This window comes from Bubalus bubalis, chromosome X (assembly GCF_019923935.1).
Source record: "Bubalus bubalis isolate 160015118507 breed Murrah chromosome X, NDDB_SH_1, whole genome shotgun sequence".
In the NCBI taxonomy this organism is placed as follows: Eukaryota; Metazoa; Chordata; class Mammalia; order Artiodactyla; family Bovidae; genus Bubalus; species Bubalus bubalis.
This window is the reverse complement of record NC_059181.1, coordinates 72,936,194-73,008,282: the sequence shown is the minus strand read 5'-3', so window position 1 is coordinate 73,008,282 and position 72,089 is coordinate 72,936,194.

Below are 72,089 nucleotides of genomic sequence, written 5' to 3'. Positions count from 1 at the left end.
CTGTTCACTGAACACAGAGTAGGCAAGGTACTAGGTAAGAGGCTGGAAGAAGACGCAAGGAGCTGTAGGAATCACAGACAAGTTTATTCTCTGCTGGCTGGCATGACAGTCATAACACAGCCTTTCTCCTGGCTGATGCAGCAACTGTAGCAGCAGCCATAAAGTAACCATAACATAGCCATAACGTAGGCATAACATAACCTCATATAACATAAACATGATGCCACTCCAATGTAGCCCCAGTGAGGCAGCAGCCAGGGCTTTCGTGGTGAAGCTCATACAGGTGTACCACACACAACCCATGACCAAGCGAGTGCCTCGTGATGCACATGCACAGTGTTATAAGTGATCTCAGCTGTTACATAAACCTCGTGATGCACATGAACGGTGCTATGAATGATCTCAGCTTTTATATAGTCATTATTTACAAAATGTCATGTGAGAGAACTTGAACACACCATCTTGGCTAATTTTCTCTCTCCCCATGCTCCACTCTTTCAGGGTCTCTTGCCTTGCCTTCTATGAACAGTCCATCTTCTGTGATATCCCCTTGGTGAGTAAAACTGATCCTTGGATTTACATCTTGTAACAGCAGTAGCTACAACAACAAACAGCTACATACACAATACATAGCAACACCCAATGCCAGGTATCACTTGGAACTCCTGTTAGAGTCCATGCTCCACTTGGAATTCCTGTTAGAGTCCTTGCTCTCATGGGGCTAAAAGAGCCATGTTGGGGGCCAGAGTGAGGCACTCCACCCATGGCAAAGGTCATGAGGAAGGAGGCTCGACATTCACAAAGGCGGGATCGAGCCTCAGGAGTCCCCCTGGAAATCCTCAAGCATCTAACCCCATAACCAGAGCCTGCCTACGTTACTACTTTGTGCTCTCACCTACACCTCTGACTTTACGGGAGGCTGTCCCCCACCACCTCTTTCAGAGAAGGAGTTAACTTAGAGCTCCAGTTAATAAAAACTCCTGGGCGTGACAAGAGTGTTTTAACCTACAAACTCCTCTGAAGGTTCTCTAGCCTGCCTGACAGGCTTGTCCGGCCACATGCGATTGCTCACAGCCTCCCAACTGTGAGAGGCACGAGATGCTTTAAACCTTCTAAAAACAGGTTCCTTAGAAAAGTTAGAAAACCATTAGTATAAGTATAGTGGGCTGATTAGAAACTGTATTGGTGAAGGGTTTTTCATTTGTTGAGCCAATGTTTGTTGCTAAGTCTCCACATCCCCTGCCCTTACACACATTAATGGATATATAGAAGAAATAAGTATTAACCTTTGATATAAATCACATTAGACCTTAGGCTAAGTAAATTATTTCCTTAACTGAAACCCACTATACCCTCACCCTATAGGAATGTAACTTTATTTGGGTGGCGTCTGTTTTAAGAATAATCACCCCTGGAGAAATAAGTGTCCTGGTTGACTGACCGCTGTCACAAGGAAAGGGTCATAAATTGTCAGCAGGCCCCCTGGCCAGAAGATGATGTAACACCCCTAAGACCTCTATATACATTTGTATGAAGCACCTGACTTTGATAAAAGTCAGGACTGCTGACCCTGTGTGACTTTTGCATAACATCTCAGTATATAAAAGTAGACCATTGAAACATGTAAAATATCATGCATGAAACGAGTTGCCAGTCCAGGTTCGATGCACGATACTGGATGCTTGGGGCTGGTGCACTGGGACGACCCAGAGGGATGGAATGGGGAGGGAGGAGGGAGGAGGGTTCAGGATGGGGAACACATGTATACCTGTGGTGGATTCATTTTGATATTTGGCAAAACTAATACAATTATGTAAAGTTTAAAAATAAAATAAAATTAAAAAAAAAAAAAGTAGACCATGGAAAATAAAGAATTGGGATCAGTTCCTCGAAAGACTGGTCTCCCCATGTCTCCCTCTCAAATTCTGGCTGAGTCTCCATCTGGAGTGCGGAACCCGCCATGCTTACTAATTATGCCTGGGCTTCTAAGATCCGACCAGGGAGGCCTCAGTGTCTCCTCTCCTTTGGGAGAACAGAAGGACACCTGCAGCCTATGTAAGTGGTGCAAGCTTCTTGTCTTGAAGATTTATTGGTCTCCCGCGTAAACCAAGCTACTCAGCCTCTTTTCTCCACTGAATTTTCCTACTGAGCTATCCTCATTCTATTATTCTTTACATATTTAATTAATATCTAATTGAAGCTATTGTATCCTGATCCTCGCCGACGTTGTCCCCTCTTCGAATACCCTGGATCAGCCGGGTCTGGACCCAGGCAGAGCCATTCACTGAACATAGAGTAACTTTATCTTCCATGACCAAGTCCAGTCCATGATATGTCCTTGTGAAATGCAAGAAAGCCTCCACAAAGGCAACTCCACTCCTGTAGAATTTCATTACAGGCCTTAGGCCCATCCCTTCAAGGAGATGATTTTTGTGGCGTTCACAGCCCACCCACATGATTCCAAATGCTTTCACATTGTACTAAATCTGCAAGAGAATCAGAGGTTAGTAGCACATCATAGGACACAGCCTTTATACACTGTTCTACTAAATCTATATCACTGAACACAGCCTTGAACACAGCCTTTACAGTATACTGTTCTAAACCTACATCACAGGACAGAAATTACAGTACAGTGTTCTACATAGGGCACCACATTTCAGTATGCTTTCACACAAATCAGCTAACCTTTGCATCTGTGTAACCTGTCTGGGAGCCCTGCCAGCTTGAGCCCCTTCAGAGTCTTCACACTTTCAAAATGGTGTCTCGCATGCCATCCATCTACTTCTCTCAATAAAGACCTGCAAAATCCCTCACAGGTGCCAGGGCCACTCGTGTGTCCCAGAGTTACAAAAGCCAAGATGCCAAAGTTTCCCCTTGCATTTCCTGAAACTGCTTACCCAAGTCAACCAACTCTGCCTGAGTATATGGTTGATATTTCATGAACTCTATCACACCAGAGGCCCCTTGAGGATGCCCCCCCCCCAACCCCGGCCACAGGCTGCTGATACTTCACTTTCTGCTGCACATTGTGCTTTGCTGCCAAATAGGGACTCACAGTCTCATAATGTTCATCATCACTGTCACTTACTGCCTTGCTATAAGAGATGCTGGGTTCTTTAGAGCCATGGGGTTCTTGCTCTTATGCCAATATATGTTGCTCTAGTTCTTCCAAGCATCTCTGCACAATGCACACGGGTGCAGGGCCACATAGGACACTACTCATATTTGTCTTATAGGCAGTCAGGAAAATTTACCACATGGTGCCAGTGGCAGTCTGTGCCACCTTGTTCTGCAAACAGGAACTCACCACCTGTAATGCTTTTTCAGTGCTAACCAGTGAATCATCCACCAGCTTCCAGTCTTACACCAGACCCCACACCCAGAGTATCATGGCCACATAGTACCACATGCTATATGGTAGTCACTGGCCTCCTCCATCCAGTGGAGCCTCAGCCTCTTCTACTTGCTGGGTATCCTTGTGACTCTTCTTCTATGGATGCTCAGTCTTTCTTACCTGCTGGGTATCCTGCCAACTATACCAATCGTATTGCTGATCCTGTTCATGATGCCTATTGTCTTTCTGTTCACACTGTTCGCTGAACCCAGGGTAGGCAAGGCATGAGCTTAGGGGCTGGAAGAAGACCTGAAGAGCCATAGGAACTGCCGACATGCTTATTGTCTCCTGGCTGGCATGGCAGCCATAACACAGTTTCTCTCCTGGCTGACACAGCAGCAATAGCCACAGCCATAACATATAACATATGTTATATAGCCATAATATAGCCATAACATAGGCACAACTTAACCTCATATAACATAAACATGATGTCACTCCAAAGCAGCAGAAGCCAGGGCTTTCATGGCGAAGCTCATATGGGCATACCACACACAACCCAAGACCAAGCGAGTACCTCATGATGCACATGTATGGTGCTATAAGTGACTTCAGCTGTTACATAAACCTTGCGACATGCATGTGCAGTGTTATAAATGATCTCAGCTGTTATATAGACATTGTTTACAAAAAGTGGAGTGAGAGAACCTGAACACACTATCTTGGCTTATTTGCTGTCTCCCAACACACCCCATTACACTCCTTTAGGTAGTCACAAAGCACTGGGTTTGAGTTTCCTGCATCATACACAAATTCCCACTGGCTGTCTGTTTGACATATGGTAATGTATATATTTCAGTTTTGTTTTTATTTTAATCAATTCCTCCCTCTCCTTCCCTCATGGTGCTCACAATTCTATTTTCTATGTCTGCATCCCCACTGCTGCCCTGAAAATAAATTCATCATGACCACCTTTCTAGATTTCATATATATTTGCTTTTCTGATTTGACTCTATAATAGGCTTTTTTCCATCCACCTCATTAGAACTGACTCAAATGCATTCTTTCATAGCTGAGTAATACACCATTGTGTATATGTGCCACAACTTCTTTATCCATTCATCTGTTGATGCACATCAAGGTTGCTTCCTTGTGCCAGTTATTGTAAACAGTGCTGCAATGAAAATCGGGGTACATGTGTTTTTCAATTATGATTTCCTCAGTGACTTTTGGGTCACAAGGTAGTTTTATTCATAGTTTTTAAAGGAAACTCCAGACTCTTCTCCACAGTGGATGTATCGATTTACATCCCCTCCAACAGTGCAAGAGTGTTTCCTTTTTTCCATACCCACTCCAGCATTTATTGCTTGTAGCTTTTTTTTCTTTTTATGATGGCCATTCTGACTGGTGTGAGGTGATACCTCATTGTAGTTTTTCTTTGCCTTTCTCTAATAATAAGTGATGTTGAGCATATAGTAATGTGTTTATGGGCTATTTGCATGTATTCTTTGGAGAAATGCTTGTTTACCTCTTCTGTCCACTTTTTGACTGGGTTGTTCATTTTTCTGGTATTGAGCTTTATGAGCTGCTTGTATAGTTTGGAGAGTAATTAATTGTCAGTTTTTTCATTTGCTATTATTTTTTCAGATTCTCAGGATTATCTTTTCACCTTATTTGGATTTTCTTGATGTGAAAAAGATTTTAAGTTTAATTAAGTCTCACTTTCTTTGTTGTTTTCATTTCCATTATTCTAAGAGATGTGTCATAGAGGATCTTGCTGTGATTCATGTCAGGGAGAGTTTGCATGTGTTATCTGCTAGGAGCTTTATAGTTTCTGGCCTTACATTTAAGTCTTTAATCCATATTGAGCTTATTTTTGTGTATGATGTTAGGAGATGTTCTACTTTCATGCTTCTACATGTCCAGTTTTCCCATCATAAGTTACTAAAGAAACTGTCTTTTCTGGGTTGTATGATCTTGCCTCCTTTTTCATAGATCAGGTACCCATGGGTGTGTGGGTTTATCTCTGGGCTTTTATCTTATTCCATTGGTCTATATTCTTTTTTTTTTTTTTTTTATGCCAGTACCATACAGTCTTGATGACTGTAGCTTTGTAGTATAGTCTGAGGTCAGGAAAGTTGATTCCTCGAGCACTGTGTCTCTTTCTGAAGACTGTTTTGGCTACTAGGGGTCTTTTGTGCTTCCATTCAAACTGTGAAAATTTTTTCTCTAATTCTATCAAAAATACCATTGGTAGTATGATAGGAATTGCACTGAATCTGTAGATTTCTTTGGGTAGTATAGCTATTTTCACAACAATGATTCTTCCAATCTAAGGACATGGTATATCTCTCCAGCTGTTTGTGTCGTCTTTGCTTTCTTTCATCAATGTCTTATAATTTTCTCCACACAAGTCTTTTGTCTCTTTAAATAGGTTTATTCCTAGGTATTTTCTTTTTTTTTGTTTTTGTTGCAATGGTGAATGGGATCATTTCCTTAATTTTTCTTTCTTATTTTTCTTTGTTAGTATATAGAAAAAAATTTATTTATGTGTATTAATTTTATATCCTGAGACTTTATTATACTCATTAATTATCTCCAGTAATTTTCTAGTGGCATCTTCAGTTTTCTATGTATACTAGAATGTCATCTACAACCAGTGACACCTTTACTTCTTCTTTTCCAATCTGGATTCCTTTTATTTCTTTCTCTTTTCTGATTGCTGTAGCTAGGACTTCTAAAACTATGTTAAATAATAATGGCGAGAGTGGGCATCTTGTCTTGTTCCTGTTCTTAGAGGAAATCCTTTCAGTTTTTTCTCTGTTGAGAATAATTTTTGCTGTGGGTTTGCTGTATGTGGCTTTTATTATATTGAGGTTGATCCTTCCACCCCTATTTTTTGAAAAAAAAAAAAAAATTATCACAAATGGGTGTTGAGTTTTGTCAAAACATTTCTTTCTACCTTTTGAGATGGTTCTTATCTTTTAATTTGTTAATATGGTGTATCACATAGTTTGATTTGCATATACTTAAAATCCTTGCATCCCAGGGATAAAGTCCATTTGATTATGATTTATGATTCTTTTTATTTTGTATATGTTGTTGGATTCTGTTTGCTAGAATTCTGTTGGGGATTTTTGAAACAAAATTCACCAGTAGTATTGGTTTTCAATTTTCATTTTTGTGGTGTATTTGTCTGGTTTTGATATTAGGGTGATGGAGACCTTATAGAATGAATTCAGGAATGTTCCTTCCTCTGAAATTTTCAAAAGTTTGAGCAGTATAGATGTTAGTTCTTCTCTAACTTTTGGTACAATTTGCCTGTGAAGCCATCTGGTCCTGGGTTTCTCTTGATGATTTTTTATTACAGTTTTGACTTTTGTGCTTGTGATTGATCCGCTCGAATTTTCTACTTCTTCCTGGTTCAGTTTTGAAAGGTTATACTTTTCTAAGAATTTGTCCATTTCTTCAAGGTTGTTCATTTTATTGGCAGGTAGCTGCTTGTAGTAGTTTCTTATGATTCTTTGTATTTCTGCATTGTCTATTGTAACTTATTTTTCACTTCTAATTTTATTGATTGGAATATTCCCCCTTTTTTATGATGAGTCTAGCTAATCGTTTGTCAATTTTGTTTATCTTCTGAAATAGTCAGCTTTTAGTTTTATTGATCTTTGCTATTGTCTATTTATTGCTTTTTCGGGTATTTCTGCTCTGATGTTTATGACTACTTTCCCTCTACTAACTTTCAAAATTTTTTGTTAGTTTTCTAATTGATTTAGGTATAAGGTTAGGTCGTTTATTCTGTGCTTTTCTTGTTTCCTGAGGTAGGATTGTATTGTTATAAACCTCCTGATTAGCACTAGTTTTATTGCATCCCATAGATTTTGAGTTATTGATTATTAATCTTCATTTGTTTACAGGTATGTTTTTAATTCCTTTTGATTTCTGCTTGATTGACTAAGACAAAGCCTTTGACTGTGTGGATCACAATAAACAGTGGAAAATTCTGGAAGAGATGGGAATACCAGACCACCTGACCTGCCTCTTGAGAGACCAGTATGCAGGTCAGGAAGCAACAGTTAGAACTGGACATGGAACAACAGACTGGTTCCAAATAGGAAAAGAAGTATGTCAAGGCTGTATATTGTCACCCCGCTTATTTAACTTCTATGCAGAGTACATCATGAGAAAAGCTTAGCTGGAGGAAACACAAGCTGGAATCAAGATTTCTGGGAGAAATATCAATAACCTCAGATATGCAGATGACACCACCCTTATGGCAGAAAGTGAAGAAGAACTAAAGAGTCTCTTGATGAAAGTGAAAGAGGAGAGTGGAAAAGTTGGCTTAAAGCTCAACATTCAGAAAACTAAGATCATGGCATCTGGTCCCATCACTTCATGGCAAATAGATGGGGAAACTGTGGAAACAGTGTCAGACTTTATTTTTCTGGGCTCCAAAATCACTGCAGATGGTGATTACAGCCATGAAATTAAAAGACACTTACTCCATGGAAGGAAAGTTATGACCAACCTAGACAGCATATTAAAAAGCAGAGACATTACTTTGTCAACAAAGATCCATCTAGTTAAGGCTATGGTTTTTCCAGTGGTCATGTATGCATGTGAGAGTTGGACTATAAAGGAAGCTGAGCGCTGAAGAATTGATGGTTTTAAACTGTGGCCATCCTAAAGGAGATCAGTCCTGTTCAGTAGTAGGACTGATGTTGAAGCTGAAACTCCAATACTTTGGCCACCTCATGTGAATAGCTGACTCATTTGAAAAGACCCTGATGCTGGGAAAGTTTGAGGGCAGGAGGAGAAGGGGACAACAGAGGATGAGATGGTTGGATGGCATCACCGACTCATTGGACATGATTTTGGGTGGACTCTGGGTGTTAGTGATGGACAGGGAAGTCTGGCGTGCTTCGGTTCATGGGGTCGCAAAGAGTGAGACACGACTGAGTGACTGAACTGATTTATTCAGTGATCCTTTTGTTATTTAGAAGCATATTTTTTAGCCTCCATGGTTTTTTTTTTTTATATAATTTTATGCCTATAGCTGATGTCTAATTGTACAGTGTTGTAGTCAAAAAAGATGACTGAAGTGATTTCACTTTTTTTTTTCTTTTTTATTTACCGAGTCTTGATTTGTGGCCCAAGTTTTGATCATCCTGGAAAATGTCCCATGTGCACTTGAGAAAATAGTGATATCTATTTTTTGTGTGTGAAATGCCCTGTAGATATCATTTAGATTCAGCTGGTCCAATGTATTGTTTAAAGCTTGTATTTCACTATTAATTTTCTCTCTGGATCATCTGTTCATTAGTCTCCCACTATTATTGTGTTACTGTTTATTTCCCCTTTAATGATTGTTACCATATGCTTTATGTATTGAGGTGCTCTTATGCTGAGTACATATATATTTATAATTGTTATATTTTCTTGGATTTATCCCTTGATCATCATGTTATGTCCCTCTTTGTCTCTGGTAATGGTCATTAAAGTCTTTTTTATCTTACATGATTATTGCTATTCCCACTTTCATTTGATTTGAATTTGCATGGGATAACTTTTCCAGCTCCTCACTTTCAGTCTGTATGTGTCCCTATGTCTGAGGTGGGTATCTTGTAGACAGTGTGACTGAATGGTTCTAAAAAAAACCATTCAGTCAATATATGTCTTTTGGTTGGGACATTTAGTCCATTTCCATTTAAGGCAATTATTGATATGTATGCTATCATTTTCATTTATAGTTTTGGGTTTGCATTTTTTTTAATTTATTATTTTTATTGAAGGATACTTGCTTTACAGTATTTTGTTGTTTTCTCTAAAACCTCAACATGAATCAGCCATAAGTATACACATATCCCCTCCTTTTGTAAAGTCCCGCTCATGTCCCTCCCCATCCCAATCATCTAGGATGATACAGAGCTCCTGTTTGAGTTTCCTGAGCCATAAAGCAAATTTCTGTTGGCTGCCTATTTTACATACGGTAATGTAAGTTTCCATGTTATTCTTTTGATATATCTCACAATCTCTTCCACTCTCCCCATTTTCAGAAGTCTATTATCTATGTCTGTTTATTCGTTGCTGCCCTGTAAATAAATTCTTTAATACCATTTTTCTAGATTCTGTATATGTACTTTAGAATACGATATTTATCTTTCTCTCTCTGATTCACTTCACTCTGTATAATAGGTTCTAGGTTCATTCACCTCATCAGAACTGACTCAAATGTGTCCCTTTTTATGTCTGGGTAATATTCTATTCTGTATATGTACCACAATTTCTTTATCCATTCATCTGTAGATGGAAATCTAGGTTGCTTCCATGTTCTAGCTTTTGTAAATAGTGCTTCAATGAGCATGTGTTTCTTTAAATTTTGGTTTCCTCAGGGTGTATGCTAAAGAGTGGGATTGCTGGTAACATGGTGGATTTTTTTATAGTTTTTTTTTTTTTTTTTAATAAATCTCCAAACCATCTTCCATAGTGGCTGTATCAATTTACATTCCCACCAACAGTGCAAGAGTGTTCCCTTTTCCCCACACCCTCTCCAACATTTATTGTTTGTAGACATTTTGATGGTCATTTTCACTGTTGTGAGGTGATATCTCATTTTGGTTTTGATTTGCATTTCTCTAATAATGAGTGATCTTGAGCATCTTTTCATGTTAGCCATCTGTATGTCTTCTTTGGAGAAATGCCTGTTTAGGCCTTTTCCCCACTTTTTTATTGGGTTGTTTGTGTTTTCTGGAATTGAGTTGTATGAGCTGCTGTATATATTGAACTTAATCCTTTGTCAGTTGCTTCATTTGCTAATGTTTTCTCCCATTCTGAGGGTTGACTTTTCACCTTGCTTAGTTTCCTTTGCTGTGCAAAAACTTTTAAGTTTAATTAGTTCCCACTTGCTTACTTTTGTTTTTATATCCATTACTCTAGGAGGTGGGTCATAGAAGCTTTTACTTTGATTTCTGTCATTGAGTGTTCTGCCTATGTTTTCCTCTAAAAATTTTATAGTTTCTTGTCTTATATTTAGGTTTTTAATTCATTTTGAGTTTATCTTTGTGTATCATGTTAGGAAGTGTTCTAATTTCATTCTTTTAGGTATAGCTGTCCAGTTTTCCCAGTACCATTTTTCAAGAGGCCGCCTTTGCCCCATTGCGTATTCTTGCCTCCTTTGTCAAAAATAAGGTACCCATAGGTGCATGGGTTTATTTCTGGGCCTTCTATTTTGTTCCATTGATCTATATTTCTGTTTTTGTGTCAGTACCATACTGTCTTGATGACTGTAGCTTTGTAGTATAATCTGAAGTAAGGGAGATTGATTCCTTCGGCTCCGTTCTTTTTTTTTTTTTTTTTTTTTTCAAGACTGCTTTGGCTATTTGGGGTCTTTTGTGTTTCCATGTGAATTTTGAAATTTTTTGTTCTAGTTCTGTGAAAAACACCATTGGTAATTTCATAGGGATCACATTGAGTCTGTTCATTACATTTGGTAGTATAGTCATTTTCACAATATTGATTCTTCCTATCTGGGAACATGGAATGGCTCTCCACTTGTTTATGTCATCTTTGATTTCTCTCATTATTGTCTTATAATTTTCTGTGTACAGTTCTTTTGTCTCCTTAGGTAAGTTTATTCCTAGATATTTTATTCTTTTTGTTGCAGTTGTGAATGAGATTGATTCCTTAATTTATCTTTCTGATTTTATAGTATATAGAAATGCAAGTGATTTCTGTGTATTGATTTTATATCCAGCAACTTTGCTAAATTCACTGATTAGCTCTAGTAATTTTCTGATACTATCTTTAGAATATCACGTCATCTGCAAACAATGAGAGCTTAAGTTCTGCTTTTCCAATCTGGATTCCTTTCATTTCTTTGTCTTCTGATTGCTGCAGCTAGGACTTCCAGAACAATGTTGAATAATAGTGGTGAAAGTGGACATCCTTATCTTGTTTTGATCATGTGGGGAATGCTTTAAGTTTTTCACTATTGAGAATAATGTTTGCTGCAGGCTTATCATATATGGCCTTTACTATGTTGAGGTAGGTCCCTTCTATGCCCATTTTTTGAAGAGTTTTAATCATAAATGAGTGCTAAATTTTGTCAAAGGCTTTTTCTACATCTATTGACGTGATCGTATGTGGTTTTTTTCAACTTGTTAATATGATGTATCATATTGATTGATTTGCATATATCGAGGAATCTTTGCATTCCTGAAACTAACCCAACTTGATCATGGTGTATGAACTTTTTGATGTGTTGCTGAATTCTGTTTACTAAAATTTTGTTGAAAATTTTTACATCTATGTTCATCAGTGATATTGAGCTTTAGTTTTCTTTTTGTGTGTGTGTGTTGTCCTTGACTGTTTTGGTATCAGGGTGATGGTGGCCTCATAGAATGAGTTTGGAAGTGTTCCTTCCTCTGCAATTTTTTGAAAGAGTTTTAGAAGCATAAGCATTAGCTCTTCTTTAAATGTTGGGTATAATTCTCCTGTGAAGCCATGTGGTCCTGGGCTTTTGTTTTTTTGGGAAATTTTTGATCACACCTTCAATTTCAGTGCTTATAATTGGATTGTTAACAATTTATATTTCTTCCTGGTTCAGTGTTGGAAGATTGAACTTTTCTAAGCATCTGTCAATTTCTTCCATGTTATCCATTTTATTGTCATGGAGTTGTTCATAAAGTCTTCTATAATCCTTTGTATTTCTGCATTGTCTGTTGTAATCTCTCCTTTTTCATTTCTGATTTTATTGATTTTATTCTTCTCTTTTTTTCTTGATGAGTCTGGACAGAGGTTTGCCAATTTTGCTTATCTTCTCAAAGAACCAGCTTTTAGTTTTATTAATCCTTACTATTGTTTCTTTTATTTATTTTTCATTTATTTCTGCTCAGAGCTTTATGATTTATTTCCTTCTACTAATTTTTTTTTGTTGTTGTTCTTCTTTTTCCAGTTGTTTTAGATGTAAAGTTATGCTGTCTATTCAATGTTTTTCTTGTTTCTTGAGGTAGGATTGTATAGATATAAACTTCCCTCTTAGGACTATCCCATCAGTTTTGGGTTTTCATTTGTTTCTAGAATTTTTTTTTTCCATTTCCTTTTTGATTTCTTTAGTAACATGTTGGTTATTTAGAAATGTGTTGTCTAATCTCCATGGATTAGTGTTTCTTACAGTTTTTTTTTTTTTTTTCTCCTAATTGATGTCTAGTCTCATAGCATTGTGATTGGAGATGTTTAATATGATTTCAGTTTTCTTAAATTTACTGAGGTTTGATTTGTGACCCAAGATGTGGTTAATCCTGAAGAATGTTCATTGTGCACTTGAGAAGAAGGTGTACTCTTCGGTACGTGGATGGAATGTCCTGAAGATATCAATGAGATCGGTCTCATCTAATGTATCATTTAAGACTTGTGTTTCCTTATTAATTTTCTGTTTTGATGATCTGTCCACTTGTAAGAGGGGGTGTTGAATTCTTCCACTATTACTGTGCCACCATCAACCCCTTCCCTATGTCTGTTAGCGTCTGTCTCACACACTGAGATGCTCCTGTGTTGGGTGCATCAGAGATCAGATCAGATCAGTCACTCAGTCGTGTTCGACTCTTTCCGACCCCATGAATCGCAGCACGCCAGGCCTCCCTGTCCATCACCAACTCCCGGAGTTCACTCAGACTCACATCCATTGAGTCAGTGATGCCATCCAGCCATCTCATCCTCTGTCGTCCCCTTCTCCTCCCGCCCCCAATCCTTCCCAGCATCAGAGTCTTTTCCAATGAGTCAACTCTTCACATGAGGTGGCCAAAGTACTGGAGTTTCAGCTTTAGCATCATTCCTTCAAAAGAAATCCCAGGGCTTATCTCCTTCAGAATGGACTGGCTGGATCTCCTTGCAGTCCAAGGGATTCTCAAGAGTCTTCTCCAACACCACAGGTCAAAAGCATCAATTCTTCGCTGCTCAGCCTTCTTCACAGTCCAACTCTCACATCCATACATGACCACAGGAAAAACCATAGCCTTGACTAGACGAACCTCTGTTGGCAAAGTAATGTCTCTGCTTTTGAATATGCTATCTAGGTTGGTCATAACTTTCCTTCCAAGGAGTAGGCGTCTTCCAATTTCATGGCTGCAGTCACCATCTGTAGTGATTTTGGAGCCCAGAAAAATAAAGTCTGACACTGTTTCCACTGTTTCCCCATCTATTTCCCAGGAAGTGGTGGGACAGGATGCCATGATCTTTGTTTTCTGAATGTTGAGCTCTAAGCCAACTTTTTCACTTTCCACTTTCACTTTCATCAAGAAGCTTTTTAGTTCCTCTTCACGTTCTGCCATAAGGGTGGTGTCATCTGCATATCTGAGGTTATTGATATTTCTCCCGGCAATCTTGATCCCAGCTTGTGTTTCTTCTAGTCCAGCATTTCTCATGATATACTCTGCATATAAGTTAAATAAGCAGGGTGACAATATACAGCCTTGACGTACTCCTTTTCCTATTTGGAACCAGTCTGTTGTTCCATGTCCAGTTCTAAGTGTTGTTTCCTGACCTGCATACAAATTTCTCAAGAGGCAGATCAGGTGGTCTGGTATTCCCATCTCTTTCAGAATTTTCCACAGTTTATTGGGATCCACACAGCCATAGGCTTTAGCATAGTCAATAAAGCAGAAGTAGATGTTTTTCTGGAACTCTCTTGCTTTTTCCATGATCCAGCGGATGTTGGCAATTTGATCTCTGGTTCCTCTGCCTTTTCTAAAACCAGCTTGAACATCAGGAAGTTCACGGTTCACATATTGCTGAAACCTGGCTTGAAGAATTTTGAGCATTACTTTACATAGATCTTTATAATTGCTATGTCCTCCTCTTGGATTGATCCCTTGAACATCATACAGTGTTCTTCCTTATCACTTGTAATCTTCTTTATTTTAAGGTCTATTTTGTATGATATGCGGATTGCTACTCTAGCTTTCTTTTGCTTCCCATTTGCATGGAATATATTTTTCCATCCTCTCACTTTCAGTCTATATGTGTCTTTATGTCTGCAGTGGTTTTTTTTTTTTTTTTTTTTTTTTTTTTTTTTTTTTTTGTAGACAGCATATAAATGTATCTTGTTTTTTTATACACTCAGCCATTCTGTGTCTTTTGATTGGAGCATTTAATCCATTTACATTTAAAGTAATTCTTGATATATATGTTTCTATTGCCATTTTCTTCATTGTTTGGGGTTGATTTTGTAGGTCTTTTTTCTTCTCTTGTAATTCTTGACTATATAATTCCCTTTAACATTTGTTGTAAACCTGATTTAGTGGTACTGAATTCTGTTAACTTTTGCTTGTCTGAAAAGCTTTTGATTTCTCCATCTATTTTGAATGAAATTCTTGCTCAGTACCGTAATCTTGGTTGTAGATTTTTCCTTTTCAGTACTTTAAATATATCCTGCCATTCCCTTCTGGCCTGCAGAGTTTCTGGTGAAAGATCAGCTGTTAAGCGTATGAGGCTTCCATTGCATGTTACTTGTTGCTTCTAGCTTGCTGTTTATAATATTCTTTCCTTGCATTTAGTCTTTGTTAGTTTGATTAATCGGAGAAGGAAATGGCAACCCACATCAGTGTTCTTGCCTAGAGAATCCCAGGGACGGGGAAGCCTGGTGGGATGCCGTCTATGGGGTCGCACAGAGTCGGACATGACTGAAGCGACTTAGCAGCAGCAGCAGCAGTAGCAGTTTGATTCATATGTGTCTTGGCATGTTTCTCCTTGGGTTTATCCTGTATGATTCTCTTTGTGCCTCTTGGACTTGGTTGATTATTTCCTTTTCCATGTTGTGGAAATTTTCAACTATAATCTCTTCAAAATTTTTCTCATACCCTTTCTTTTTCTCTTCTTTTTCTGGGACCCTTATAGTTCGAATGTTGGTGCATTTGATATTGCCCCAGGTCTCTGAGACTATCCTCAGTTATTTTCATTCTTTTTACTTCAGAAGTCATTTCCAACATTTTATCTTCTAGCTTACTGATTCAGTCTTCTTCTTCAGATATTCTGCTATTGATTCCTTATAGAGTATTTTTAGTTTTGGTAATTGTGTTCTTTGTCTATGCATGTTTATTATTTAATTCTTCTAGATCTTTGTTAATTGATTTATGCATTTTCTCCATTTTGTTGTCAAGGTTTTTGATCATCTTTACTATCATTATTCTGAATTCTTTTTCAGGTAGTTTGCCTATTTCCTCTTCATTTATTTGTACTTCCGTGTTTCTAGTTTGTTCTTTCATTTGGGTAGTATTTCTTTGCCTTTTCATTATTATTATTATTATTATTTTTTTAACTTATTGTGTTTGAGGTCTGCTTTTCCCAGGGTTCAAGGTTGAGTTCTTTCTTCCTTTTGGTTTCTGCCCTCCTAAGGGTGGTCCTGTGGTTTGTGTGAGCTTCATAAAGCATGAGAATTGTGCTGAGTTTTTGTTTGTTTGTTTTCCCTTTGATGGGCAACACTGAGTGTGGTGGTAATCCTGTCTGCTGATGATTGGGCTTGTATTTTTGTTTTGTTTGTTGTTTAGATGAGACGTGGTTGCTCTGGTGCTACTGGTGGTTGGGTGATGCCAGGTTTTGTATTCCAGTGGTTTCTTTTGTGTGAGTTCTCACTATTTGATATCCCTTATGGTTAGTTTTCTCGTAGTCTAGGTCTTGGAGTCAGTGCTCCCACTACAAATGCTCAGGGCTTGATCTCAGCTGTGTAAATTTGGCAAATTACTTCACCTCTCTGTGTCTCTGTTTCTTCATCTGTGTCTCCTGTATTGCAGGTGATTTCTTTACCACTGATCTGACTGTAAAGTGAAAATAATAATAATAATAATAATAAGATAATAATAATAAACAATAATAAATAAAAAAATAATAATAAGAAGAAAAAAATAATAAACAAGCTGTGTAAATTTGGCAAATTACTTCACCTCTCTGTGTCTCTGTTTCTTCATCTGTGTCTCCTGTATTGCAGGTGATTTCTTTACCACTGATCTGACTGTAAAGTGAAAATAATAATAAGATAATAATAATAAAAAAATAATAATAAATAATAATAATAATAAGAAGAAAAAATAATAAACAAGAAATATCATGGCCATCAACAATTTCTGTCCGCCAAATGTGAATGAGAGTTCCCCAAACTGAGATCCACTCTATGCTTCCACACCCCATGGTGATTGCTGAATTGGATTTGCATTTTTAGGTCTAATTATTCTCACGTTTTTTGTCTACAGAAATTCCTTTAGCATTCATTATAAAGCTGATTTGTTGTGCTGAATTCACTTATCTTTTCTTTACCTGTAAAGTTTTTGATTTCTCCTTTGCACTTGAGTGAGATCCTTTCTGGATAGAGTAATCTTGGTTATAGGCTTTTTCTTTTCATCACTTTATGTATATCTTGCCACTCTCTTCCAGCCTGCCAACTTTCTTTTAAAAGATCAGCTGTTAGCCTTATGTGGATCCCTTAATATATTATTTGTTGCTTTTTCCTTACTGCTTTTAATATGTGTTATTTGTATTTAATTTTCTTTAGTTTGATTAATATATGGTTTTGGCATGCTTTTCCTTGGTTTTATCCTGTATGGGACTCTCTGGGATTCCTGGACTTGGGTGGCTATTTCCTTTTCCATTTTAGGGAAGTTTTCAACTAGAATCTCCTGAAATATTTTCCCATGCCCTTTCCTTTTATTTTTTTTTTTTGGGCCCCTATGATTCAAATGTTGTTATGCTTAATTTTGTCCCAGAGGTGTCTGAGAATGTCCTCATTTCTTTCCATTCTTTTTTCTTTGCTCTGCCTCAGTCACTTCCACCATTCTATCCTCCAGCTCACTGATCCATCGTTCTGCATCAGTTATTCTGCTATTGGTTCCCTCCAGTGTATTTTTGATCTCAGATATTGTGTTATTCATTATTGATTGTATATTCTTTAATTTTTCTAGGTCCTTGTTAAACATTTCTTATACCTTCTCAATCTGTGCCTCCAGTCTAGTTATGTGTCTCCATTTTATTTTCAAGATTTTGGATCATCTTTGCTATTATTACTCTGAATACTTTTGCAGGTAGACTGCCTCTTTCCTCTTCCTTGTTCCCATTGTTTGGTCTTGTGGTTTTTTACCATGTTCCTTCATTTGCTGCATATTTCTCTGTCTTTCATTTTGTTTAATTTGCTGTTTTGGAGGTCTCCTTTCTGCAGTTTGGAAGGTCATAGTTCTGCTTAATTGTAGAGTCTTTCCTCCTCTGGGTGGGGTTTTACAAGTGCCATGTGATGGTTTCCTGGTTGGTGGGATTTCTGCCTGTATTCTGTCAGATTGAGCTGGATCTTGTCTCTCTGTAAGGCAGTGCCGTGTCCAGTAGGAGGCAAAGCCCATGTATATATGGGCTTTCCCGATAGCTCAGTTAGTAAAGAATCTACCTGCAATGCAGGAGACTCTGGTTTGTTTCCTGAGTCAGGAAGATCCCCTGGAGAAGGGATCAGCCAACCACTCCAGTATTCATGGACTTCTCTTGTGGCTCAGCTGGTAAAGAATCCACTGGCAATATTGGAGACCTGGGCTTGATCCCTGGGTTGGGAAGATCCCCTATAGAAGGGAAAAGCTACCAACTCCAGTATTCTGACCTACCTAGAGAATTCCATGGACTGTATAGTTCATGGGATCACAAAATGTTGGACATTGCTGAGTGACTTTCACAAGGTGTGGGCAGTAACTTGTGCCAACTCACAACCTGGTGGGAGCTGCCACCACTGGATTCAGGACTGTATGAATACTGTTTTGTCTGCTGCCTCAGACACTTTTCTTGGCTTTTGTAATGGCTAGTAGTTTACGGTTCCTCTTCTGAGATCATAAATTGCAATCATATCTCATTCCACTGCTGGCGCTAACACCAGTTTTGCAACAGGTGGACACACAGTTGCTCTCTGCAAGTGTGGAATTAGAGTGTCAAGAAAACAACAAATTTCTGCCACTCTCGGCAGCCCAGTCTATTCCCTGACCTCCCTCAGCTGTCATACTAGCTCCCTCAGGGTATCCTCACAGCAGACAACTCTAGTCTTCTCCCTGGGGTCCAACACGCACACCTGAGCCTCAGTGTCCTGCCCCAACTCTCCACGATGGAGACAGACAGGCAATCCACATCTCAGCTGGGGTACCAAGTACTATTCACAATGATCTCTGTGAATTCTCTCCATTTTGCAATTCATGATGAGGTTCTGAAATCCTTCGTCTCTCTCTTTTTTTATCTTTATCTTTTGTCCTACCTCATTCTAAGAAGTTTGGCTGGCCTTTTTGGAAGTTTGGGGTCTTTAGCCAGTGTTCAGAAGTTGTACTGCAAGAGTTGTTCCACATGAAGATTTGTGGAGAGGAAGGTTATTTCCCCTTCTTATTCCTCCACCATCTTCTCCCTGGACTTACTAGTTTTTGTTTGTTTGTTTGTTTCAATGTTGAATTTCAAGCCAGCTTTTCTGGTTTCCTCGTTTGTCCTCATCAAGATGCTCTTTAGCTCCTCTTTACTTTTCATATGTAAGGTTGTTGATATTTCTCTAGGTAATCTTACTTCCAGCTTGTGCTTCATCCAGCCTGGTATTTTGCATGATGTACTCTGCATAGAAGTTAAGTAAGCAGGGTGATGATATACAGGCTTGCTGTACCCCTTTCCCAATTTGGAACCAGTAAGTTGTTCTATGTCCAGTTCTAACTGTTGCTTCTTGACCTGCATAAAGGTTTCTCAGGAAACAGATCCGGCGATCTGTTACTCCTGTCTCTTGAAGAATTTTGCACAGTTTGCTGTGATCCACACAGTCAAATGCTTTAGAATAGTCAATGAAAGTGAAAGTGAAAGTCGCTCAGTCATGTCCTACTCTTTGTGACCCTGTGGACTCTACAGTCCATGGAATTCTCCAGGCCAGAATACTGGAGTGGGTAACCTTTCCCTTCTAGAGGGGATCTTCCCAATCCAGGGATCGAATCCAGGTCTCCCACATTGCAGACAGATTTTTTACCAACTGAGCCACAAGGGAAGTGAAGCAGAAGTCAGTGAAGCAGAAGTAAATATTTCTCCATGATCCAATTAATGTTGGAATTTTTTTTTTTTTTTTCTGGTTCCTCTATCTCTTTGAAACTCAGCTTGGACATCTGGAGATTCTTGGTTCATGTATTGCTGAAGCCCAGCCTGAAGGATTTTGGACATAATCTTGCTAGCATGTGAAATAAATTCAATTGTATGGTAGTTTGGACATTCTTTAGATTTGCCTTCTTAGGGAGATAGATAGATAAATACATAGATACATAGATATTCTCTATCTCTTACTCTATCTCCATAAACACACACACACAGAGTGGGATGTATTCAGCTATGAGAAAGAAGGGAATTTTGCCATTTGTAACAACATGGTGATAACATAAAGATATTATATTGAAAAAAGTCAGACAAAGACAAGTTTTATGTGTAATCACATATGTAGAATCTAAAAAAGCTAGATCATAAAAACAGCAGAATGGTGTTTACCAAAGGCTTAAGGGTGGGATAGTATTGAAGATGTTGTTTAAGGTTACAGACTTGCAACTAGTAGATAAGTCCTGGAGGTCTAATAAACAGCATAGACATTATAGTCAACAATGCCATATCACAAAGCTCAAAGTTGATAAGCGACTGGTTTTGAATTGTTACAAACAAGAAATTAGAGTTATGTGATGTGATAGAGGTATTATTTAATACTATAGTGGTAATCATATTGTAATATGCAAAAGTATTCAATCAATATATTGTACAATTTAAAATTACACATTTTTAATGTCAATTTTATTTCAATGAAAATAAATGAGCAAAACTTCAGATTCCTATGGAACATCAGGAAATTTACCAATATAAGCATAATGGTTCTCTCAGAGGGAAAAGGACATATTTTATGATGATAAGAGTTATTTCATCAGGAATATGTTTATAAATCGTAAATATAAATAAATATAAATATAAATAAATTAGAAAACATCTATAGAGAAAATAAAATCAAAAGTTGGTTCTTTGAAAATATCAACAAAATAGAGAAAATTTTACAAAGACTAATCAAGAGAAGATGAGGCAATTCAGACAGTGATATATTAGTAGTGAAAGAGCAGACATTATTACTGATTCCTTAAACATTTAAATGATTATATAGAAATATTATGAAACACTTCATGCCAACAAATTTAACAACTTAGATGAAATGGACAAATTTCTATATGACAAAAATTAAGAATACTCATTGAAAAATAAATAGAAAATGTAAAATCTGTATAATAAATGAAGAAATTAAATTAGTAATTAAAAAAACTTTATTTAAAAATAAATTAAGACTCAGATATCCTTTTATCAAGTCACATACGAAATAATCACAATGCTTATTTAACTTTCCCCAAATATTTAAGAGAATGAAGTGTCTCCCAACTTATCCTATGAAACCAATATTAACTTTTTATCAAAGTCAGACAAAGATATTACAAGAGAAGAAAACTATAGACTAATATTTCCCACAGATATAGATGTAAGAATCCTAACAGAGTATTTGATATCCAAATGCAGCAAGATACGGAGAAGGCAATGGCACCCCACTCCAGTATTCTTGCTTGGAAAATCCATGGATAGAGGAGCCTGGTAGGCTGCAGTTCATGGGGTCACTAGGAGTCAGACACGACTGAGCGACTTCACCTTCACTTTTCTCCTTCATGCATTGGAGAAGGAAATGGCAACCCACTCCAGTGTTCTTGCCTGGAGAATCCCAGGGACACCAGAGCCTGGTGGGCTGCCGTCTATGGGGTTGCACAGAGTCGGACATGACTGAAGCGACTTAAAACAGCAGCAGCAGCAGCAGCAAGATATAATAGAGATATATATGAAGATCAAGTGAGATTTATCCTAAGAATTAAAGGTTGGATTAACATCCAAAAATCCAAAGGGAAAAAAAAAAAACAAAACACATTAATGAGTACAATACACAGTCTGCACAATCATTTCAATAAACTCATTAGAAAGAGTTGACAAAGTCCATTTCTGATTAAAATCATGAACTGGAACAGAAGGGAACTTCCCCAACCTGACTAATTATGCTTTATTCCTAATTGGAGCCTATTTTATAAGTTGATATAAAATAAAATTAACAGTTTTTTTAAAGAAAGATAAAAGCATGTGAAAGAGCTATAAGTGGTAAATAAATAAACTAAAACAAATTTTCATTAGAGTCATATAAGAATTTATTTTTAATTAGAGGAAGCTACCAAGCTCAGTCAGTAATCTTAATACTGATGTTTCCATACAAAGGATTCTCAGACATGGGAGAAAAATAGCCAAAGTGTGAGATCAAGAGATATGATCTCTAAACTCTCATCTTGATCTCACATTATATGCTTCCATCTTCAGAACCAGTGAATTTCTCAAATGTTGTTAGAATGAAGAAAGAATATGATCCTGTCAGAGCATAGCCAGGAAAGGATTGTCTGCTTGTTCTTGTTTTATTTACTCCACTTTTGCAGTTACTAATGTTAGGTAGTTAGAATAGGAAAAAAAAGAGTCCAAAATGACGGTTGCTAAACTGAACTGAAAAGACAAAGAAGGAATAAACTTGTGAAAATGGAACAAAGGAAGTTCTGAGGACCAGAGTGAGGACCTCAGGTGAAGCAAACAGCCCTCCTGACTAGCCCAATTTACATGGGGCAGGCTCAGAGGAAGGAGATAAAACATATAAAGAGAGGAGCCAAAACTGAGCCTCCTCTCTCTCTTCTCTTTACATCTTTTTGGTCAGCCCACTCTCACACCTCAAGAATGTATTTTCCTTTGCTTACCAAATAAAAGTGAGCTGTAACTGAGCTGTAACACTGGTCTGAAATTTCAAATCTTTGCTGTGGTGAGACAACACCAAGGAAATTGCACACTCCTTCAACATATATGGTGCCATTTCTTGGATTTAACCTGGCTGAAACAATCTTGGCTCTGCCCCTGTGAGGCAGAGGCCAAGCACAGCAGAAGCCCAACTCTGCAAAAGCTCCTGCAGTGGAACCTGAACATGAAGAAAACTCAGTGCAGGGGAATTGAGAAGAAGCCCAGCGTGCTGGAAACAGGGAAAGCAAAAACAAACTCGACAGAAAGCTCAAGTGGCTCAGTTTCAGATTCCAGAAGACCTCTGGTTAAGGTAGGAAGTCCTCACTCCTGTGGCTAGAAGGACATATAACTAACAAAATCTTAACTCCTTTATAATCTCTCATTTCTTGTTTTCTTGAACCCCCTATGAACAGGTGAGTGGCAGTGGGTACAATTGAGGGACTCTGGCAGGGACTACTTAGTCCCTATTGCCCAGGCAGATGGGGGTTCTTCTGTCCTTAATCCTCTTTGTGCCAAGGATCAGGCCAATGAAAACTATGAGCACAGGTCAGGTATATAGCAGATTTTCTGACAGGTTATGAAAGGGATTCCTCAGCACATATTTCCCACTGATTTTTCCTCCCATTCTTCAGTTCCTCTCTCCATCTATGCCACTGCTTACAAAGTATTTAGCAGGCTATCATCTCTCCTGAAGATGAAAAGTTGTGTTTGAAATTGTTTACCTAAGATTGGAACTGAAACCCACATGGCAGGGACTCTGTGCTATGCTTATTCACTCAGTTGTATCTGACTGGAACTTGAGCCTAGCCAAAACCCACAGTGCCTGGTTTTGGGACCTAATGAAGCTCAGGTTCTTGATGTCTCATTGCAAAAATTCAGTGATAGACACAGTGATAGGTAAGAGGTAGACTTATTTGTTCAGATTCAGAGAGAAGCACACTCCACAGGATGTGAAACACGGCAGACTGTGAGTGCAGCAACCATGAAATGTGTAGTTAGCTTTGGTGAGCTGGGTGATTTCATATGCTAATTAATGTGAGGATCATTCCAACAATTGAGGAACCACCCACACCTTGGTCTTTTGCTAGTACCTTGGAACTGTTCTGGTGCCTCTGGGTGTGTCATTTAGCTTGCAGATTGAGGATTGAGGTTTAGTTAAAATTGAATTTTCATTCTGGACCCATTTGATTTTAATCGGTTATGTCATGCCCTTGGGCTATGTCATTCTTTCAGAAGTTGTGCCCTGTCCCTTTCCCTCCTGTTTCATGCTCTTTTCCTGAGCCCCATCCAGGCCCACAGTGTTGCCTCTATAATCTCCTAGAGGGACAACCAGAAAATAGCTGACCCTTGGAAGGAAAATACTGTATAATATCCAATCCCTTTAGCTATTCAGGCTTTCATCTTCCACGTTTCCTATAACATGTACAACAACAGCATCTCTCAGTGAACATGCTAGGGTAGGTGATGGGCACACAATGCCTGCTAGAAGTCCATCTGTTGGTGGCATCCCTTCAAGGGCAATTGGGCTTCCAGGGATAATATTTGCCACTTTGGGAATTAGCACTGCAGGCCGTTTAGGCCCAAACCCTTGCCACCCTTCTCTTATAGTTACAAACATACCCCTGGATCCATTCCACTCCACTTTTATGGAATATCTGGTCTGTTGTCTCTTATCAATTTATCCTTAAGCCACTTATTAATTAATTCCTAAAACCAGGACCCTGTCCCCTTATAGGAAACATCTCTCCCCCTCTGTTTATTAGTAAAATACTCTTATTGCCCCTAACAGGACAAGATAGCTCACTCCTTTGTCATTACTTCTGTTATTACCTAAACTGGGTCTACCAAGCAATGGAATGTTTACCATTGGAAACCCCTAAACTGCTATTATGGAAGATTAGGGGAGGAAATCAGTGGCTTATATTTCCTGAGACCAATAAGAGGATAAAGCTTATGGCTGTTTCACCAGGTTCCCATTCTCAGGGCACAGGCTTGTATTGCTTTATATCATGATATCTATTCCCAACTGTGGTGAAAAAATCAACAATCAGTTAAGATTCAGTTCAGTTCAGTTCAGTGACTCAGTCATGTCTGATTCTTTGCAACAGCATGAATCGCAGCATGCAAGGCCTCTCTGTCCATCACCAACTCCCGGAATTCACGCAAACTCATGCCATCTCATCCTCTGTCATCCTCTTCTGCTCCTGCCCCCAATCCCTCCCAGCATCAGAGTATTTCCCAATGACTCAACTCTTCTCATGAGGTGGCCAAAGTATTGGAGTTTCAGCTTCAGCATCAGTCCTTCCAATGAACACTAAGGACTGATCTCCTTTAGGTTTGACTGGTTAGATCTCCTTGCAGTCCAAGGGACTCTCAGGAGTCTTCTCCAACACCACAGTTCAACAGCATCAATTCTTCGGCACTCAGTTATCTTCACAGTCCAACCCTCACATCCATACATGACCACAGGAAAAACCATAGCCTTTACTAGATGACCTTTGTTGGCAAAGTAATGTCTCTTCTATTTAATATGCTATCTAGGTTGGTCATAATTTTCCTTCCAAGGAGTAAGTGTCTTTTAATTTCCTGGCTGCAATCACCATCTGCAGTGATTTTGGAGCCCAAAAAAATAAAGTCTGACACTGTTTCCACTGTTTCCACTGTTTCCCCATCTATTTGCCATGAAGTGATGGGACCAGATGCCATGATCTTAGTTTGCTGAATGTTGAGCTTTAACCAACTTTTTCACTCTCCTCTTTCACTTTCATCAAGAGGCTTTTTAGTTCCTCTTCACTTTCTGCCATAAGGGTGGTGTCATCTGCATATCTGAGGTTATGGATATTTCTCCTGGTAATCTTGATTCTAGCTTTTGCTTCTTCCAGCCCAGCGTTTCACATGATGTACTCCTTTTCCTATGTGGAACCAGTCTTTTGTTCCATGTCCAGTTCTAACTGTTGCTTCCTGACCTGCATATAGGATTCTCAAGTGGCAGGTCAGGTGTTCTGGTATTCCCATCTCTTTCAGAATTTTCCACAGTTTATTGCAATCTACACAGTCAAAGGCTTTGGCATAGTCAATAAAGCAGAAATAGATGTTTCTCTGGAACTCTCTTGCTTTTTCCATGATCCAGCAGATGTTGGCAATTTGATCTCTGGTTCCTCTGCCTTTTCTAAAACCAGCTTGAACATCTGGAAGTTCACGGTTCACATATTGCTGAAGCCTGGCTTGGAGAATTTTGAACATTACTTTACTAGCATGTGAGATGAGTGCAATTGTGTGGTAGTTTGAGCATTCTTTGGCATTGCCTTTCTTTGGGATTGGAATGAAACTGAGCTTTTCCAGTCCTGTGGCCACTGCTGAGTTTTCCAAATTTGCTGACATATTGAGTGCAGCACTTTCACAGCATCATCTTTCAGGATTTGAAATAGCTCCATTGGAATTCCATCACCTCCACTAGCTTTGTTCGTAGTGATGCTTTCTAAGGCTCACTTGACCTCCCATTCCAGGATGTCTGGCTCTAAGTGAGTGATAACACCATTTTTATTATCTGGGTAGTGAAGGTCTTTTTTGTACAGTTCTTCTGTGTATTCTTGCCCATCTCTTCTTAATATCTTCTGCTTCTGTTAGGTCCATACCATTTCTGTTTTTTATCGAGCCCATCTTTGCATGAAATATTCCCTTGGTATCTCTAATTTCCTTGAAGAGATCTCTGGTTTTTCCCATTCTGGTGTTGTTTTTTTTTTTTTTTTTTCTATTTCCTTGCATTGATCACTGAGGAAGGGTTTCTTATCTCTTCTTGCTATTCTTTGGAACTCTACATTCAGATGCTTATATCTTTCCTTTTCCCCTTTACTTTTCACTTCTCTTCTTTTCACAGCTATTTGTAAGGCTACTTCAGACAGCCATTTTGCCTTTTTGCATTTCTTTTCCATGGGGATGGTCTTGATCCCTGTCTCCTTTACAGTGTCATGAACTGCCATCCATAGTTCATCAGGCACTCTGTCTATCAGATCTAGTCTCTTAAATATATTTCTCACTTCCATTGTATAATCATAAGGGATTTGTTTTAGATCATACCTGAATGGTCTAGTGGTTTTCCCTACTTTCTTCAATTTAAGCCTGAATTTAGCAATAAGGAGTTCATTATCTGAGCCACAGTCATCTCCCTGTCTTGTTTTGCTGACTGTATAGAGCTTCTCCATCTTTGGCTGCAAAGAATATAATCAATCAGATTTCAGTGTTGACCATCTGTTGATGTCCATGTGTAGAGTCTTCTCTTGTGTTGTTGGAAGAGGGGGTTTGCTATGAATGTGCATTCTCTTGGCAAAACTCTATTAGCCTTTCCCCTGCTTCATTCTGTATTCCAAGGCCAAATTTTCCTGTTACTACAGGTGTTTCTTGACTTCCTACTTTTGCATTCCAGTCCCATATAATGAATAGGACATCTTTTTGGGTGTTAGTTCTAAAAGGTCTTGTAGGTCTTCATAGAACCATTCAACTTCATCTTCTTCTGTGTTACTGGTTGAGGCATAGGCTTGGATTACCGTGATATTGAATGGTTTACCTTGGAAAAGAACAGAGGTCATTCTGTCGTTTTTGAGATTGCATGCAAGTACTACATTTTGGACTCTTTTGTTGACCAATATGGCTACTCCATTTCTTCTAAGGGATTCCTGCCCACATTAGTAGATATAATGGTCATCTGAGTTAAATTCACCCATTCCAGTCCATTTTAGTTCTCTGATTCCTAGAATGTCAACGTTCACTCTTGACATTACCTGTTTGATCACTTCCAATTTGCCTTGATTCATGGACCTGACATTCCAGGTTCCTATGCAATATTGCTCTTTACAGCATCAGACCTTGCTACTATCACCAGTCACATCCACAACTGGGTATTGTTTTTGCTTTGGCTCCATCCCTTCATTCTTTCTGGAGTTATTTCTCCACTGATCTCCAGTAGCTTATTTGGCACTTACCAACATGGGGAGTTCCTGTTTCAGTATCCTATCATTTTGCCTTTTCATACTGTTCATGGGGTTCTCAAAGCAATGGCTGAGAGGAGCTACCTCACATCCAAGGTCAGGGGCAGCGGCCAATAGGAGCTATCACATGTCCGAGGTCAGGATTGGTGGCTGAGAGGAGCAACCCCACCTCCAATCAGTGGTGGCTGCACAGGTGCAGGAGGGCCAAGAGGAGCTAGTCCATGTTCAAGGTCAGGAGGGGCGACTCTTCCAAGGTCAGGAGCAATGGCTGTGCTTTGCTGGAGCAGCCGTGAAGAGATACCCCATGTCCAAGGTAAAAGAAACCCAAGTAAGACGGTAGGTGTTGTGAGAGGGCATCAGAAGGCAGACACACTGAAACCATAATCACAGAAAAATAGTCAGTCTAATCACACGGACTACAGCCTTTTCTAACTCAATGAAACTAAGCCATGCTGTGTGGGGCCACCCAAGATGGACAGGTCACAGTGGAGAGGTCTGATAGAATGTGGTCCACTGGAGAAGGGAAGGACAAATCACTTCATTATTCTTGTCTTGAGAACCCCATGGACAGTTAAGATTACTATGCCTTAATCCTACCCAGCCCTGGTCATGCTGGAGAGCTTGGGATGCCTGACTCCAGTCCAGGAGTCCCAGCAGGTAGACCTGCTTCAACATACCTAGGGATCTGGTCCTCAGAAGGTTTTCACACCTCAACCTGCCTGGAAATCCACCAGTCCGGGGATCCCAGGAGGTCGACATGCCTCGATTTGTCCAGGGACCCAACTCTCAGAAGGCTGACCTGCCTCGACCTGCCTGGGGATTCAGTCTCCAGGAAATTATCATGCCTCAGCCTTCCTGGGGGCCTGCACCCTGACCCAGGGATGCCCAGCTCTCAGATTGCAATAATACTGGGTAGGATAAGCTTCAGAAAGACTCACCACTAAGGAAGTCCACCCATGAAAACAGAAGGAAGTCTATTGGTTATGTGACTGTGCCCAGTCTCAGCAATAACTCAGGAACCCAATGAGCACCCCATTGCCTTTCTGGAAAGGCTAAAAAGGGCCCTCCAAAATTTACCAATATGGACTTAGACTCTTACGAGGGACAGGTGACTTTAAAGGACAAATTCCTGTCCTAATGTGCATCAGACATCAGGATAAAGTCACAACAGTTACAGCAGCAGGAGCCTGCTGCCTCTTTAGATGAGATGGTCCAGACAACCACCGATACCTTTTATAACAGATACAAGAAGAGGGAGGCCAAGACCCAGGAAAGGGGGTAAAGGAAAGAGACAAGGCATGCTCAGATGCTGGCTGCCCTTCAGGGAAGCCCTATGACAACCCCTGAGTCCTTAAAGGACAAGGCACGAGGTAAATGCCTAATCTGTAGACAGGCGGGACATTGGGCCAAAGAGTGTCCAAACCGTGACAAATCTCCTAAAACGGCATGCTATGAATGTCATCAATTGGGACATTGGGGAGAACTCTGACCTGGAGACCCAAGAGCCTCAAAGTCAAGCACCAAGCCTTCCCTCAAAATGGTTCAACAGGACTGAAGTGGGCCACTCCAGCCAGTCTGCCTGTCACAGATAACCTTTGGCTGGAGCCAAAGTTGCAACCAAATGTGGCAGGTATGTCCAAGAACTTCTTGGTTAACAGAGGGGCTACCTACTCTGTCCTGAACTTCTACTCTGGAGCCTTTTCCTCACAAACCTATACTATTTTGGGTGCTACAGGAAAAATAATTACAAAAGATTCACCTGAGTACTTCTTTGTTGCTAGAATGGACAAATATTTTCCCACCACTTTCTGGTGGTCTCTGAGTGTCCTACTCCCTTATTGGGAAGAGATCTCTGCCTGCCTTTGAAATCTTAAATCTATTGCAGTCCTGATTGAAGATGCTTTAAAACTCTTTTGGGGGCAAAATAACTATTTTTACCAGCCACCAATGAAACAACTCCTAAAAGGGAGAGGCGATTTATGGATGTCTGATCAAAGAATCTTCAGATATCAAGCAGTGATGATGGAAAATCCAGGCCTGACTATATCCCCTTTTGAGGTTCTTAACCCAGCTACTCTCCTACCAACCTCTGAGGGCTATCTCCTCTTTCAGTCTTGCCTAGAAACTTTGGACCACTGGACAAACCCCGAGAGTGATTGTCAGAAAATCCTCTGACCAATTCTGAGGAAATCTGGTACACTGATGGAAGCAGCTTTGTCTTGCATGGAAAAAGAAGAGCCAGATATGCAGTAGACTCCAATTTTGAAACCATTCAGGCTAAGCCTTTGCCACCAGGTACTTCAGCCCATCTAGCTGAGCTCATAGCCCTGACTCGAGATTTAGAGCTGGGAAAAGGAAAAATAGTAGCGATTTACACTGACTCCAAGTATGCCTTTCTGGTGCTACATGCACAGACTATTATTTGGAAAGAAAGAGGTCACTTGACAGCCCAAGGGTCCCCAATCAAATATGGTGATCAAATCCTTAGGCTCTTGGCGGAAGCCCATCTGCCTGCTAAGGTTTCAGTCTCCCACTGTAAAGGACATCAAAAAGGGGACACAGAAGTGGCATGAGGGAAATAAGCAGCTGATCAGGCAGCTAAGAGAGCAGCATTACAGAACAATGACTTAATAGGGGTTGCCACCATAGTTCCACAGACTAATTTGCCAGAAACTCCTTCATATACTGAAAGTGAGACTCTTAAAGCTAAGAGTGAGGTTTTTAAGAAGATCATATGGGGTGGTTCCGAAAAAAGGGACTCATTTTTCTGCCTTGGAACCTCCAATGGAAGTTGGTTAACTCCTTACATGTCACCACTCATTTAGGGGAGAAGGCCCTCCAAAGATTACTAGAAAGATCCTTCAGAGGAACAAGCACCCAAACAACTATAAGGTTAGTGATCTCTTCTTGTCACACTTGCCAATTAAACAACTCCCAAGGAGCTCCAAGACCCCAGCTGGCCCAGTCCATCCAACAACTTGGGACCTACCCCGGAAAGGACTGGCAGATGGACTTCACCCAGATGCCAGTTTCTCAAGGGTATAAATATCTATTTAGGCATGGTAGATACATTCACAATATGGATTGAAGGCTTTCCCACCAATGCTGAGAAGGCTGAGGAGGTAGTAAAAAATTGCTCCATGAAATCATTCTGAGATTTGGTCTGCCGAGGTCATTACAGAGTGACAGTGGGACATCATTTACTTCTAAGGTCACCCGAGGGGTCTCTAAAGCATTGGGCATTACTTATTATCTCCACTGTGCCTGGAGGCCTCAGTCTTCAGGAAAAGTAGAAAGAGCCAACCAGTTCTTAAAATCAGTGATAAAAAAGATTACCCAGGAGACCTCCCTGGGATGGAAGGAGACTTGACCAATAGCTCTCCACACCCATATTGCCCCTAAGGAACAGGTTGGTCTTAATCCTTATGAGATGCTATATGGGAGACCTTTTGTTTATGTCAATGACCTCTTCCTAGATCCAAATCTCAGCCCCTCTGGTCTTATACTGTGGCCATTGGGCAATTCCAACATGATATACACTTATGGGTTGTCAACCAGGATCCACAAGACTCTAAAGAGCCACCACTATATGCTCCAGGGACTCAAGTCCTAATTAAAGTCTGGAAAGGTGGGTCTCAAAAGGCTCAACTCCAGCCCTCATAGAAGTGCACTTACCCTGTAATACTTTCTACCCCCACAGCAGTCAAGGTACTAGGACATGACTCTTGGATTCACTATTCATGAGTCAAGCTGTGGAAGAAAACAGAAAAGGACACTCAATACACCTGTCAACAAGCTACAACATGCAGTGCCAGTTTGACAAGGATATATAGAACTACACCCAACCATGGAAAATATTGCTCATCCTTAGATGGGCACAGCTATAAGGACTATGAGGCTTGAGACTAGCAAGAGGGGGAGACCCAACGACCCTCACTGTTCCAGTTCAGCAGGAAGTAGCCAAAGAGACATTGATGCCTCTATTCCCAAAGAACTGGGCCTCCCATCTCTTGAGGGGGGAATGTTAGGTAGTTAGAATAGGAAACAGGAGTCCAAAATGGCCATAGCAAAAATACAAGGAAAGGAGACGCCCACAAATATGGAACAAAGGAACATCCGAGGACCGGAGTGAGAACTTCAGGTAAAACAAACATGCTCCCTTCTTGGCCAGCCCGATTTGCATAGGGCAGGCTCAAGAGGGGTAGTAGACAAATGTATAAAAGGAGGAAGCCAAGCCAGATTGAGGCATCTTCTTTGGGGTTTGCCCGCCCTCACGCCTTGAGGGTGTATTGTCCTTTGCTTGCTGAATAAAACTGAGCTGTAACTGCGCTGTAACACTGGTCTGCCATTTCAAATCTTTGCTGCAGCGAGACAGAACCGAGAAAACTACACACTCCCCCCACACTAATACACATAATTAGGCTCTACTTAACTGATGTTTGATTACCAATTTTGGGGTCACAAATTGTATTATCTTCATATCGCTGACTTGTGGCAATATATCCTTACAGTATAGAGCTATTTTCTTGACATGTACTATATAATATTAGTCTGTGACATTTTGAGAATCCTGATTTCTCTTGAGGCCATCATCATCTGATTTAAGCTTCAGAAGTTGAAAGGTATCACTTCTGAGTGACTGACACTATGGGATCCCCTCAATGAATGCAAACAAATAAGATAAGAAGTTGATGAATATACTGCATCATGGAAAAATCATTTAATACTATTTAGAATCTCATACATGGACAACCTTTCAACTTTGGAAAGTGATCAGGTGTTAATAGTTTCAGAGTGGAATATTACTCAGCCATAAAAATGAAATTCTGCCATTTGTAACAATGTGGATGGACCTAGAAAATATTGTGCTTAGTGAAATAAGTCAGATAGAGAATGACAAATGCTTCATGATATCACTTGTATGTAGAATCTAACAAACAATGCAGATGAATATATATGCAAAACAGAAACACTCTCACAGATATAGAAGGCATACTAATGGCTATCAAAGGGGAAAGGGAAGAGTAGGGGCAAATTAGGGGCATAGAATTAATACCAACTACAACATATAAAATAGTTAAGCAACAAATATACATTATATCACACATGGAATTACAGCCATTATCTTGTAATAATTTTAATGCAGTATAAGCTGTAAAATTATATAATCACTGTGTTGTCTAATTGAAACTAATATTGTAATTTAACTATACTTCAATAAAAATATTTATTTGAATAGTTTATGTATCTACATAGAGCCTTTGCCCTTCTATCTGTGACCAAATATATTCATATATGCGGTTACAATGATGTCTGAAATTCTCAAGAAGAGTTATTTCTTGGGTTAAAGATTTGAAAGGCTCTTGTACATATGGGATAAAATTAATATATTTTACTTTATTTGCTATAAAATCTTCTTTTGGTTATTTTATTACATTAGTTCCACATTCCCAGGAGGGGGTAATAGATGATAGAATGAAGAAAAAGGATATTAGTAAAGGGAAAGAAATCCTTCAGTTGAGTCAGTTAAGGGCTTCTGGGTAACCAGAATGCAGACTGAAGTTCATAGCATGTAGAATCATTAAGCAGATAAAAAATGCAGTGGTATGTGGTCATAGAGTGGGAGAGAGAGTAGGAGATTCAGAGAACTAAAATACCCGAGCCTGTCAGAGGGTTGTCAGTGTGAGAAATTGGGTTCAAAGGTCTTCCTGAGGCTCCCATGGCTAGAGGCTCCTCCTCTTCTGACATTTAAGGAGAGACTTAGCCTCATATTATTTCAAGCCTAGCTAGATGTCTGCTCTGTACAAGCTCCTGGATAGGAAGAAAATGAGATTCAGAGATAAAGCAGCATTTTCCTTGAATTTTGGGGACTCACATCCTTGTGAACAAAACTTTATTTCCAGGATTGGCCTCTTTACTAGGTACTCAACATTTAGAGAATTATTTAACTTCTTTGAGTTTCAGTTTTATCATCTGGAAAAAAAATAACAATAGTGTCTATTTTCTAGGCTTATTGAGAAAATTCAATGGGATATAGATGATAAAGGATACAGAGAGGGGGCAGATTCAAATGACTGATTAGGAGGATGTGGAGTTTCTGTCTTCTCACAACTAGGGTACCAACCAGGCTCTGGTAGGGGACCTTTGACACTTTAAGTAATGACTGCATGACCAGGTAGAACATGGATGGAAGAAGAGTGGAGGAAATGTGGAGGTGGAATGGGACCAGCACACCAGAGGGGCAGTTGGGGGGGCAGCAAGGGCTTCCACAATTGCAGGGGCCCATCACTAATGTAGGAATCAACAGGGATGGGGAAAGATCTTTGGGAGATTCGGGGATGAGAGTAGAATGAAACGATCTTTGTTACTATTGTTGCTGTTGGTTTTATTTCATTTTATTTTTTAAATAATATATATTTTTAGGTTTCTAATATTATTTTATTTTTTAAAGTAGTGCTCAAAATTCTCCAAGCCAGGCTTCAACAATACGTGAACCGTGAACTTCCAGAAGTTCAAGCTGATTTTAGATAAAGGCAGAGGAACCAGGTATCAAATTGCTAACATCCACTGGATCCTGGAAAAAGCAAGAGAGTTCCAGAAAAACATCTATTTCTGCTTTATTGACTATGCCAAAGCCTTTGACTGTGGATCGCAATAAACTGTGAAAAATTCTGAAACAGATGGGAATACCAGACCACCTGACCTGCCTCTTGAGAAACCTGTATGCAGGTCAGGAAGCAAAAGTTAGAACTAGACATGAAGCAACAGACTGGATCCAAATAGGAAAAGGAGTACGTCAAGCCTGTATATTGTCATCCTGCTTATTTAACCTATATGCAGAGTACATCATGAGAAATGCTTGGCTGGAGGAAGCACAAGTTGGAATCAAGATTGCTGGGAGAAATATCAATGACCTCAGATATGCAGATGACACCACCCTTATGGCAGAAAGTGAAGAAGAACTAAAGAGCCTTTTGATGAAAGTGAAAGAGAAGAGTGAAAAAGTTGGCTTAAAGCTCAACATTCAGAAGACAAAGATCATGGCATCCGGTCCCATTACTTCATGGCAAATAGATGGGGAAACAGTGGAAAGATTGTCTGACTTCATTTTTCTGTGCTCCAAAATCACTGCAGATGGTGATTGGAGCCATGAAATTAAAAGACATTTACTCCTTGGGATTAAAGTTATGACCAACCTAGATAGTATATTAAAAAGCAGAGACAATACTTTGTCAACAAAGGTCCATCTATTCAAGGCTATGGTTTTTCCAATGGTCATGCATGGATGTGATAGTTGGACTATAAAGAAAGCTGAGCTCAGAAGAATTGATGCTTTTGAACTGTGGTGTTGGAGAAGACTTTTGAGAGTCCCTTGGGCTGCAAGGAGATCCAACTAATCCATCCTAAAGGAGATCAGTCCTGGGTGTTCATTGGAAGGACTGATGTTGAAGCTGAAATTCCAATACTTTAGCCACCTAATGAGAAGAACTGACTCATTTGAAAAGACCCTGATTCTGGGAAAGATTGAGGGCAGGAGGAGAAGGGGACGATGGAAGATGAGACAGCTGAATGGCATCACCAACTCAATGGACATGGGTTTTGGTGGTCTCTGGGAGTTGGTGATGGACAGGAAGGCCTGGCGTGCTTCAATTCATGGGGTTGCAGAGTCAGACATACCTGAGCAACTGAATTGAACTGAACTGAACTTATTTTATTTTATTATTATTATTATTTACTTTACAATATTGTATTGGTTTTGCCATACATCAACATGAATCCTCCATGGGTGTACCTGTGTTCCCCATCCTGAACCCCCCTCCCACCTCCCTCCCCATACCATCCCTCTTGGTCATCCAAGTGCACTAGCCCCGAGCATCCTGTATCATGCATGGAACCTGGACTGGTGATTCGTTTTAACTTATGATAATATACATGTTTCAATGCCATTCTCCCAAATCATCCTACCCTCGCCCTGTCCCACAGAGTCCAAATGAGTGTCTCGCATACCAGGTTATCTTTACCATCTTTCTTAATTATTGTTCTGCTCCATTTTATTTTTTGCCTTTTTTTTCACTGCATGACTTGTGGGATCTTGATTCCTAACCTGGGGATTTGGCTTGAATTCCTGTGGTGGGAGCACTGAGTCCAAACCACTGGACTAACACAGAACTTCAGACCCCAGGAAACATTAATCAGTGTGAGTTTTCCTGGAGGTCCTCACTTGGCACCAAGACCTCCCTCCACCAAACTACCTTTAAATTCCAATGAAAGAGTTAGTTGTTCAGTGGTGTCTGACTCTTTGTGACCCCAAGGACTGTAGCTCACCAGGACCCTCTGTCCATGGAATTTTCTAGGCAAGAGTACTGGATCTATTTCTCCAAGAGATCTTCCTGACCTAGGGATTGAATCTGGGTCTCCCACATTGCAGGCAGTTTCTTTAACATCTGAGCCACCAGGGAAGCCTCAGTGCTGGATGCATAAGGTCAAACTATCAATAAGAAAGAAACACAGCCCAACCCATCAAAAATGAGATGCAAAAATATATGTTTTGTGGGTAACCCACAAAACAATAATACAAGGAAAACAATAATACCAAGGAAATTTTCTCACTATTGTGAATGTTCTAGGGTCCACAACAGACTTCCCAACCTGGGGATCTGGCAGGGAGACTTGGATTCCCCAGGGAATCTGACTTTGAAGGACAGCAGGATTTGATTACAGAACTTCCACAGAACTGGGGGAAACAGACTCTTGGAGGGCACAGACAAAACACTGTGTGTACCAAGACCCAGAGAAAAGAAGCGCTGACCCTGCAAGAGACTGAGCCAGACATATGTGTGAGTGTTTATGTGTCCCTTGCTAAGGCACAAGTCAACAGTAGCCTGCTGTAGGGTCAGGAGCACTTGCAGCAGAATTCCTAGGAGATACGTTGTGTTGGCCTAAGTCTTCTTGGAGGAGGTCACTATTAAACATAAAATAGAGCCTGTAGCTCCATCATAGACTGCAGACGCCAGGACTGGGCTGCCTCTAAACAATGAATCAGGGAAGGATAAGAGTTACACTTATCTGCAGAAAATTGGATGAAAGTTTTACTGAACCTGGCCCTGCCCACCTGAGAAAGACCCAGTTTTCCCCACAGCTAAACCCTTCCATCAGGAAGACTGCACAAGCTTCTGATCCTCATCCACCAGTAGGCATACGAAATAAAAGCAAGAACTACAATCCCATGGCCTCCAAAAAGAAAACCACAATCACAGAAAACTAATTAAAATCATCATATGAGTCACAGCCTGTGTAACTCATTGAAATTATGAGCCATTTCATGTTGGTTGACTCTAGACTAATGGGTCATGGTGGAGAGTTCTGACAAAATGTGGTTCACTGAAGAAGAGAAGAGCAAACCACTTCAGTATTCTTGCCTTGAGGACCCCATGAACAGTATGAAAAGGCAAAAATATATGACACTGGAAGATGAGACCTTAGGTTGGTATGTGTCCAATATACTACTGGGGAGAGGGGAAAATAACTCAAGAAAGAATGAAGGGCCTGAGCCAAAGCAGAAACAATGCCCAGTTGTGGATGTGTTTGGCAGTAAAAGTAAAGTCTGATGCTGTAAAGAACAATATTGCTTAAGAACCTGGAATGTTAGGTTCATGAATTAAGGTAAATTGGATGTGGTCAAATAGCAGATGGCAAGAGGGAACATCAACATTTTAGGAATCGATGAACTAAATGTATGGGAATGGGTAAATTTAATTCAGATGAACACTATATCTATTACTGTGGGCAAGAATCCCTGAGAAGAAATGGAGTAGCCCTCGTAGTCAACAAGAGTTTGAAATGCATTACTTGGGTGATTTCTCAAAAATGAAAGAATGATCTCAGTTCATTTTCAAGACAAACTATTCAACATCAGAGTAATCCAATTCTATGTCCCAATCACTAATGCCAAAGAAGTTGAAGCTGAATGATTTTGTGAAGACTTGCAAGAGCTTTCTTAGAACTAACAACAACAACAACAACAAAGACGTTCTTTTCATCATAGGAGGTTGGAATCGAAAAAAGTAGGAAGTCAAGAGATACCTGAAGCAACAGACAAATTTGGCCTTGAAATATAAAATAAAGCAGGGCAAAGGCTAAAAGAGTTTTGTCCAGAGAAATACTGGTCTTAGCCAATACCCTTTTCTAGAAACACAAGAGATGACACTACACATGGACATCATCAGATGGTCAATACCAAAATAAGATTGTTTATACTGCTTATATTCTTTGCAGCCCAAGATGGAGATAGTTAGCAAACAAACAAACAAAAAAGCCTATAGCTGACTGTGGCTCAAATCATCATCTCCTTACTGCAAAATTCAGGCTAAATTGAAGAAACTAGAGAAAACCACTAGGCAATTTGGGTATGACCTAAATCAAATTTCTTATGATTATACAGTGGAAGTGACAAATAGAATCAAGGAATTATATTGCTGGAATAGAGTGCTGGAAAGACTATGGATAGAGTTCTGTAACACTGTACAAGAGACAGTGACCAAAACCATCCCGAATAAAAAGACATGTGAGAAGGCAAAATGGTTGTCTGAAGACACCTTATAAATAGCTGAGGAAAGAAGAGAAGCAAAAGGCAAGGGAGAAGGGAAAGATATACTCAACTGAATGCAGTTTCAAAGAATAAAAATGAGAGATAATTAAGCCTTCTTAAGTGAACAACTAAAAAAAAAAATAGAGGAATACAATATAATGGGAAATACTAGATCTTTCTTCTAGAAAATTGGAGTTACCAAGAAAACATTTCATGCAAAGATGGGTTCACTAAAGGACAGAAACGACAAGAATCTGACATAAGCAGAGAATATTAAGAAGAGGTGGCAAGAATATACAGAAGGACAGTATTAAAATGGACTCAATCACCCCAATAACCACAATGGTGAGGTCACTCATCTAGAGCCAGACATCCTGAAGTGTGAAGTAAAGTGAACAGTATGAAGCATTACTACAAACAAAGCTAGTGGAAGTGATGGGATTCCAGCTGAATTGTTTAAAATCCTAAAAGATGATGTTGTTAAAATGCTATACTCAATATGCCAACAAACATGAAAAATCTCAGCTGTGGCCACAGGACTGGAAAAGGTCAGTTTTCATTTCAGTCCCAAAGATGAGCAATGCCAAAGAATGCTCAAACTACCAAACGCACACATTTCTCATAATAGCAAGGTGATGCTCCAAATCCTTCAAGCTAGGCTTGAGAACTTCCAGATGTACAAACTAAATTTAGAAAACGCAGAGGAATAATAGATCACATTGCCAACATCTATTGAGTCATAGATAAAGCAAAATAATTCCATAAAAAATCTACTTCTGATTCATTGACTATGCTAAAGCTTTTGACTGTGTGGATTACAACAAACTGGAAAATATTTCAATAGATGGGAATATCAGATCACCTTATCTGTGTCCTGAGGAACCTTTATGTGGGTCAGAAATAAGAGTTAGAGCTGGACATGAAACAAAGTACCAGTTCAAAATGGGAAAGGAATACGTTAAGCCTATACAGTGTCACCTTGCTTATTTAACTTTTATGCAGAGTATATCATGCAAAACACCAAGCTGGATGAATCACAAGCTGGAATCAAGATTGCTGGCAGAAACATCAATAAGCTCAGATATGAAGATGATACCATCCTAATGGCAGAATGTAAAGAGGAAATTAAAAGCCTCTTGATGAAAGTGAAGGAGGAGAGTGAAAAAGCTGGCTGAAAAATCAATGTTCAAAAAACTAAGATCATGGCATCTGGTCTCATCACGTCATGCCAAATAGATGGGGGTCGGGGGGCGGGGAATAGAAACAATGGCAAATTTTGTTTTCTTGGGCTCCAAAGTCAATGTGAATGGTGACTGCATCCATGAAATTAAAAGACACTTTCTCCTTGGAAGGAAAGATATGACAAACCTAGATAGCATATTAAAAAGCAGAGACAGCACTGCCAACATAGCACCGTCTAGTCAAGGCTATGATTTTTCCACTGCTCATGTAAGGATGTAAGAGTTTGACCATAAAGAAGGCTGAGTGCCCAAGAATTAATGTATCTGAACTGCGCTGCTGGAAAAAACTCTTGAGTAACTTGGACATGAAAGGGGTCACACCAGTCAATCCTAAAGGGAATAAACCCTGAGTACTGGAAGGACTGAAGCTGAAGCTGAATCTCCAACACTTTGGTCACCTGATGCAAAGAATAAATTCATTGGAAAAGACCTTAATGCTGAAAAGCATTGAGGGAAAGAGCAAAAGCAGATGACAGAGAATGAGATGGTTGGATGGCATCACTGACTCAATGGGCATGAGTTTGAGCACTCTGGTAGAATGTGAAGGACAGGGAAGCCTGGCATGGTGCAGTTCATGGGGTTACAAAGAGTTGGATATGAATTAGCCACTGAACAACAACACATCTAAGAGCTCTACAATAGACCCACTTTAGACCCAGGGGCACATACAGTTTTAAAATGAGGGGATGGAAAAAGATAATTCAACTGCAAATCAAAACAGCTTGAGTAACCATACTCCTATCTGATACAACAGAGTTTAAAATAAAGACTCTTGCAAGAGGTAATGAAGGTCACCTTCATTATCAACAAGGAATAGAACCAAAATGAAGATTATAACATTTATTAATATTTATGCACCCAACATAGGAGCACCTCAATATGTAAGGCAAATGCTTTCAACCATAAAATGGGAAATCAATAGTAACACAATGATCATGGGGATTTAAGTACTTCATTTACACCAATGGATAGCTTCATCCAGGCAGAAAATTAATAAGTAAACCCAAGCTGTAAATGACACAAGAGATCAGATAGACTTACTTGATGCTTATATGATATTCCACCCCAAAACAGTAGAATGCACTTTCTTTCCCTGACCCCCTCCTTTTTTTTTTTTACTTTACAATATTGTATTTGTTTTGTCATACATCAACATAAATCCACCATGGGTGTACACGTGTTTCCAATCCTGAACCCCCCCCCCCCACCTCCCTCCCCATACCATCCATCTTGGTTATCCCAGTGCACCATAATTTCTTCTCATGTAACATTCTCCAGGACAGGTCACATCTTGGGCACGAATCAAGACTTGGAGACCTTAAATAAACTGTAATCGTATTATGTTTATTTTCTGTTTTTTTTTTTTTAATTTTATTTTATTTTTAAACTTTACACAATTGCATTAGTTTTGCCAAATATCAAAATGAATCCGCCACAGGTATACATGTGTTCCCCATCCTGAACCCTCCCCCCTCCTCCCACCCCATACCATCCCTCTGGGTCGTCCCAGTGCACCAGCCCCAAGCATCCAGGGAACAAAATACTATGAGATTAGAAATCCATCATAGGAAAAAAAAAAAAAAAAAACAAAAACTCTAAAAACACTAATAAATGAAGGCCAAACAATATAGTACTAAGTAACCAAGACATCACAGAAGACATCAAAGCTGTAATCAGAAAATACCTAGAAAAAACAACAGTGAAAACAGTACAACCCCAAACTTATGGGATGTATTGAAAGCAGTTAAAAGGAGGAATTTTATAGCAGTATAATCTTACTTCAAGAAACAAGCAAAATCTCAAGTACACAATCCAATATTACCTTTAAAACAACTAAAGAACAGCAACAAAAAATAGCAAAATTAGTGGAAGGAAAGAAGTCATAAGGATGAAAGCAAAAATAAATTAAATCAAAATGAGTTAAACAATAGCAATGATCTATAAAACTAAAAGCTAGTCCTTTAAGAAGACAAACAAAATTGATAAGCCTTTAACCAGACTCACCAAGAAAAAGTTAGAAAATGAAAATCAATAAAATTAGAAGTGAAAAAGTAGAAATTACAACTGACACTGCAAAAATACAAAGGATCATAAGAGAGTGATACAAGCAAGGATTTGTCAATAAAATAGATAACCTAGAAGAAATGGACAAATACTTAAAAAGTTACAACCTTTCAAGACTGAACCAAGAAGAAGTAGAAAATATAATCAGACAAGTCACAAAAAATGAATTTGAAATTGTAATTAAAAATCTGCCAACAAACTTCAGACTTAGATGGTTTTACAGGAGAATTCTATCAAACATTCAGTAAAGAGTCAACATCTATCCTTCTCCAACTATTAAAAAAAAAAAAAAACTTCAGAGGAAGAAACACTCCCACACTCATTTTATAACCCTGAAACCAAAATAAGATGAAAGTATCACAAAAAATGAAAATTGCACTTCGATGACATTGATGAACACAGACACAAAAATCCTAAACAAAATACTGGAAAGCAGAATCTAACAACATATTAAACATATCATATGTTGTAATCAACTGGTATTTATCCCAGGGATACAAGGATTCTTCAACATATATAAATTGTTCAAAGTGTTAGAACATATTAACAAATTAAAGACTAAAAAAATATGATGGTTTCAATAGATACAGAAAAACTTTTGACAAAATTCAGTATTGATGTATAATAAACACTCTCCATTTCTCCAGGAAGTGGCCATAAAGGGATCCTGTCTCAACATTAAAATGGACATATATGACAACACAAAGCAAACATCATTCTCAATTGGGAAAACCTGAACACATTTCCTCTGTCATCAGGAACAAGACAAGGGTTTATTTACTTATTTATTTTATAAATTTATTTATTTTAATTGGAGGCTAATTACTTTACAATATTATAGTGGTTTTGCCATACATTGACATTAATATGCCATGGGTGTACATGTGTTCCCCATCCTGATCCCCACTCCCAAATCCCTCCCCATCCCATCCCTCAGTGTCATCCCAGTGCACCAGCCCCGAGCACCGTGTCTCATGGATAGAACCTGGACTGGCAATCCATTTCAAATGTGCTAATATACATGTTTCAATGCCATTCTCCAAAATCATCCCAACCTCACCCTCTCCCATAGAGTCCAAACTGCAGTTATATACATCTGTGTCTCTTTTGCTGTTTCACATACAGGTTTATCATTAACATCTTTCTAAATTCAATATATATGCATTAGTATACTAAGATCATGGCATCTGGTCCCATCACATTATGGGAAATAGATGGGGAAACAATGGAAACAGTGTCAGACTTTATTTTTTGGGGCTCCTAAATCACTGCAGATGGTGATTCCAGCCAGGAAATTAAAAGACACTTACTCCTTGGAAGGAAAGTTATTACCGACCTAGATAGCATATTCAAAAGCAGAGACATTACTTTGCCAACAAAGGTCCGTCTAGTCAAGGCTATGGTTTTTCCAGTGGTCATGTATGGATGTGAGAGTTGGACTGTGAAGAAAGCTGAGCGCCGAAGAATTGATGCTTTTGAACTGTCGTGTTGGAGAATACTCTTGAGAGTCCCTTGGACTGCAAGGAGATTCAGTCTGTCCATTCTGAAGGAGATCAGTCCTGGGTGTTCTTTGGAAGGACTGATGCTAAAGCTGAAACTCCAATACTTTGGCCACCTCATGTGAAGAGTTGACTCATTGGAAAAGACTGATGCTGGGAGGGACTGGGCGCAGTAGGAGAAGGGGAACGACTGAGGATGAGATGGCTGGGTGGCATCACTGACTCAATGGACGTGAGTTTGAGTGAACTCGGGGTAGGTGGACAGGGAGGCTTGCGGTGCTGCAATTTATGGGGTCGCAAAGAGCCGGACACGACTGAGCGACTGAACTGAACTGATACTGTATTGGTGTTTTCCTTTCTGGCTTACATCACTCTGCATAATAGGCTCCAATTTTATCCACCTCATTAGAACTGATTAAAATGTATTTTTTTAATGGCTGAGTAATATTCCATTATGTATATGTATCACAGTTTTCTTATCCATTCGTCTACTGATGGACATCTAGGTTGCTTCCATGTCCTGGATATCATAAACAGTGCTGCGAAGAACATTGTGGTACACGTGTCTCTTTCATTTCTGGTTTCCTCGGTGTATATGCCCAGCAGTGAGATTGCTGGGTCGTATGGCTGTTCTGTTTCCAGTTTTTTAAGGAATATCCACACTGTTCTCCATAGTGGCTGTACTAGTTTGTATTCCCACCAACAGTGTAAGAGGGTTCCCTTTTCTCCACACCCTCTCCAGCATTGATTGCTTGTAGACTTTTGGATCGCAGCCATTCTTACTGGCGTTAAATGATACTTCATTGTGGTGTTGATTTGCATTTCTCTGAGAATGAGTGATGTTGAGCATCTTCCCATGTGTCTGTTAGCCATCCCTATATCTTCTTTGGAGAAATGCCTGTTAAGTTCTTTGGCCCATTTTTTGACTAGGTCATTTATTTTTCTAGAATTGAGCTGCAGGAGTTGCTTGTATATTTTTGATATTAATTCTTTTTCAGTTGCTTCATTTGCTATTATTTTCTCCCATTCTGAAGGCTGTCTTTTCACCTTGCTTATAATTTCCTTCATTGTGCAAAAACTTTTAAGTTTAATTAGGCCCCATTTGTTTATTTTTGCTTTTATTTCCATTACTCTGGGAAGTGGGTCATAGAGGATCCTGCTGTGATTTATGTCGGACGGTGTTTTGCCTATGTTTTCCTCTAGGAGTTTTACAGTTTCTGGTCTTATGTTTAGGTCTTTTATCCATTTTGAGTTATTTTTGTGTATGGTGTTAAAAAATGTTTGGGTTTATTTCTTTTATAAGTGGTGGACCAGTTTTCCCAGCACCAATTGTTAAACAGATTGTCTTTTCTCTATTGTATATTCTTGCCTCCTTTGTCAAAGATAAGGTGTCCATAGGTGCATGGATTTATCTCTGGGCTTTCTATTTTTTTTCCATTGATCTATATTTCTGTCTTCGTGCCAGTACCATACTGTCTTGATGACTGTGGCTTTTCAGTAGAGCCTGAAGTCAGGCAGGTTGATTCCTCCAGTTCCATTCTTCTTTCTCAAGATTGCTTTGGCTATTTGAGTTGTTTTTTTTGTTGGTTTTTTTTTTTTTTTTTTTTTGTATTTCCATACAAATTGTGAAATTATTTGTTCTAGGTCTGTGAAAAATATAGTTGGTAGCTTGATAGGAATTCTATTGAATCTATAGATTGCTTTGGGTAGTATACTCATTTTCACTATACTGTTTCTTCCGATCCATGAACATGGTATATTTCTCCATCTATCTGTATCCTCTTTGATGTCTTTCTTCACTGTTTTATAGTTTTATATATACAGATATTTATATATATATATATATATATATATATATATATATATATATATATGCTTCTTTAGCTAGATATATTCCTTTGTGTTTTATTCTTTTCATTGCAGTGGTTAATGGAATTGTTTCCTTAATTTCTCTTTCTGTTTTCTCATCGTTAGTGTACAGGAATGCAAGGGATTTCTGTGTGTTGATTTTATATCCTGTAACTTTACTATACTCATTGATTAGCTCTAGTAATTTTCTGGTGGAGTCTTTGTGTTTTCTATGTAGAGGATTATGTCATCTGCAAACAGTGAAAGTTTTACTTCTTCTTTTCCAAACTGGATTCCTTTTATTTCTTTCTCTATTCTGATTGCTGTGGTCAAAACTTCCAAAACTATGTTGAATAGTAGTGGTGAGAGTGGGCACCCTTGTCTTGTTCCATACTTTAGGGGAAATGCTTTCAATTTTTCACCATTGAGGATAATGTTTGCTGTGGGTTTGTCATATATAGCTTTTATTATGTTGAGATATGTTCTTTATATTCCTGATTTCTGGAGGGTTTTTTTTTTCATAAATGGATGTTGAATTTTGTCAAAGGCTTTCTCGACATCTATTGAAATAATCATATGGCTTTTATCTTTCAATTTGTTAATGTGGTGTGTTATGTTGACTGATTTGTGGACATTGAAGAATCCTTGCACCCCTTGGATAAAGCCCACTTGGTCATGATGTATGATCTTTTTAATATGTTCTTGGATTCTGTTTGCTAGAATTTTGTTAAGGATTTTTGCATCTATGTTCATCAGTGATATTGCCTATAGTTTTCTTTTTTTGTGGCATCTTTGTCTGGTTTTGGTATTAGGGTGATGGTGGCTTCATAGAATGAGTTTGGAAGTTTACCTTCCTCTGCAATTTTCTGGAAGAGTTTGAGTTGGATAGTTGTTAGCTCTTCTCTAAATTTTTGGTAGAATTCACCTGTGGAGCCATCTGGTCCTGGGCTTTTCTTTGCTGGAAGATTTCTGATTACAGTTTAAATGTCCATGCTTGTGATGGGTCTGTTATGATTTTCTATTTCTTCCTGGTTCCATTTTGGAAAGTTGTCCTTTTCTAAAAATTTGTCCATTTCTTCCAAGTTGTCTATTTTATTTGCATATAATTGCTAATAGTAGTCTCTTATGATCTTTTGTATTTCTGTGTTGTCTGTTGTGATTTCCCCATTTTCATTTCTAATTTTGTTGATTTGATTCTTCTCCCTTTGTTTCTTAATGAGACTGGCTAATGGTTTGTCAATTTTATTTATCTTCTCAAAGAATCAGCTTTTAGCTTTGTTGATTTTTGCTATGGTCTCTTTTGTTTTTTTTTGCATTTTTTTCTGCCCTAGTTTTTAAGATTTGTTTCCTTTGACTAAAACTGTGGTTCTTCATTTCTTCCTTTCTAGTTGCTTTAGGTGTATAGTTAGTTTATTTATTTGACTTTTTTTTTTTGTTTCTTGAGGTAAGCCTGTATTGCTATGAAACTTCCCCTTAGTACTGCTTTTACAGTGTCCTGTAGGTTTTGTGTTGTTCTGTTTTAATTTTCAATAGTTTCTATGCATAATTTAATTTCTTGTTTGGTTTCTTCTGTGATTTTTGATCATTCAGCAGCCTGTTGTTCAGTCGTCAAATGTTGGAATTTTTAATAGTTTTTATCCTGTAATTGATTCCTAATCTTACTGCATTATAGCCAGAAAAGATGCTTGGAAACATTTCAGTATTTTAAAATTTACCAAGGCTATATTTATGGCCCAGGATGTGATCTATCCTGAAGAAGGTTCACTGTGTCCTTGAGAAAAAGGTGAAATTCATTGTTTTGGGGTGAAATGTCCTATAGATATCAATTAGGTCTAACTGTTCTATTGTATCATTTAAAGTTTGTGTTTCTTTGTTAATTTTCTGTTTAGTTGATCTATCCTTAGGTGTGAGTCGGGTATTAAAGTTTCCTGCTATTATTGTGTTATTGTTAATTTCCCCTTCCATACTTGTTAGCATTTGCATTACATATTGTGGTGCTCCTATGTTGAGTTCATATATATTTTTAGTTTTTATATCTTCTTCTTGGAATGATCCTTTGATCATTATGTAGTGTCCTCCTTTTGCCTCTTCACAGCCTTCATTTTTTTTTAATTTTATTTTATTTTTAAACTTTACATAATTGTATTAGTTTTGCCAAATATCAAAATGAATCTGCCACAGGTATACATGTGTTCTCCATCCAGAACCCTCCTCCATCCTCCCTGCCCATTCCATCCCTCTGGGTTGTCCCAGTGCACCAGCCCCAAGCATCTAGTATCGTGCATCGAACCTGGACTGGCTGGACTCTTCACAGCCTTCATTTTAAAGTCTATTTCATCTGATATGAGTACGTCTACTCCTGATTTCTTTTGGTCTCTGTTAACGTGGGATATCTTTTTCCAGCCCTTCACTTTCAGTCTGTATGTGTCCCTTGTTTTGAGTTGGGTCTTTTGTAGACAACATATATAGGAGTCTTGTTTTTGTATCCATTCAGCCAGTCTTTGTCTTTTGGTTGGGACATTCAACCCATTGCATTCAAGGTAGTTATTGATACGTATGATCGTGTTGTCATTTACTTTGTTGTTTTCAGTTCAAGTTTATACACCCTTTCTGTGCTTCCTGTCCTTAGCTTTTGTTGGAGAGCTGGTTTGGTGGTGCTGAATTCTCTCAGCTTTTGGTTGTCTGTAAAGCTTCTGATTTTTCCTTCATATTTGAATGAGATCCTTGCTGGGTACTATAATCTGGATTGTAGGTTTTCCTCTTTCATCACTTTAAGAATGTCCTGCCATTCCCTTCTGGCCTGAAGAGTTTCTATTGAAAGATCAGCTGTTATCCTTATGGGAATTCCCTTGTGTGTTATTTGTTGTTTTTCTCTTGGTGCTTTTAATATTTGTTCTTTGTGTTTCATCATTGTTAATTTGATTAACATGTGTCTTGGCGTGTTTTGCCTTGGATTTATCCTGTTTGGGGCTCCCTGGGTTTCTTCCACTTGAGTGGCTATTTCCTTCCCCATTTTAGGGAAGTTTTTAACCAAAATCTCCTCCAGTATTTTCTCATGGTCTTTCTTTTTATCTTCTTCTTCTGGGACTCCTATGATTCAAATGTTGGGACATTTAACATTGCCCCAGAGGTCTCTGAAGTTGTCCTCATTTCTTCTAATTCTTTTTTTTTCCCCCTCTATGCTTCATTTGTTTCTACCATTTTATCTTCTACCTCACTTATCATATCTTCTGCCTCCATTATTCTACTGTTGTTTCCCTCCAGAGTGTTTTTTTTTTTAATCTCATTTATTGCATTATTCATTATTTATTGACTCTTTTCTTATTTCTTCTAGGTCTTTGTTAAACATTTCTTGAATCTTCTCAATCCTGGTCTCCAGGCTATTTATCTGTAACTCCATTTTGGTTTCAAGTTTTTGGATCATATTCACTATCATTATTCTGATTTTTTTTTCCCAGATAGATTCCCTATCTCTTCCTTTTTTATTTGGTTTGGTAGGCATTTATCATGTTAATTTACCTGCTGATTATTTATCTGTCTTTTCATCTTGTTTATATTGCTGTGTTTGGTGTGGCCTTTCCATATTCTGGGAGTTTGTGGTTCCTCTTTATTGTGAAGGTTCATCACTGTGGGTGGCGTTGGACAGGTGGCTTGTCAAGGTTACCTGGTTAGAGAAGCTTTGTTCTGGTGGGTGGAGCTGAATTTCTTCTCTCTGGAGTGCAATGAATTGTCCAGTAGTGAGTTTTGAGATGTCAGTGGGTTTGGTGTGACTTTGGGAAGCCTGTCTATTGAAGCTCAGGGCCATGTTCTTGTGTTGCTGGATAATTTGTGTGGTATGTCTTGCTCTGGAACTTGTTGGCTCTTGGGTGGTACTTTGTTTCAGTGTAGGTATGGAGGCTTTTGAATTAACTCATATTGCTTAATGTTCCCTGGAGTCAGGATTTCTCTGGTGTTCTCAGTTTTTGGACTTAAGCCTCCTGCTTCTGATTTTCAGTCTTATTCTTACAGTAGCCTCAAAACTTCTCCATCTATACAGCACAGATAATAAAACATCTAGGTTAATGATGAAAAGTTTCTCCACAGTGAGGGACACCCAGAGAGGTTCACAGAGTCACATGGAGAAGCGAAGAGGGAGGAGGGAGATAGAGGTAACCAGGAGGAGAAGAGGGGGAATCAAAAGAGGAGAGAGCAAGCTAGCCAGTAATCACTTCCCTATGTGTTCTCCACAGTCTGGATCCCTCAGAGATGTTCATGGAGTTACATAGAGAAGAGGGAGGAAGGAAGCAGAGATTGCCAGGAGGAGAAAAGGGGGAATCAAAAGGAGAGAGACAGATCCAGCCAGTAATCTGTTCCCTAAGTGTTCTCCACAGCCCAGAACACACAAAAAAGTTTTCAGAGTTGGGTAGAGAAGAGGAGGAGGGATGAAATAGAGGTGAACTTGTAGAGAAAAAGGAGAGTCAAAATGGGGAGAGAGCTATAAAGCCAGTAATCACACTCCAATTAAAATTGGTTTAATAAGATTGGGTTCTTAATGGTACAAAATTTGTTAACAAATACAAAAAAGCAAAGATTAAAAATCTTGAGTAGAGGTTAGACTCTCAAAATAAAATATTAAAAAAGTCACATACAGTATGTATATATATATAAATTTCACTTTAAAAATATGTTCTTTTTTGCAAGGTTATAAAAATGAAAAGTAAATGAGTAACAGAGGACTTAAAATTAAAAAAATAAAAATAGAAAATGATAATAGTAAACATATATCTAGGAATTCTCCGGAGCTGTTGCAGAAAGTGTGAGGTCAGTTCATTTTCAAATAGTTCCTTGTTCCAGCTTATACTTCTTCTCAAGGACTATCAGGTCAGATCAGTCGCTCAGTCGTGTCCGACTCTTTGCGACCCCAGGAATCACAGCACTCCAGGCCTCCCTGTCCATCACCAATCCCCGGAGTTCACTGAGACTCACTTCCATCGAGTCAGTGATGCCATCCAGCCATCTCATCCTCTGTCGTCCCCTTCTCCTCCTGCCCCCAATCCCTCCCAGCATCAGGGTCTTTCCCAATGATTCAACTCTTCGCATGAGGTGGTCAAAGTACTGGAGTTTCAGCTTTAGCATAATTCCTTCCAAAGAAATCCCAGAGCTGATCTCCTTCAGAATAGACTGGTTGGATCTCCTTGCAGTCCAAGAGACTCTCAAGAGTCTTCTCCAACACCACAGTTCAAAAGCATCAATTCTTTGGCACTCAGCGTTCTTCACAGTCCAACTCTCACATCCATACATGACCACAGGAAAAACAATAGCCTTGACTAGATGAACCTTTGTTGCCAAAGTAATGTCTCTGCTTTTGAATATGCTATCTAGTTTGGCCATAACTTTCCTTCCAAGGAGTAAGAGTCTTTTAATTTCATGGGTGCAGTCACCATCTGTAGTGATTTTGGAGCCCAGAAAAATAAAGTCTGACACTGTTTCCACTAGGCTCCTTCCAGTGTAGTCAGTGCTAACTACAGGGTTTTAATCCGTTGCACCTGTCACTTCCAAAGCTGTTCCTGCTGTTTATTTTAGCTTTGCCTTTTTGCTGGTCTCTTCAGTATCTAATTTCCACCCTGACACGAGAGGGCAATGATGGTCCATTTTTTGGGCTCACTTATTCAGTCCTGCTTTGGAGAGGGAGGAACATGCAAACAAACATCATTTGTGTTTGTGGGGAGTTCTCACAGTGTTTCAGCTGAACTGGCTTTACCCCTGCTCATGGCGTGTTTGCTTTCATGGTCTACACTTCTCAGGCTCTAGGTTGCTCTGCCAGGAACTGTGTGAGTTGGACCCTGGGTTGCGTGCACTTCCCAGGTCTAAGCCACTCAAGTTCAGGTACTCCACAAAGGTGCAAACTCGGTTGGGCCTGGTTTTGTGCCCGTCCCAGGTCCGAGCAGCTCAGGTGACCAGGTGCTTGGCGAGCACAGTCATCCCCAGGTGGGGGATGCGTCTTATCGCCTCCCCTGTCCCAGCCGCTCAGTTTTCTCAGGGTACAATGGGTGTGACTTCTCAGGTCTGCCATGTGTCTATTCTCGGGAGCTGATCTCTAGCTGCAACCCTCCCAGCAGATGTCAACCACCCAATATCCCAAGAAGTCTTAGTTAGCACTGAAGCCTGCTTGCAGTTTGGTAGAGAATGCCTCTCTGTGGCCCTGATTGGCCCCTTCCAGCTCTGGCTGTACCCGCCTGTCTGTCTCCGGTGGGGGACGGGCCAGTCCACAGCTGGCTAGTTCTGTTCATTCATTAGTTCTGTGAGCGGACCTGGCTGTGTCTTCAGTTCAGTTCAGTCACTCAGTCGTGTCCAACTCTTTGCGACCCCATGAATCACAGCACGCCAGGCCTTCCTGTCCATCATCAACTCCTGGAGTTCAATCAAACTCATGTCCATCAAGTCGGTGATGCCATCCAGCCATCTCATCCTCTGTTGTCCCCTTCTCCTCCTGCCCCCAATCCCTCCCAGTATCAGGATCTTTTCCAATGAGTCAACTCTTCACATGAGGTGGCCAAAGTACTGGAGTTTCAGCTTTAGCATCATTCCTTCAAAAGAACACCCAGGACTGATCTCCTTTAGAATGGACTGGTTGGATCTCCTTGCAGTCCAAGGGACTCTCAAGAGTCTTCTCCAACACCACAGTTCAAAAGCATCAATTCTTCGGTGCTCAGCTTTCTTCACAGTCCAACTCTAACATCCATACGTGACCACTGGAAAAACCATAGCCTTGACTAGATGGACCTTTGTTGGCAAAGTAATGTCTCTGCTTTTGAATATGCTATCTAGTTTGGTCATAACTTTCATTCCAAGGAGTAAGCGTTTTTTAATTTCATGGCTGCAATGACTGTCTGTAATGATCTTGGAGCCCCAAAAAGTAAAGTCTGAAACTGTTTCCACTGTTTCCCCATCTATTTGCCATGAAGTGTTTGGACCAGATGCCATGGGTTAGGGCTTTTTGTGGGATATTTCTCTCTCTCTCTCTCTCTCTTTTTTTTTTTTTTTTCTCTCACTGGCTATCCCACCGTCTGGGTTGCTATCTCAAGTTAGTTCCCGCAGATTGCCCTCAGGGCATTTAAGCCAGTCCTTTCCCTAAGAAATGCAGCCCACACCTCCCTGTTCAGTCCCTGCTTGCTGGTGGTGGTTGCAAGCACTGGGAGTTGCAGTTAGGCACATAATCTGTGGGTTTTAATTATTTGTTTATTTATTTTTCCTCCAAGTTACGTTGCACTCTGAGATTCCAAGACTCGCCACAGACCCACCGGTGACTTCTCTCTTTTGGAGTCTTCTCCTTTTTTAAGACTCCCTTCTTGGGATGGATCTCTGTCTCTACCTCTTTTGTCTCTCTTTTTATCTTTTATATTTTGTCCTACCTCCTTTCAAAGACAATGGGCTGCCTTTCTGGGTGCCTGAAGTTCTCTGCCAGCCTTCAGAAGTTGTTTTGTGCAATTTGCTAAGCGTTCAAATGTTCTTTCAATGAATTTGATTGGGAAAAAGTGGTCTCCCTGTTGTTTTCCTCCACCTTCTTAGGACCGCCCTAAGACAAGGGTTTAAACTCTCACTCTTTTTCAACATGGTCTTGGAAATAACAGTCACAGAAATCAAAGATTAACATGAAATTAAAAGAATGCAGCTTGGTAAAAAAGAAGTAAAATGGTCATTTTCTTGTAAATGACATGATCCTATACGTGTGTGTGTGTGTGTGTGTGTGTGTGTATGCATGCTAAGTCTCTTCAGTCATGTCCAACTCTTTGCAACATTGGCTACAGCCTGCCAACCTCCTCTGTCATGGAATTCTTTGGGCACGAATATTGGAACTGATTGCCATGTCCTCCTCCAGGGTATCTTCCCAACCCAGGGATAGAATCCATGTCTTTTGGGTCTCCTGCATTGGCAGTAGCGTTCTTTACCACCAGCATCACTGAGAAGCCCAATACTATATATAGAAAGTCCTAAGGAAGTCACTAGAAAACTACTAGAGATAACCAATAAATTTAGTAAAGTCACAGTATACAAAATTAATATGGATAAATTTCTTGAATTCCTATACACTTACAATAAAAGGTAACAAAGAGAAATTAAGGAACATACCCATTTAAGATTGCAACAAAAGGAATAAAACATCTAGAAATAAATCTACCTAAACAGGCAAAACACCTATATTCATAAAACAATAATACACTGTTGAAAGAAATCACAATGACACAAACAGATCAAGAAATATACTATGTTCTTGGATTAGAAAAATCAATATTGTGAGAATGACTATACTACCCAAAGCAGTTGACAGATTCAATGTAATGTCTATCAAATTACCAATGACATTTTTTCACATAACTAAAATAAAATATTTCAAAATTTGTATAGAAACTCAAAATAACCATAATTGCCAAACTCATCTTGAGAAGGAAAAACAGAGCCTGGGGTATCAATCTTCCTGACTTCTGACTATACTACAAAGCTACAGTCAAGGCAGTACGGTACTGACACAAAAACAAAAATATAGATCAATATAACAAGATATAAAGCCCATAACTCAACCCATGGACTCATGGGCACCTTATATTTGACAAAGGAGGCAAGAATATTCAACAGAGAAAATATAGCCTCTTCAATTACTAGTGCTGGGAAAATTGCATAGCTATGTGTAAAAGAATGCAATTAAAACTCTTTGTAGCACCATGCATAAAAATAAGCTCAAAGTAGATTAAAGACCTAAATGTAAGGCCAGAAACTATAAACCTCTTAGAGGAATACATAGGCAGAACATTCTTTAACATATATCTCAACAAGATCCTCTTCAATCCACCATATAGAGTAATAGAAATAAAAATAAACAAATGGGATGAAATTCAACTAAAAACTTTTACACAGCAAAGAAGCTATAAAAAATATCAAAAGACAACACTCAGAATTGGAGAAAATAATTTCAAATAATCAACAGACAAAGGATTAATCTCCAAAATATACAAGCAGCTCAATATCAGAAAAACAATTAATCCAATAATAAAATGGGCTGGAGACCTAAGGAGACATTTCCAGAGAAGACATACAGATGGCCAGTAAATGCATGAAAAAAAAAAAAAAAAAGTTCAACGTTGCTCATTGTGAGAGAAATGCAAATCAAAACTACAATGAGGTATCCCCTTACCCTGTTCAGAATGTGAAGAGTGAAGTTGCTCAGTCGTGTCTGACTCTTTGCGACTCCATGGACTGTAGCCTACCAGGCTCCTCCATCCTTAGGATTTTCCAGGCAAGAGTACTGGAGTAGGTTGCCATTGCCTTCTCCAGGAGATCTTCCTGACCCAGGGATTGAACCCAGGTCTTCCGCATTGTAGGCAGACGCTTCACCATCTGAGCCACAAGGGAAGTCCTGGTCAGAATGGTTATCATCAAAAGTCTACAAAGAGTAAATGCTGGAGAGGATGTGGAGTAAAGGGAACCCTCTGGCAGAGTTGGTGGGAATGTAAATTGATACAGCCGCTATGGAGAAGAGTATGGAGATTCCTTAATAAACTAGGAATAAAAATGCCATATAACCCAGAAATCCCACTGCTGGACATATATCCTGAGAAACCCAAAATTTGGAAAGACACATGTACCAAAATATACATAACAGCACTATTTACAATAGCCAGGACATGGAAGCAACCTAGATGTCCATCAACAGATGAAAAGGTAAAGACATTGTGGTACATATATGCAATGCACTTATTATAAAAATGAATGGTTTTGAGTCAGTTCTAGTGACACGGATGAATTTAGAGCCTGTCATACAGAGTGAAGTCAGAAAGACTAAAACAAATATTATTACTAACACATATATATGGAATCTAAAAAAATGGTACTGATGAACTTATTTGCAGGGTAGAAATAGAGATGTAGACAAGAGAACAGACTTGTGGACACAGTGGGGAAGAAAAGTGTGGGACAAATTGAAAGACTAGCCCTGAAATACTGGAGAAGGCAATGGCAACCCACTCCAGTACTCTTGCCTGGAAAATCCCATGGACGGAGGAGCCTTGTAGGCTGCAGTCCATGGAGTCGCGAAGAGTCAGACACAACTGAGCGACTTCCCTTTCACTTCTTACTTTCTTGAATTGGAGAAGGAAATGGCAACCCACTCCAGTGTTCTTGCCTGGAAAATCCCAGGGAAGGGGGAGCCTGGTGGGCTGCCGTCTATGGGGTCGCACAGAGTCGGGCACAACTGAAGTGACTTAGCAGCAGCAGCCCTGAAATACATACATTGCCATGCATAAAATATATAGCTAGTGGGAAGTTGCTGTATAACACAGGGAGCTTTGTGACAAGGGGTGGTATGGGGGTAGACCTTACAAAAAATGTTCAAGAGGGTGTGGACATATGTATATTTATGACTGATACAAGGTTTTGTATGTAGAAATCAACACAGCTTTGTAAAGCAATTATCCTCCAATTAAAAATATTTAAAAAAATAAAAATAAAATTACAGAAAATAAAGCAACTACACAGAATATAAATTTGAATTGAATTTGAAATGCCATATACCCTAGAAACTTTATAACCATACATTTTCATTTACTAGTAAAATTTAAAGTGTTAGTTAATGGAAAATTTTGGTAAATTCTTATTATTACACTTTTCTATACTTCAGTATATGTGTGTGTATGACAAAAAAAATCTACACACAATAAATGCTGAAAAGAGTGTGGAGAAAAGGGAACTCTCAGTGCTGGTGAGAATGTAAATTGATACAGTCACTATTGAGTACAGCATCAGTTCAGTTCAGTCGGTCAGTCATGTCTGACTCTTTGCAACCCTATGAATCACAGCACGCCAGGCCTGCCTTTCCATCACCAACTCTCAGAGTTTACCCAAACCCATGTCTATCCAGTCGGTGATGCCATCAAGCCATCTCATCCTCTGTCGTCCCCTTATCCTCCTGCCCCCAATCCCTCCCAGCATCATGGTCTTTCCCAATGAGTCAACTCTTTGCATGAAGTGTTTCAGCTGTACTGGAGTTTCAGCTTTAGCATCATTCCTTCCAAAGAACACCCAGGACTGATCTTCAGAATGAACAGGCTGGATCTCCTTGCAGTCTAAGAGACTCTCAAGAGTATTCTCCAACTCTCACATCCATACATGACCACTGGAAAAACCATAGCCTTTACTAGACAGACCTTTGTTGGCAAAGTAATATCTCTGCTTTTCAATATGCTATCTAGGTTGGTCATAACTTTCCTTCCAAGGAGTTAGCATCTTTTAATATCATGGCTGCAGTCACCATCTGCAGTGACTTTGGAGCCCCCAAAAATAAAGTCTGACACTGTTTCCCTAGCTATTTCCCATGAAGTGATGGGACCAGATGCCATGATCTTCGTTATCTGAATGTTGAACTTTAAGCCAACTTGTTCACTCTCCTCTTTGACTTTCATCAAGAGGCTTTTCAGTTCCTCTTCACTTTCTGCCATAAGGGTGTTGTCATCTGCATATCTGAGGTTATTGATATTTCTCCCTGCAATCTTGATTCCAGCTTGTGGTTTTTCCAGACCAGCTTTTCTCATGATGTACTCTGCATATAAGTTAAATAAGCAGGGTGACAATATACAGCCTTGACGTACTCCTTTTCCTATTTGGAACCAAACTGTTGTTCCATGTCCAGTTCTAACTGTTGCTTCCTGACCTGCATATAGGTTTCTCAAGAGGCAGGTCAGGTTGTCTGGTATTCCCATCTTTTCAGAATTTTCCACAGTTTATTGTGATCCACACAGTCAAAGGCTTTGGCATATTAATTAAAGCAGAAATAGATATTTTTATGGAACTCTCTTGCTTTTTCAATGATCCACCGGATGCTGGCAATTTGATCTCTGGTTCCTCTGCCTTTTCTAAAACCAGCTTGAACATCTGGAAGTTCACGGTTCACATACTGCTGAAGCCTGGCTTGGAGAATTTTGAACATTACTTTACTAGCATGTGAGATGAGTGCAATCGTGTGGTAGTTTGAGCATTCTTTGGCATTGCCTTTCTTTGGGACTGGAATGAAAACTGACCTTTTCCAGTCCTGTGGCCACTGCTGAGTTTTCCAAATTTGCTGGCATATTGAGTGCAGCACTTTCAGAGCATCATCTTTCAGTATTTGAAATAGCTCAACTGGAATTCCATCACCTCCACTAGTTTTGTTCGTAGTGATGCTGTATAAGGCCCACTTGAATTCACATTCCAGGATGTCTGGGTCTATGTGGGTGATCACACCATTGTGATTATTTGGGTCTTGAAGCTCTTTTTTGTACAGTTCTTCTGTTTATTTTTGCCACCTCTTCTTAATATCTTTGGTTATGTTCTATGAAGACCTACAATACCTTTTAGAACTAACACCCAGAAAAAGATATCCTTTTCAATATAGGGGACTGGAATGCAAAAATAGGAAGTCAAGAAACATCTGGAGTAACAGGCAAATTTGGCCTTGGACTATGGAATGAAGCAGGGCAAAGCCTAATAGAGTTTTGCCAAAAGAACGCACTGATCACAGCAAATACTCTTTTCCAACAACACAAAAGAAGACTCTACACATAGACATCACCAGATGGTCAACACCAACATCAGATTAATTAAACTCTTTGCAGCCAAATATGGAGAAGTTCTATACAGTCAGTAAAAACAAGACCAGGAGCTTACTGTGGCTCAGATCCTGAACTCCAAATTCAAACTTAAATATTGCCAAATTCAGACTTAAATTGAAGAAAGTGGGGATAACCACTCGGCCATTCAGGTATGACCTAAATCAAATCCCTTATGATTATACAGTGGAAGTGAGAATTAGATTTAAGGGACTAAATCTGATAGACAGAATGCCTGATGAACTATGGACGGAGGTTTGTGACACTGTAGAGGAGACAGGGATCAAGACCATCCCCATGGAAAAGAAATGCAAAAGAAGCAAAATGGCTGAGGAGGCCTTACAAATAGCTGTGGAAAGAAAAGAAGTGAAAAGTAAAGAAGAAAAGGAAAGATATAACAACTTAATGCAAAGTCCCAAAGAATAGCAAGGAGAGATAAGAAAGCCTTCCTCAGCGATCAATGCAAAGAAATAGAGGTAAACAACAGAATGGGAAAGACTAGAAATATCTTCAAGAAAATTAGAGTACAGCATAGAGGATCCTTAAAAAACTAAAAATTGAATTATCCTATGACCCAACAATCCCTCTACTCTCTATAAGATTTATACCTGGAGAAAAGCATTGTGCAAAAAGACACATGTACCACAATATTTATTGCAACATTATTTACAAAGCCAAGACAAGAAAGCAACATAAATTTACATCAATAGATGAGTGGTAAAGAAGATGTGGTGTATATATATATATATATATATATATATATATAATGGAATATTATTCAGTTATAAAAATTAAAGAAATTCAATCGTTTGCAGAGAAGTGTATGGACCTAGAGTCTGTCACAGAGATTGAAATAAATCATAAAGTGGAAAACAAATACCATGTATTAATGGGTATACGTGAAATCTAGCAAAATTGTACAGATGAACCTCTTTCCATGCAGAAGTTGAGACACAGATGTAGAGAACAGCCATGTGGACATAGTGGGCAAAGAAGAAAGGTTTGATGAATTGGGAGAATAAGAGTGACATCTATATGTATACCACCCTGTGGAAAATAGCTTGTGGAAACCGTCTGTATAGCACAGGGAGCTCAGCTTAGTGTTCTGTGATGACCTAGGTGGGTAGGATGGGGGATTGGATGATGTCCAAAAGAGAGGGCATATATGTATACATATGGCTGGTTCATTTCATTGTACAACAGAAACTAGCACAACATTGTAAATCAATTATACTACATAAACAAAAAGATGAAATGAGCCCTGCAAATGATGCGTTATTAGTTGGAATAATAATAATGATAAATCCCTGAGCAGCATGACTGGGACATGGAAAGTACTCAGTAATTATTATCTATTATAAGCAATTATTATTGACATAGTTGTAACTTTTGTGAGTCTTGAGAGTATTATCTTGCAATAATGAATACTAGCATTAGCCATCCCAGAGGTTTTTCCAGTACTCTTTCTTCTTTTTACATTGTGAGCCATTCCGTCTGGTGACATAGACTTACAATGACTATTATAATTTAGTATGTGTCAGAGTGATCTGTTGTTGCTCAATTGTGTCTGAATTTTTGTGACCCCATGGACTGCAGCACACCAGGCTTCCCTGTCCATCACTAACTCCTGGAGCTTGCTCAAATTCATGTCCGTTGAGTTGGTGATGCCATCCAACCATCTCATTCTCTGTCATCCCCTTCTCCTCCTGCCTTCAATCTTTCCCAGCATCAGGTCTTTTCCAATGAGTCGGCTCTTTCGTTTAGGTAGCCAAATTATTGGAGATTCAGCGTCAGTACTTCCAATGAATATTCAGAACTGATTTCCTTTAGAATTGACTGGTTTGATCTCCTTGCAGCCCAAGGGACTCTCAAGAGTCTTCTCCAACAACACAGTTCAAAAGCTTCAGTTCTTTGATGCTGGCTTCCTTGATGGTCCATCTTTCACATCCATACGTGACTACTGGAAAAGCCAAAGCTTTGGCTAGATGGACTTTTGTCAGCAAAATAATGTCTCTGCTTTTTTAAATACACTGTCTAGATGCTTTTTTAAATACACTGTCTTTCCTAGTTTTGCTATGACATATACCTCTAGGAACTATCTCGAAAGATTATGACTCAGTAGTTCTGGAAGTGGCTTCCAATAATCTGAATTTTAAAGTGTCTTAGAATTGGTAAAGATGATGTAGCTTTTGGACCACATTCTGAGATAGTCTGGCCAGGTGTCTTCTGGAGACACAGTGGTTTTCTAGATTGTTTTACCATGCTTATCCTGGCTCCATTGAATCAAACTGTCATGCCCATGAGATGAAAATTCTAGGATAAATGCCCATAAAGTCAGCTAGGATGGGAGGAAAGACTAATAGATACCAAGGGAAGAAAATAATTGAGGATAAGAGTAGATTCTTTCCAATTAGGTCAATGCGGTTGTCCAAGTATGGTGGGAAACATCTTCTCATATTCACTGAGTTGGGGAAGCAGCCAGGGCATAGCTGGAGATGGGTATTCCATAGCAAGAGCCTTGGCATAGCATAATGAACAAAAATGTGGTAATGCAAAGCCTTGCTAATTCAGTCTAATTGGGGATCTGAATAAAACTTTTTAAATTAAAAATGATAGAACATTTGAAAAGCAATTGTATTATAATCAAGGAGCTACAGTAACACAAACTAAGCTAACAAAGTGTTGCCAACTATGGGGCCTCTTGGAGCTAGTGTGATGAATTGAACATTATATGCCATCAGAAATGTGTATGTAAATGGATTTGTATGTAAATGGATGCTTCATAAATGCTTGAAAACAGTTTACTCTTTTACAGGGGATAAACATGTCCCTGATAATAGTGTTTGCATTTCTTTCTCAGCCGGAAAGTCTAGTTTTTATTTCTGGTAGTATTATTTCAAATTTATTAGCAAATCTTTTTTTTTTTTTTTTTTTTTAAGTAGAATAGCTTTATTTCTTTCAGACAAAGCTGACTTAAAAAATTGCTTATTTTAGTTGGAGGTTAATTACATTTTTTTTTTTTTTTTGCCTTACATTGATGTGAATGAGCCATGGGTATACATTTGTCCCCTGGTACCGAATCCCCCTCCCATTTCCCTCCCCATCTTATCCCTCTGGGTTGTCCCAGTGCACTGGCTTTGTGTGCCCTGTTTCATGCATTTAACTTGGATTGGTCATATATTTCACATATAGTAATATACACTTTTCAATGCTATTCTCCCAAATCATCCCACTCTCGCCTTCTCCCACAGAGTCGAAAATTCTGTTCTTTATATCTGTGTCTCTTTTGCTGTCTTGTATATAGGGTGGTCATTACCATCTTTCTAAATTCCATATATATTCATTAATATATGGTATTGGTGTTTATCTTTCTGACTTACTTCACTCTGTATAATATATTGCAGTTAAACCCACTTCATTAGAACTAACTTAAATGTGTCCTTTTTAATAGCTGGCTAATATTACATTGTGTATATATACCACAGCTTTTTTATCCATTGATCTGCTGATGGACTTCTAGGTTACTTCCATGTCCTAGCTATTGTAAGCAGTGCTGCAGTGAACATTGGGGTACACATGTCTCTTTCAATTCTGGTTTCCTCCATGTGTATGTCCAGCAGTGGGATGCTGGGTCATATGGCAGTTCTATTTCCAGTTTTTAAAGGAATCTTCACACTGTTCTCCATAGTGGCTGTACTAATTTGCATTCTCACCAACAGTGTAAGAGGTTTCCCTTTTCTCCACATCCTCCCCAGCACTTATTTGATAGCAGCCATTCTGACTGGCATGAGATGGTACCTCATTGTGGTGCTGATTTGCATTTCTCTGATAATGAATGATGTTGTGCATCTTTTCATGTGTTTGTTAGCCATCTGCATGTCTTTTTTGGAGAAATATCTGTTTAGCTTTTTGGCCCATTTTTTTATTGTGTCATTTAATTTTCTGGTGTTGAGCTGCATGGGCTGCTTGTATATTTTGGAAATTAATTCTTTGTCAGTTGCTTCTTTTGCTATTATTTTCTCCCATTCTGAAGTCTGTATTTTCACCTTGCTTATAATTTCCTTCATTGTGCAAAAGCTTTTAAGTTTAATTAGGTCCTATTTGTTTATTTTTGCTTTTATTTCCATTACACTGGGAGGTGGGTCATACAGTATCTTGCTGTGATTTATGTCTGAAAGTGTTTTGCCTATATTTTCATCTAGGAGGTTTATAGTTTCTAGTCTTACATTTAGATCTTTAATCCATTTTCAATTTATTTTTGTGTATGATGTTAGAAAGTGTTCTAGTTTCATTTTTTGAAGGTGGTTGACCAGTTTTCCCAGCACCAATTATTTGTTAAAGAGATTGACTTTTCTCGATTGCATATTTTTGCCTCTTTTGTTAAGGATAAGGTGTCCATGGTGCATGGATTTATCTCTGGGCTTTCTATTTTGTTCCATTGATCTATATTTCTGTCTCTGTGCCAGGAACATACTGTTTTGATGACTGTAGCTTTGTACTATACCCTGAAGTCAAGCAGGTTGATTCCTACAGTTCCATTCTTCTTTTTCAAGATTGCTTTGGCTATTCGAATTTTTTTTGTATTTCCATAGAAATTCTGAAATTATTTGTTCTAGTTCTGTGAAAAGTACCATTGGTAGCTTGACAGGGATTGCAATGAATCTATAGATTTCTTTGGATAGTACACTCATTTTCACTATATTGATTCTTCTGATCCATGAACATGGTGTATTTCTCCATCTGTTTGTGTCATCTTTGATTTCTTTCATCAGTGTTTTATAGTTTTCTATATATATGTCTTTTGTTTCTTTAGGTAAATTTATTCCTAATTATTTTTTCTTTTTATTGCAATAGTTAATGTGATTATTTCCTTAATTTCTCTCTCTGTTTTCTCATTATTACTGTATAGAAATGCAAGGGATTTCTGTGTAATAATTTTATATCTGCAACTTTACTATATTAATTGATTAGCTCTTATAATTTTCTGGTGGTGTCATCTGCAAACAGTGAGTGTTTTACTTCTTCTTTTCTGATCTGGATTCTTTTATTTCTTTTTCTTCTCTGATTGTTGTGGCTAAAACTTCCAAAACTATGTTGAATAGTACTGATGATGTGGGCACCCTTGTCTTGTTCTTGACTTTAGTGGAAATGCTTTAAATTTAAAAATCACCATTTCCCCTTGGAGAATGAACATAAATGAATCTTTGTGAGTAAAATCAAAGTCTGAACATGAGGATTAAGTATATTTTAGAGATCACTAGGGCTTACCAGGTGGTGTTAGTTGTAAAACGAAACAAAATAAAACAAAACCTGCCTGCAATGTGGGAGATGCACAAGACTAGGTTTGATTCCTGAATGGGTAACAGTCCCCTGGAGGTGGGCATGACAACCCATTCCAGTATACTAGCTTGGAGAACCCCCATGGACAGAGGAGCCTGGTGAGCTACAATCCATAAGGTGGCAAAGAGTCAGACATGACTGAAAACACTTAGGATGCATGCAGACATCACTAAGCCAAAGTCTTCATTTTATTGGTTGAGAGATTGAAGCCCATAGTGAATGTGACTTTCCCAAGAACAAATAGGGTTAGGGTAGAACTGGGACTAGATGCACATTCCAGAGCAGTCATCTCCTGCTGCTTGGACCATGCTGCCTCCTAATGAATGCTGTGAACTAAAATGCATCCTGGCCAGTAATGCATTTTTTCATTATTATCTTTTTCTTAAATAATGCCTCTCTCTCTTTTTTACTTCCCAGTTGTGAATTAAAATGATTCTATCTGAAGATGGTAAGATCCGCAAGCACTTGAGAAGCAGATTTCCAATTTAGTGTTAAAATTTATAGTGGGATTTCCTAATAAGAGAAAATACTAGTGTACCTAAAAGTGCAGGCAAAACATAAAGACGAACAGAAGTTAATGATGCAGGTTAATGGCAAGTGATACAACTGGGGTCTAGCCTTCAGCAAACTTGTGTCACCAAGGTGAATCTTACTAACATTTCCCTACACCTTTCTGTGCCTTATTTCTTCTTCTGAGATACTTAAGGAACATTTTGTTAAAGTAAATGATAAGGGGAGAAACTGATGCCAAAGTGTTCTGGCAATTCCATTCTTACCTAAGTAGAAGAAATTTCCCTGAATTGGGAAAGCATTTTAATATCCAATTACCACTTGTGTTGCTTTTGACCAAAGATAGGTGGCCATGTAATTTATTATCCAAACCTGAATACTTGTGAGGTTGAGTTTCCTATTAAATGCTCTTACTGCAACAAAAGGCAGAAACTGGAAATATCCCAGGCAAATATGATAATCCTTGAAAACAGATGGAACACAGTACTAAAGACGTTAGAGTACAGCCATCTGACTCAGATGTCCACATGTGGGCAAGTGGCAAAATCAAATTGATTCTATAGAAGTTATCATCATTTGACATTGGCTAATTTCATAGAGCTTCATTCTTTTTAATTTAAAAAATAATGTCCTCATAGATACAGTAATTATTAAGATCATGAATTTCTATTTCAAGCCTACTTTTGGGTGTCAGCTTTTTCAATTATTATCTGTGACCTTGTATTAAAGTCACTTCATATGGATAAATTTCAATCTTCCATTCATTGAATATGGATAATACACTTATTAATATTTTCTAAAAAAGGTGCATGCCACAAAATAAGTGCCTAATAAGTGTAATAACTATTCACATTATCATTAACATTGCTATTATTTTACACTGGTATTAAAAAGACAAGTAGTTCATTATAAGAGGAAGCTTCAGTTCAGTCGCTCAGTCCTGTCTGACTCTTTGCGAACCCATGAACTGCAGCACGCCAGGCCTCCCTGTCCATCACCAACACCCGGAGTTCACTCAAACTCACATCCATCGAGCCGGTGATGCCATCCAGCCATCTCATCCTCTGTCGTCCCCTTCTCCCCCTGCCCCCAATCCCTCCCAGCATCAGAGTCTTTACCAATGAGTCAACTCTTCACATGAGGTGGCCAAACTAATAGAGTTTCAGCTTTAGCATCACTCCTTCCAATGAACACCCAGGACCGATCTCCTTTAGAATGGAATGGTTGGATCTCCTTGCAGTCCAAGGGACTCTCAAGAGTCTTCTCCAACACCACAGTTCAAAAGCATCAATTCTTCGGTGCTCAGACTTCTTCACAGTCCAACTCTCACATCCATACATGACCACTAGAAAAACCATAGCCTTGACTAGATGGACCTTTGTTGGCGAAGTAATGTCTCTGCTTTTGAATATGCTATCTAGGCTAGACATAAGTTTCCTTTCAAGGAGTAAGCATCTTTTAATATCATGGCTGCAGTCAACATCTGCAGTGATTTTGGAGCCCCCAAAAATAATGTCTGACACTTTTCCCACTGTTTCCCCATCTACTTCCCATGAAGTGATGGGACCAGATGCCATAATCTTAATTTTCTGAATGTTGAGCTTTAAGCCAACTTTTCCACTCTCCTCTTTCACTTTCATCAACAGCCTTTTTAGTTGTTCTTCACTTTCTGCCATAAGGGTGGTGTCATCTGCATATCTGAGGTTATTGATATTTCTCCTTCAAAATCTTGATTCCAGCTTGTGCTTCTTCCAGCCCAGTGTTTCTCATGAACTGCATGAAAACAACAACAAAAAGAAAATCAGCTGAACAATATGATCAGATTTATTTTTAGTGAGTGTTGTGGTAATACTATATATGAGAGAAATAGTCAGCATTCCTATTCAGTAACAATAGTATTTATACAAACAAAGTGTTTGTATCTAAACCCTAATTTTTTTTTTTTTTTTTGCAATGTAGTTGATTTACAATAGTGTGTTAGTCTCAGGTATATAGCATAGTAACTAAGTTATTTTTTTCTGATTACAATCCATTATAGTTCATTAGAACATGTTGAATATAACATCCCTGTGCTTAACAGTAATTCCTTGCTGCTTATCTATTTTATGTAAAATAGTTTGTATCCCATATTCCTAATTTGTACCTTCACCTTTCTCTCTCTCTTTGGTAAATGTAAGTTTATATTCTGTCTGTGTTTCTATTTTGCATATAGATTCATTTTTATTATTTTTTATATTCCACATATAAGTGGTATTTAGTGTTTGTCTGGCTTCTCTGATGGCTCAGTGAGTAAAGAATCTACCTGCAATGCAGGAGACTGCCTCCAATGCAAGAGACCTCTGTTTATCCCTGGGGCAGAAAGATTTCCTGGAAAAGTTAATGGCTAACCACTCCAGTATTCTTGCCTGGAAAATCCCATGGACCATGGAGCCTGTCGGGCTACAGCTCATGTAATCACAGGAATCAGACATGATTTAGCTACTATAACACCACAAGTAACCCAATTGTATATTTATGGACACTTTAATTGATGGTTTCCATTGCTGTGTGAAACTTTCAAATTTGATTAGGTCTCATTTGTTTACTTTTGCTTTTATTTATTTCACCATTCAGATCCCAAAATTATTACAACAATTTATGTCAAATATTGATTTGATATGCTCTCTTCTAGGAGTTTTATGGTATTATATTCTATATTTAACTTCCCTTGTGGCTCAACTGGTAAAGCATCTGCCTGCAATGCGGGAGACCTGGGTTAGATCCCTGGTTGAGAAGATCTTGTGGAGAAGGGAAAGGCTGCCCACTCCTGTATTCTGGCCTAGAGAAGTCCATGGATTGAATAGTCCATGGGGTCACAAACAGACATGACTGAGCGACTTTCACTTCACTTCATTCTATAAATCATTTTAATTTTTTATATGGTGTGAAGGAAATTTCTAATTTCATTTATTTACATGTAGCTGTGCAGGTTTCCCAACACCGCTTGCTGAAGGTACTGTCTTTTTTCCGTTGTACATTCTTGCCTCCTTTGTCATACATTAATTGTATGTGTGTGTGTTTTCTGGATTCTGTATTCTGTTCCATTGATCTATATGTCTGTTTCTGTGCCAACACCATGCTATTTTGATTACTCTAACTCTGTAGTAAAGTTTGACATCTGTAAGGGTTACACCTACAGCTTTATTCTGTTTTCTAAAGATAGTGTTAGAAATTCTATGTCTTTTGTGGTTCCATGTAAATTTTAGAAGTTATATGCTCTAATTCTGTGAGAAAAAACACACGGATGCTGTGAAAGATTGAGGGCAGAAGGAAATGGGGATGACAGAGGATGAGATGGTTGGATGGCATCACTGACTCAATGGACATGGGTTTGGGTGAACTCCGGGAGTTGGTGATGGACAGGGAGGCCTAGTGTCCTGCAGTTCATGGGTTCGCAAAGAGTCGGACATGACTGAGTGACTGAACTGAACTGAACTAATATAGAATATCATGTCATCTGAAAATATTGGTAGTTTTACCTATTCCCTTCTGATTTGGATATGTCTTACACCTTTTTCTTGCCTGATTTCTGTGGCTAGAACTTCCAATATTATGTTCAATAAGAGTGTTTAGAGTGCACATCTTTTCCTTGTTCTTGAATTTTTTGAGAAGACTTTTAACTTTTTACCATTGACTCTTATGATGCCACTGGTTTTGTCATAAATAGCTTGTATTATGTTGAGATATGGTTCCTCTATACCAACTTTGGTGAGAGTGTATTTTTTTATTACTGTTAATGGATGTTGAATTTTGTCAAATGCTTTTTCCACATATATTGAAAAAATAGTGTTTTTTTTTTTTTCTTTCCTCTTGTTAATGTGTGTATCACATTGACTGATTTCTGTTTGTTGAACCATCCTTGAGACACTGGATTGAATCTAACTTGATCATGGTGTATGACGCCTTTTTTTCTTTTTTTTTTTTATTTAAATTTATTATTGGATTCGGTTTTCTATTCAGTTTGCTGTAGCTTGATGAAGATTTTTGTATTCATATTCATCAAAGATATTGGCCTGCAATTTTCTTTTTTGCAGTGCTTTTTTTTTTTTTTTTTTTGGATCTGGTTTTTATATTAGCATGATGGTGGCCTCATAGAATGAATCTGGGAGACTTTCTTTCTCTTCCATAATTTGGAATAGTTTGAAAATAATAGATATAAATTTTTTGTATATTTGGTAGAATTCTCCAGTGAAGACATCCAGCTCTGGACTTTTGTTTGCAGGAATTCTTTAATATTATTATATATTGTTATTCACTTCTGGTAATTGGTCTGTTCAAATTATGTTTCTTCTTGACTCAGTTTTTACAGACTGTATGTTTGTAGAAAACTGCCCATTTCTTCTAGGGTGTTAAATTTCTTGGCATACAACTGTTCATATTATTTCCTTATACTTTTTACATTGCTGTGGTATTATTTATTTATTTATTATTTTATTTGAGTCCTCTCTCTTTTCATCTTGGTGAGCCTGGATATATGCTTTTTAATTTTGTTTATCTTTTCAAAAAACCAGGTCTTCATTTTATCAGTATTTTACTTATTGGGGTATAGTTGTTTTATGATGTTGTGTTAGTTTCTGCTGTACAAAAAACAAACAAAAAGAATCTGTATGTCTTCCCTTTGTTGATCTTTTCCATGCCTTTTTCTAGCTATTTCATTTTTTTCCTTTCTGTTCTTTATTGTTTCTTTCCTTTTTCTGACTTTGGCTTTTGGTTCTTCTTATTTTGTAATTTGGTAGGTTAGAGAGTTTGGTATTATTTGGTAGGTTAGAGAGATTATTTGAGATTTGTCTTGCTTCCTAAAGAAGTCTTGTATTACTATGAACTCCTGGTTAGAACTACTTTTGCTGCATCCCATAAATTTTGTAATATTGTGTTTTCATTTTCATTTGTATCCGTGTGTTTTCTGATTTCTTCTTTGATTTCATCATTGACTCATTGTTTTTAAGGAATATATCATTTAGTCTCCATGTGTTTATTTGTTTCTCATTTTTCTTTTTTTTTAATTAATTGGAGGCTAATTACTTTATAATATTGTAGTGGTTTTTGCCATATATTGACATTTTTCTTTCCATGGTTGATTTCTAGTATCATACCTTTATGATAAAAAATATGCTTCAAATGATTTCTATCCTCCTAAATTTATTAAGCTTGTTGTGTGAACTCATCTGTGGTCTATGCTACAGAATGTTCCATGTTTGCTTGAATAGAATATGTATTCCATGTTTTGGGGAGTGTCCTGTACTGTCCTGTAGACCCAACTAGACTATTGTATCATTTAATATCTCTTATGCCTCCTTGATTTTCTTACTGGATGATCTGTTCATTGATGTAACTGGGGTGTTAATGTCTTCTCCTATTACTGTATTGCTGTTAGTTTCTCCCTTTATGCATGTTATTTGTTTTATAATTTAAAGAGGTCCCATATTGCTGCTGCTGCTAAGTTGCTTCAGTCGTGTCCGACTCTGTGCAACCCCATAGACGGCAGCCCACGAGTCTCCCCCGTCCCTGGGATTCTCAAGGCAAGAACCCTGGAGTGGGTTGTCATTTCCTTCTCCAATATTGGTCACATATTAATATAATATTCTTTTCTTGTATTGACCTCTTTATCATTTTATAATCCTTTTCATCTTTCTTTAAAACTTTGATACAAGTTTATGTACCTGTCTTATGAATATCACTACCTCAGCTCTCTTGTCATTTCAATTCACATGAAATATATTCTTTCATTTCCTCACATTCAGTCTGTATTTGTAAAAGAACTACATTTTAAAAATTTCCTTCACCACATTTTTTTGATTTTGATATACTGTTGTCACTAACAAAATCAGATTGATCATACTTTTTGAAGTCAAATATGGAGAAGCTCTATACAGTCAGTGAAAACAAGACTGGGAGCTGACTGTGCCTCAGATCATGAATTCCTTATTACACAATTCAGACTTAAATTGAATAATGTATGGAAAATCACTAGGACATTCAGATATGACTTAAATGAAATCCCTTATGATTATGCAGGGGAACTGAAAATAGATTCAATGGATAATATCTGTTAGACAGTGTACCTGAAGAATTATGGACAGAGGTTTGTAACATTGTACAGGAGGCTGTGACCAAAACCATTCCCAAGAAAAATAAAGGTAAAATGGTTATCTGAGTAGGCCTTACAAATAGCTGAGAAATAAGAGAAGTGAAAGGCAAAGGAGAAAAGGGAGGATATACCCATCTGAATACAGTTACAAAGAATAGCAATGAGAAATAAAAGAGACTTTTAAAGTGATCAATGCAAAGAAATAGAGGAAAACAATAGAATAGGATAGACTAGAGATTTCTTCAAGAAAATTAGAGGTACCAAGGGAGCATTTCATACAAAGATGGGCACAATAAAGATCAGAAATGCTATGGACCTAACAGAAGTGGAAGATACTAAGAAAAGGTGGTAAGAATACACAGAAGAGCTATACAAAGAAGATCTTAATGATCCAGATAATCACAATGGTATGATCATGAAACTAGAGCCAGACATCCTGGAGTGTGAAGTAAAGAAGGACTTAAGAAGCATTACTACAAATAAAGCTAGTGGATGTAATAGAATTCCAGTTGAGGTATATCAAATTCTAGAAGATGATGCTATTGAGGTGCTTCCAGCACTTACTAATATTCCAGCAAATTTGGAAAACTCAGCATTGGGCACAGGATTGGAAAAGGTCAGTTTTCATTCCAATCCCAAAGAAGGGTGATGCCTAATAATGTTCCAACTACCACATAATTCCATTCATTTCATGTGCTAGCAGAGTAATGTTCCAAATCCTTCAAGCTAGTCTTCAACAGTATGTGAATCTAGAACTTGCAGATATTAAAGCTGGATTTAGAAAAGACAGAGAACCAGAGATCAAATTGGTTCAACACCCAAAAGGCTAGATCACTAGATCCAAATGCTCTGTGGCCCCTAGCCTGAGAAGTCAAGTTTTTTCCTGTCTGATAATAAGGTAAAAGCAAAAGCTGTGTTACTATTTGACCTTTATTAATTTGTACAGTTTTTGTAGGCAGTGAGATCAAAACTTTAATTTCTCAATATAATCAGAATCTACTACACCATGCACCACCGAATTTTTTTTTTTTTTTTTTTTTAAGAAAGCGAGCTATGCCTCAGCATGAATCTTACAATGCCCTCAGGTAGGGGGCCAGCCACTCCTGTTGGAATTGGAGTAACCGGCTCATCAGGGGTTAATATTGTTGCCATGGTGGAACCAAGGTCCAGTCCCAAGCCACCTGGGGTTGATTGGCATGGCTTGCTGTCTCTGTTTAGCAGGACACCGCTGACAAAAATGCCCCATTTGGCCATAAGAAATAGTTTTTTTTATTTGTAGAATCCTTATTTATTACGATTATTTTTCTTTCCTTTTTTTCTTTTTCACTTTTTTTCTTTTTTCTTTTTATTTTTTTCTCTCTCTTCCCCCACACCCCCTTGGGTGAGGCCCCACTGAGGGGATTTTCTGCAAGGATCAGGCTCTGTTTATTGTGTATTTTTTAAAAGCTCTTTTGTTCAAATTTTTTTTTTTTTTTTTATCTTTTTCAGCCTTAGGCAATGTTCTGGGAGGCTTTGGATGTAAACTGGGAATTCCTAGGCCCTGGGAGACGCAAGCGGAGGTGGGGTAGTCGCCTTAAATCAGAAATTGTTGGATAAATTTTTAAAGGTTTGTGTAGAGGGGGAGGGGGCTCGCCAGGGCACCCAGCCACAGCGTCCTGTGAGCCCTCTCATTCCTCGGGAGGTAGAGCACAGTCTCCTTCCTTTTCTTCATCAATGGCATAAAATATGATCTGCGCAGAAGGTGGAGACCCACTACCATCCACCGCTATAGCCTCTCCCATAGGCTATCCAACAGCCTCATGATGGGGGTCCAGAACATTTTTAATCATATTTATAGGATAAGTTTTTAGTTTTTTTTTTTTTTTTTACCTTTGCCCAAGTAGCTAAATTAACAGTACCTTCTTCTGGAAACCAAGGACACTGTTCTTGTACAAATGAAAAAAAAAAAAAAAAAAAGAATGAATATTAGATTTTTTAACTTTAATTCCTCTCTTACTTAATAACTGTAAAATTACTCCTATAAAGAGGTGTCTTTCTTTTGATTAACTGTTACCCATGTCAGAAAGTTAAGTATAGTAAGGAAGATTTAGTTTTAGTTTTCAAAGATCAGGTTTTCCTTCAATCTTTTAATTCCAGAAACCGGGTTTTCTCTCCAACCCTTTAACACTTTCAATACTTCCCACTCCTACTCGCCCTGTCTATCCTACAGGGGAGTCTGCAGCACCCTGAGTGGGGTCCTATCTGTCCCGAAAATTCAACACTTTCTCTGAGGTACCTACCTTCCAATTAGCCTGTTCCAGGCACCACTTGCTGGGGTCCAGCCCCGGTGGATCCAGGGAATTCAAAGGGGAGATGAGATGGCTTCGGAGATCAGGATACGATACAATTAAAGATATAAAGAGTGGTTAAATAAGGATAGCTCAGTGAGAAAATTCAGTGGAGAAAAGAGGCTGAATAACTTGGTTTATGTGGAAAGCCAATAAAATTCCAAGACAAGGAATTTGAGTCACCTACATAGGCCACAGGCGTCCTCTCATTCTCCCGAAGGAGAGGAGACACTAAGGCCTCCCTGGTCAGATCTTAGAAGCCCAGGCAAAATTAGTCGGCTTGACAAGCCTCCACGCTCCAGATGGGAATTCAGCCAGAAGGTGAGAGAAAGAACGACATGAGGAGACCAAGCTTCAGTGAACAAGGCCTGCAATTTATTTCCTAAGTAGTTTTTATACCACAAGTTGTGCATAGAGGACAATGGGGGAAGGGGTGGAGTCATGCAAGGACAGAAGTCCTTGATCCTTATCGAAGCCAGGCTTTCAAATTTATCATATACACAAGTTTAGGTGATTTACATCCTCTTCTGGCCAGGAGGCCTGTCAACATTTTATGACCCTTTCTTAGAAAACTTATTTTTCTCTAAAGGTGATTATTCTAAAGTCAGGCGCCACCCTCCAAAAGCATTAGATAAAGTTGCATTCCTATAGGGCAAAGGTGTGGTGGGCTATAACAAAAAAAGAATTAACTCAAGGGTTCAAGGTTACAAACATTAAAGCTACTACTTACATCCCTGTACACCAACTA